The 72,089-nt window shown below is 42.6% G+C and overlaps 1 protein-coding gene across 2 annotated transcripts; it reads right to left on the bottom strand.

The window, feature by feature from the left end:
- Positions 1–23,261: 23,261 nt before the first annotated feature.
- On the bottom strand, positions 23,262–69,915 carry KDR (kinase insert domain receptor). Of its 2 annotated transcripts, none has more exons than XM_040483321.1 (30): positions 69,564–69,915; positions 65,254–65,347; positions 63,070–63,266; positions 59,705–59,835; positions 59,306–59,474; positions 58,578–58,717; positions 57,706–57,883; positions 56,163–56,277; positions 55,908–56,071; positions 53,678–53,834; positions 52,685–52,808; positions 52,042–52,150; positions 50,608–50,949; positions 48,390–48,536; positions 47,932–48,063; positions 44,136–44,242; positions 43,567–43,702; positions 43,091–43,195; positions 41,421–41,534; positions 40,756–40,844; positions 39,574–39,727; positions 37,572–37,669; positions 35,043–35,165; positions 34,780–34,891; positions 34,488–34,587; positions 33,981–34,086; positions 32,728–32,879; positions 27,581–27,680; positions 26,761–26,846; positions 23,262–24,943 (listed from the first exon to the last, which is right to left on the bottom strand). In XM_040483321.1, the coding sequence occupies exons 1-30, from the start codon at positions 69,628–69,630 to the stop codon at positions 24,721–24,723; spliced, it is 4,071 nt and encodes a 1,356-aa protein (XP_040339255.1). In that variant the 5' UTR covers positions 69,631–69,915; the 3' UTR covers positions 23,262–24,720. The 2 variants fall into 2 exon arrangements, with proteins under 2 accessions (XP_040339255.1, XP_040339249.1); XM_040483315.1 differs by lacking the exon at positions 23,262–24,943 and adding an exon at positions 24,965–25,589 and having other exon boundaries at positions 69,564–69,884.
- Between the last annotated feature and the right edge of the window lie 2,174 nt (positions 69,916–72,089).

Below are 72,089 nucleotides of genomic sequence, written 5' to 3'. Positions count from 1 at the left end.
AGCCTCCTGGGGAACCGGTGGCAAGGTAAAAACACCTGAACTGTGTAATTGGTGAATTGCTGGAGGCTGAGTGTGGACAACTCTGAGAGTTAAAAACTCCAGGGGTCCCAGGCGCTCAAGGCTAGAGCAGCATTCAAAAATCAATTACTGGGGGCGCCTGGGTGGCGCAGTCGGTTAAGCGTCCGACTTCAGCCAGGTCACCATCTCGCGTTCCGGGAGTTCGAGCCCCGCGTCGGGCTCTGGGCTGATGGCTCAGAGCCTGGAGCCTGTTTCCGATTCTGTGTCTCCCTCTCTCTCTGCCCCTCCCCCGTTCATGCTCTGTCTCTCTCTGTCCCAAAAATAAATAAACGTTGAAAAAAAAAATAAAAAAAAAAAAATCAATTACTGTAATTCAACACCTCAACAGACTAAAAAAGAAAAATCCCAAGATCATATCAACAGGTGCAGAAAAACATTTGACAAAATCCAACCTCTATTCACGAGAAAGGAATGTTTTAAATGTTTGATAAAATAAGAATAAAGGAGAACTTTCTCAACTTGACAAAAGCTATCTACAAAAACGTTATAGCTAACATCATGCTTAATGCTAGGAAACTCAAAGCTTTCCCATTAAGATCAGGTACAAGGCAAGGATGGCCTTTTCCACCACTCCCTTTCAACATCTTACTGTAAGTCCTACTAATGCAATAAGGCAAGAAAAAGAAATAAAAGCTACACAGATTGACAAGGAGACATAAAACTTCCTTTGTTCTCAGATGACATGTTTTTCTATGCATAAAATCCAAAAGAATTGACAAAAACACTCCTGTAACTAATAAGCAATCATTGAAGGTTTGCAGAATATAAGGTTAAAAACAAAAGTCAATTGCTTTCCTATAAACCAACAATGAGTAAATGAAACTTGAAATTGAAAACACATTTTTTCACCTTGTAAATGGGATCTAATTGGCTTTTAATACAAAGTCAGAGAGGCATAGAAAGAAAATATCATACAAGCCAGTTAATGAAAAAAAAATTCCCAACAAATAAATTTCAGTCAAATTCCCTGTCTTCAGCCTGGATTAGAAAACAGGAACCAGCCAATGTTTGTTCCTTTGAAAAAATCTTATTTAAAAAAAAAGAAGAGGAAAAAAAAACAGTCAGTGAAATATGGCAGGTGGTTGTTAGAGGCCACTGGAAGCTTGCTTTAACCAACTTGATGAAATGGGATACATGTGCCATTGGAATATGGCCACCCTTTGTTTCTTGCTAGTAATGCTCTTTGTCCAAAGGGAGGATGCTGCCCTGGGCACCATTTGATGCTGCTTATGCATTCTGAGGTCTCACGGTCAAGCAGGCTTACAGTCTTCCATTTCATATCTTCACTGACTCTCCCCCATATGCGGTTTCTTATCACTGGAAGCAGAGAGAGTGATGGGCTCATGGGGCTTGGGGGAGAGCCACTCCATTGATGCAGCTAGTGTGGTCAGGCAGCTTATATAAAATCCTCCTGCTTGTGGTATCCCACACATACACAAACCTGTCAGCTAAGCCAGCTGCTACCTTGCTTCCATCAGGTGACCAAGAACATCTCAGAAGATTCTCTTCGAAGTTGTGCATACTTCCTTAAAATATATTATTTACATTATCGTCTCCAAAAATGAAATACCTATAAATGTAACAAAATATGTACAAGATCTATGTTGAGGAAAACTGCAAAACTGATTAACAAAATCAAAGAACTACAAATGGAGAGATATTCCATGTTAATATATACGAAGACTTAATATTGTCAAGATGTTAGTTATTCCCACCTTGAACTATACATTCAATGCAATCCCAATTAAAATCTCAGCAAGTTATTTTACAGATATCAACAAACGGAATCTAAAGTTTACATGGAGAGGCAGAAGAAACAGAATGGCCAACGCAATATTAAAGGAGAAGAACAAAGTTGGAGGACCAAAACTACTCAACTTCCAGACCTACTATAGAGACACTGGTGGCTCAAGTCAGTTAAGTGTCCGACTCTTGGTTTCAGCTCAGGTCATGATCTCATGATTTGTGAGATGGAGTCCCACATCAGGCTCTGTGCTGACAGCATGGAGCCTGCTTGGAATTCTCTCTCTCTCTCTCTCTCTCTCTCTCTCTCTCTCTCTCTGTCCTGTCCTTTCTCTCTCTCTCCCTCTCCCTCTCTCTCTCAAAAATAAATTAACATTTTTTTCTTAAAAAAAAGACTTACTATAAAGCAACAATAGGGGCGCCTGGGTGGCTCAGTCAGTTGAGCTTCTGACTTCAGCTCAGGTCATGATCTCCCAGTTCTTGGGTTCGAGTCCCACATCAGGCTCTGTGCTGACAGCTCAGAGCCTGGAGCCTGCTTCAGATTCCGTGTCTCCCTCTCTCTCTACCCCTCCCCTGCTCTCTCTCTCTCTCTTTCTCTCTCAAAAATAAACATTAAAAAATTTAAAAAAAAAGCAACAACAATCATGACAGTGCAGCACTGGCAAGAGTAGACAGTAGATCAATGGAACAGAACAAAGAGCCCAGAAATAAAGCCCCAACTCTACTCAACAGATCTTTGACACACTACAACAGAAAAAGATAGTCTCTTTGACAACTGGTGTGGAAACAACTGAATATCCACCCTCAGAAAAGACCCCTAGACACAGAGCTTCCACCCTTCACAAAAATTAACTCAACATAATTGATTACAGACCTAAATGTAAAATGCAAAACTTATAAAGTTCCTTGAAGAGAACATAGGAGAAAACCTTGATCGCATTGGTTATGGCAGTGACATTTTAGATACAGCACCAAGGCGTGATGCATGAAAGAAAGAATTGAGAAGCTAAACTCCATTAAAATTAAAAACTTCTGCTCTGTGAAAAACAATGTCAAATAATGAGAAGACAATCCACAGACTGAAAGAATATATTTGCAAAAGAAACACCTGATAAAGGACTATTACCCAAAATATACAAAGAACTCTGATATTCAACAAGAAAAAAAAACATGATTAAGAATGGGCCATATATCTTTTTTTAATGGTTTTTAATTTTTATCTTTGAGAGACAGACAGAGAGCAAGAAGGGGAAGGGCAGAGAGAGACGGAGACACAAAATCCGAAGGCTCCAGACTCTGAGCTGTCAGCACAGAGCCAATGTGGGGCTCAAATTCAGGAACCGTGAGATCATGACCTGAGCTGAAGTCAAATGCGTAACCGACTGAGCCACACAGGTGCCTCCCCAAAATGGGCCAAATATCTTAACAGACACCTCACCAAAGAAGATATACAGATATTTCACATCAAATTTCATCAGAGAACTACAAATTAAAACATCAATGAGACACTACTACATGCCAAGTAGAACGATCAAGCAAATAAACAGGCAATGCTCAGACTTGTAGAAAATATTTTTAGTTCACTGATCTAACAAAGGACTGCATCTAGAATATAAAGAACTCATACAACTCGATAATAAATAGTATGGTTAAAAAGTGGGCAAAAGACTGAAACAGACACTTCATTAAATATGTCATTAGTCATTAGGAAAATGCAAATTAAAACTGAGACTAAATTGAGGTACCATTTCACACCAATTAGAATGGCTACAATTAAAAAGACTGACACCAGTGGTAGTGAAGATCTGAAGGTGGATTGGTAAACTCCTGCTAGCAGGTCAAAGCCAGCGCACCGTTTTTGTAAATAAACTTTACTATAACGCAAGCAAACTCATATATTCATAAACTGTCAACAGCAGAGTTAATTGGTTGCAACAGAGCCCATATAGCTCACCAAGCCTAAAATATTTACTCTCTGGCCTTTAACAAAAAAAAAACGTGCCGACCCCCAATGTAAATCAGCTACAACTCCCAAGCATTTATTGATGGAGGGTAAAATTGTATGTCCACTATGGAAAACAGTTTGGCAATGTCTAGTAAAGTGAAACATAAACTTGTCTTTGATGTGACAATTCTATTCCTAGGTATTTACCCAAAAGAAATAACATGTTTGCAAAGGACTTGTGCAAGAATGTTCACAGGGGCTTTATTTAAAATAGCCCCAAACTGGAAACAGTCCAAGTGCTCATCAACAGGAAGATAGAAGGATGCCTGGGTGGCTCAGTCGGTTCAGTGCCTGACTCTTGATTTTGCCTTAGGTCATGATCTCACAGTCCATGGGATCAAGCTCTGCATTGGACTCTGCTCTGACAGCGCAGAGCTTGCTTGGGATTCTCTCTCTCCCTCCTCCTCTCTGCCCCTCCCTCTCCCTTTCTCTCTCTCTCTCTCTCAGTCGGTTGAGCATCCAACTTTCTCTCAGGTCATGATCTCCTGGTCCATGAGTTCAAGCCCCACATCAGGCTCTGTGCTGACAGCTCAGAGCCTGGAGCCTGGTTTGGATTCTGTGTCTCCCTCTCTCCCTGCCCCTCCCGTGTTTATGCTCTGTCTCTATCTCAAAAATCAAATAAGCATTACATAAATAAACAAATGAATGAAAGAAACTTAAAAAAATAAAAGGAAAAGAGATAGATCATGACATGTTAATAAAATACGACACAGTAATATAAAGAAATGAACCGATACACGCATCAATGTGATGAATCTTAAAGATATTATGCTTAGTGGAAAAAAGCCTTACACATAGAGCATATTCCATGCAAATCCATTGATCCAAAATTCTAGAATAGGGAAAAAAGTATTCTATGGTAGGAAAAAATAAGAACTAGGGTTGACTTTGGTGGGAGCAGGAGTTGGCAGAAATTGACTGGGAAGGGCATAAACTAATTTCCTGGGCCTCATAGTATTGCCTTTTTCCCTGAAAGACGTTTGGGTTATACAGGTTCATGAATTGTCAAAATTGGCAAATATATACTAAACACTTATTAAGATTTATTTGTATATTTGGCATCAGAAGAGAAACTACAAACGAACACTGAACTCTACTTAATGTTAGGCAAACTGAAATATTTATAGGGAAGCCTACAGTTGCTGTAATTGACTTTGCAATATAGAAAAATGGATTAATGGATAGATTGAGAAATAAACAGATGGATAGATACACAAGAAAGCAAATATAATTAAATATTATATTTAATTGAACTATGAAATATTCATAGTTCAAATCCTGGAAATTTAAAAAAGGAAAAAAGAAGCCCAAGAAATTCTTTAGAAAATGGGAAGGGGGCAGGCAGGCAGGGAGGGAGTAGTTAGGGAGTCACTCCTTTGCTGGGACTCTTGCTTTACACAGAGAAGAAAATGCTTCGATAAAAACTGACTAAAAGGAGATCCCAGGAGAACTGAATTTTACAGGATATCTATATTAAGTGGTTTTCGAATCCTTCCAAAATTGGTCGGAAATGTCCAGGTTCCTGAGGTTGTAGATTTCCTTGCCTGAATTTGCCATGGCCAGTTCATGGCTGGTGGCCTGTTTGGGATTGAACTAGGGACCCCCAAATGCAGCAAGCATTAGATTCCCCAAATCCTCAGACTAAGAGATCTATTGAAAGGAAAAGGTCTATAAATGGGCATCTCAAAAGATCTGTTATTCTAATATAGCCCAGAGACTGTTTCCTATATGTCCCTAAAAAGGATACAAGAAGAAAAAAAATCTCCTATACTATAAGCCCCATGAGGGAAGAAATGTATCTGTCTTGTCCAACATTTTATCTCTAGCGCTTAGTATAATGTCTAGCACAAAATAAAGTCTTGTTAAATATTTGTTTAACAACAAATGAATGATGATCCCTCCTATTGGAAATCTTGGGGTAACTTTCAAAATAAATGATCCGTGCGTTTCAACCGCCCTCTCTACTCAGCTCCAGTGATGGTGGCTGGGGGGGGGGGAGGGGACTTCGCAGGAAGGTCTTGATTAAATTTACAATTTTATATCTTTGTCTAAATGGTTAGTATGTTCTGCCGATAAGAGAACAACTAAAATGATTTAGTTGCTCACCATTTATTGAGCAAGTACTATAAAGCTAGGGACTGTGTTAAGTACCTTTCCTTATTGCAGATCCTTGCAATAATTTTAGAAACTAAGAATGAGATGAGAAAAACAGTGCTGAGCCAAGATAAATAATTTACCAAAGTATACACTGCTAGTAAGACCCAAACCACTCAAACATAAGATGCCTAACACCAAAGCTTATCAGCAGCAGCACCTAGCACAGGCAAACGTGTTCTGTGCAATACAACATATAAATATAAGTAGAAAGAGTAGTATCTAGTTAGCTTGCTTTTCCCCATGTACATATATGGAGAGTCTACCCTTGGCAAGCACATACTTTTGACCATGGTGTGTGTGTGTGTGTGTGTGTGTGTGTGTGTGTGTGTAGTAACTGCCTGAACAATTAAAAGGAGGAAGGAAGCACATCCTCCCTGGCCTTTGGCCTCTCCCTTCCTCACCCTCTAGTAAATATGAGCCTGTCCAAACCAGAAAGCTCTTCCTACCCACAAAAGACATAGTTGCTCCAGCATTATTATTCTCCACCCAGCACAGTTTTATGGTTTTTGTTTTTGTTGTTGTTGTTGTTGTTTTGTTTTGGATATCTGTTCTCATGAAAGGATTGCTCCTGGGATTTGTTGATTCTTCACTCCCTTCACAGCCACTCCAGAGCCCTGTGTCTCTCCCCACTGAAGGTCATTTTGAACACTGGACAGGTATAAATGGTCCTGCTCTGCTCATACCCACCCCCAAGCAACAGCCTAAGATAGTACCCTATGGGGACATAAGAACCATAGAACAGGTGAAGAAGCTTATCCTGCAGAGAATCAAGAAGTATCTAGAGCAATCCACTACTCCTCATCATGGTCTCCATGTTGAAAACCCTTCCTATCCAACTGGACCTTGTTTAGAAATGAATACCTACTAATACATGGGTCTGAGGTAGGACAAGCCATTTCTAGGCGACAGTGAAAATGCTGTCAAGCTATTAGAAGTACAGATTTAATATCATAAATCAGGGTTCTACTTCTGAAAACACATATCACTAGATAGGAAGATTGCTCAAAAAATAAATATAAAATAAAATTCCTATATATTTTCTTCTTAATATGAGATCTCTCATAATCCAGAATACTGCACAAGACTTACATGTAGCTAAAATAATCATTATAAAGTTAATACCTGTCTTAGGACCCAAATCCCCAAAGAGATCCACTTCTGAGGACAATTACCCAATTCAAGAAATTGAGTATATCCAGTGCCCCAAAGTCCCCAACATGGTTCTCCCCAGTCACATTCTCCTGTTTCCTCATCAGAGATAATCTTTATACAATCTTTAGTGATAAAAATTCCTGGTTGTTCTTCACAGTTTTAGTATGTATGTATATGTCCCAAATCAATGAATTTGGGTTGGACTGGTTTTGAACTTTATATAAATGGACTTGAACCAAAAGAAATCTTTTTTCATGTTTATTTATTTTTGAGAGAGAGAGAGAGAGAGAGAGAGAGAGAGCAGGTAGAGAGAGGGAGACACAGAGCCCGAAGTAGACTCCAGGATCTAAGCTGTCAGCATAGAGCCCTACATGGGGCTCAAATCCACAAACCACGAGATCATGACCTGAGCCAAAGTCAGATGCTTAACCAACTGAGCCACCCAAAAAGAATTCTCACCATAGGTAGCCTTTTGTCACTTGGGCCTGCCTCTCATTATATCTACAGATGGAATTCACCTGTGTTGTGGCTCAAATAATGCTTTAAAATATTAATGTTGAGCTATTTTGTAAATGTTCCCTTCCATATTTTTTTCTTCCTATGTTGGCATAGATGGACTGAAGACCTCATCTTTGTGGGTAAATCTCCAAATAGTAAGCATGGGTATTCTTTATTGCTACACACTGTTTTGAACATTTTTGTTGCATCTTTGACTTGTAGGAATGTCTTTAAAAAGAAAATGTTGGGAGTAAGAATTTTATTTTCTCTCTCTCTTCTTGTCCTTTTTCTCCTTCATCCCCTTCTCCTTCCGTTCCTCCTGAAAGATCACAGGAGACCATTTTCGAGGCTGCCTACTGCAACTTATTTTATCCTCCCACAAACCCATCACATGTGAGAACTATTTGATCCACAAGCTGCAGATGAGGAAACTAAAGCACAGAAATGTTAATTGCCTTAATGCAATACAGACAGCCAAGAGATCAGAGACCTGAGAGACAAATCTGGGAAATCTGGAAGATAGAATGAAAATCTCCAATCTCCAAAGCATCTATAAAAAATCCCAGAAAGAACAGAGAGAGTGGAAGAGAGGCAATATCCAGAGATTATAACTGAGAATTTTCTGGAAATGAAGAAATAAATGAGACCTCACACTGAAGGAGCACCCTAGGTCCTGAGAGTATAGATAAATCTAAATTTATAGACCTAGGCTCTTTGTAGTGAAGCTACAAATATTAAATTCAAAAAACAAAAGCGTTGAAGCTGCATGGGATAAAAACCAATTACCTCCCAAGAAACGGCTATTAGACAGCAAAGCCTCATCAGCAACAAGTACCAGAAGATAATGGAATAATATGTTCACAGTTATGAAAAACTGTGAAGAAAATTCTATAACTGGCTATCATTCAAGACTGACGGTGAGATAGACATGTTCAGACTAACAATGTTTGAGGAAATTTTTAATGCCTAAATCCTCACAGGAAAGAACGGATGCAAGAAGAAATTGAAACCAGAAATAAGAAATGAATGTGTATAGTAATGGCAAACAAAAAAAAATTGGTAAACTTTTGGTAAAGCTCTCTCTAATTCCCCCCAAAAAGAGATTCGGTCAATAAAGGCTGAGTATTCATCACGAAAAAGGTTGTAACTTTTTGAAAAGTATAAGTTGTAGAAGTCTGCTACGATCCAAAATGGAAGTCAGAACACCTTAAATTTGGGTGTGACCTTAGGAAACTCACTCTGATTCTTTGGATGTTACTTTTCCACATCAGGAAGATAAGAGTCATATGATTTCAAGAATTCTTCCAGTAATGTGTTTCTAAAGCATTTAGAGTGTTTCCCAAAGTTTACTGTTATAAAGGATCCTGCCGGTAACATCTTTGTATGGATAGCCTCCCCCTACTTTTGCTTAATTCAGATTACTTCTTCAGGACAAATTCCCAGGAACAGGATTAATAGATGTAAACATTTTTAAGGCTTTTGATACAATTGACCGAATACATTCTTTAAATTGCTTTCCTAGATTGTACCAATCATATCAGTTGATAAATTGGCAATAGTTATTCAAGGCTTTAAACAATGTTCTGAATCTGAATGAAGTCTGCCACTCCACCTCTGGGAATAGACCCCCCAAAGAAAGAAAGAGCAGCATGATGATGTTTATCGAATTACTATTTATAATAAAGAAAATGTGGAAGGGAAACAAATGTCAAAAAACGAATATCATAATAGGCTGTTATGGTACATGTAACAATGGAATATTGTGACCATCAAAAATCAGAATTTATACGAGTATTTAATAAAATGAGGAAATGTTCACAGTATGTTTTTAGTGTAAAAGCAGATTTACAAAACACCGTGCTTATTATAATTCCATTATATCCACACATATATATGTGTAAATATATAAAATACACATACACACATATACACAAAAAATATATGTGTGTGCTATCAATATTAACATTTGACTTGCAACCATATATATATATTTGGCTTCTAATCATATGTGTACTCTGAATATATATGTATCCTATATACATATATATACATGTATATATATATACGTACCATATATACATGTATACATATATACATGTATATATATACTATATATACAGGTACCATATGTATATATTTTAAATACATGTATTTAGAATACATACATGGGTAGAAATCAAAATTTAATAATGTTATCAGGTAGAAAGCAATGTGGTTTCAATTTTCTGAATTTTAAAATGTTTGCACCAAGAACATATATTACTTTTGTGACGGGAAAACAAAGTAGTAAAATGAAAAATAAAGCCAAACATGTCACTTTAGTTCACCTCATCACTCAGAGAGAAATATACCGTAGTGAGTATAGTCTGAATTTCCTACCTCATCCATGCTTCGTTTTCCCTGGTAACAAACCGGGTTTACAGGGACAATGGGGCTTCCCGGCAAAGCTCTGGGCTTCACCATCCCGCCTCCCGTTCCAAGGGGGTTGGATCCTGATTGGTCCTTGCCAGTGATTGATTCAGAAATGGGCCAACTCTGACCAATGAGCTGTCAGGTAAAGTCTTGCTGGGAGTGGGGAACCACTGGGGAACATTTGCTTACTGCTAAGAGGGACTCCCAGGATGAGATGGTTTCTCCTCTCCTTTCTTACACTAGCACTGTCTTAACAGTAGCACTTTTTCTTACACTAGCACTGTCTTACACTCCTCTGGGCCAGCTGCAGCCATCTTGCTTCCTGTAAACGCTGAACCAGCCGCTGAAGATGGGAAGGCAGAGAAATGGAGACAATCTGGGTCCTTTGGAGTGGGGGGCATCGTAGTGCTGCTGAAGCCCCCTCTTTCTCTAGACTTGTCATGTGAGGTAATCAATTTCTTGTGGTTTAAACCGGTGGTTCTTATCTTTCACTGTGTGGCAGAATCTCTAGGGAGATTTTGAAAACTACTGATCCCCAGATTATTCTAAAGTCAAGTCAGGGTCTTCAGGGGCAAACCCAGCAGCATCAGAGTTTTCTGTTAGTGTCACCTGAACGTATTTTGACTGATAAAGACACCTTCGCGGACATCTCCATCGTTGTTTTCCTTAAACCTTCGAGGCAAGGATTTGCTTGGGGGTTTTCCCATACAGGTTTCTCCTGAGACTGAGGACTTTGCTTCTAAAATAAACTATTACTGACGTCTGGTTTTTGTTTTTTTGTTTTTTTGTTTTTTGTTTGGGGGGGGGGGGGCGGGGACTAAGAAAACCCACCCAGAGCCTGTCCATGTCACTGCCTACTTGTAACACGTGAAGGATCAAGGATGTGGCTAAATCTGCTCATTTTATGAAAGTGTTTATTTGTTTTCAAAAATTATTTTGTTTAGAGTTCTCTTTTCGCACAGCGATGTCACTGTATTTAGTGGCTATCGAGTTTAGTTATAACTATCAAGTGAATACAATATTTAAATATGTTATGTGTTTGGTTGGTACATTGTGGTAGGTACGGGGCTCTGGAATCTTCACACATTCTGTTTTTATAAATTGCCAACAAGCTTCAAAAAGCTTTTCTCACGCAAGAATATTCGTAAAATCACTCTTAGCCAGAAGGCTGTTACACATAGTGCCTGCTTAAGAGAGGAGTTCCACAAGCTCTCAGAGATAAAATCTGCCACGGCATCCAATCTCAGCACAGGTTATCCAAAGCACCATGTGTGTGCCAACAGTCGGTGGGTACAGGGAGGGAAGGGGGTAGAAGAATCGAAGAGCCTCAAGTGAGAATGGCAGCTTTCCGACTGACCCACCGCTCTCTCTAACCAGGAAGCAAAGTGGTCTGAGTAGAGACAACCCTGCCCCTGTCAGCGACTGACTGTTCATGGAGATGGCCGCACAATTAACACAAGCTGTGGGTTGCCAATAAAACATAATAAGCCAGGCCCACAAGAAGGCAGGATCACTGTGGGAACCCGGTCGGGCTTACCACACTACTGATGGTTTTCGTGCCATTAAACAGCAAGCGAGTTAATAATTGCAGTGGTTTATCTCAAGGCTCCCTGCTGCTTTTACCGCTTAACTCAAATGTAACGTTCATCAGCTTCTGCCAGTAGGCAAGAGGGAGAGCTTTATCAGAAAATGTTAAGATCGCTCTGTGATTATTACTCCACCTTAGGGCAAGGCTACCTAAGTGCCCCACACAGCGCCTGGTGGGACGTTATCTCCTGAAGGCTCTGGAAATGAGTACCTTGGCATTTAGATTACCCTCCATGCCTGCTCTACCTCGCCCCCACACGCATTTCTTACGTTTAATACTGGGCTGTCTTAAATCACGCAAAATGGCAATTGATAAGATACGGAGTAAGCTGTGTTTTCATCTCGGCATGGCCTAGCTGACCTGGTCACTCTACTCCGGGCCCACCTGGTTCTTGCTGTCCACAAAGCCACTTCCTCTCCATCCCAAGTCTGTTACCTGTTGTGCTAAAGGCTCAGGATAGCCCACTGTCCCCTTGTGTGAACTCAGTGCTTTACAGTGCAGGGCCCGAGCAAGACCGTGGACTGAGAACCCCCGCAGGTTGTGGCGGAGGTCAGAAGTAGCCTGGGACTAAACTGTAATTAAGTGCCTGGTGGGAAAAATCTCCTGACATTTCAGAGAAATCATTCCCCTTAGAGTGATTCGGTCCCTAGGAACTTCCCGACACAAGTCAGTGGATCAAAGATCCAGCCAACATCTTAAAGAGAGCAATTGTGTCACTAAGCAGTCACATCGCGCTTTGCCTCTGCAGTGAATACAAATTGGATTCTCAGATTGGACAATTTTAGTGTTCAAATATTTCTCATTGCAAGGTGCATAAAGGAGGCCTGAAGAGAAAGAGAATGTCAACTCGAAAAAGGTAGCCTGCCAACCACCACCCTTAAGCATCTTATCCTCCCCAGGCACACGACCTCCGGAGAGCCTGACCATTGGAGTGCTAGTGGGCCATTTCAAAGGAAAGAGACTTTCTCTGGATTTTGCTTACCAGTCCCAAATTCTAGCTTGCAGGGCTCTCCCTAGCATCCCGCTCCAACTGCTGGTTATTTGCCTAAAATGCCCTCTCTCTATAAAATTCGATGACACTCAAAAGACACGATTACAATTGCTTTTCACTGATCACTTTGCTCTCTCATCATCTCAAAAAGGTCCCAAACAACATTCGGTCAACTATGACAGAAAATCCCCAAAGGAATTTCCAAAGATCAGGCTAGACCAGGCAGACAAGGAGGCGATACAGAAGAGCGTATCGTCATAGACTCTACCAGCATATTTTTCTAGTACATTTTATTTTTGGTGGAACTTGATATCAACTGGAGTCTGAAAAATGGCAGATTTCTCTGCAAGGCTTACAGAGAGGGGTTTCGAATGAGCCTTAAAGTATTTGTTATGAATTTTAGCTCTGAATCTGCTTCTGGGATTAAAACCCGCATCCACGACTTACTACCTGTAGAGCTTTGTACAAATAGGTTTAGCTTACCTAAACCTCAGTGTCCTCATCTGTAAAGAGGCGATAATATTAGTACCTAACTCAGAGGGTTGTTATGAGAAATACAGCAGATAATAGATATAGAACTGCTAAGTACTCTGCCCAGCACAGAGCAAGCTCTTGATAATTATCCCTTGTTAGTGTTGCTGGTGTTATTATTTATATTGAATCAACAGAAGGAACATGGAGGTGCCATCAGGACATGCAGCGAGGGTCATTTTGGAGCTAACTGGCCACAAATGAGACTTCCATCTGACAGGCTGCAGCTTCGTCCAACTGACAGTTCTGGTAGGGCTCTCAGCCTTCACCGCAACCATCTGGCAACCTAACCACAGGGCCACCGCTCTTGGGTGAGCAGAGAACACTAAGTGAGCTGGCCGCCATAGTGAACCCTGGTATGACTTATTGGAAACATCCTTCAAAGATGACTCTCTGGACCCCCAATGTTACAGGAACATGTAATATTACATGTTTTATAAATTACACGTATTATGTTGCATGTATTATAAATTACAGAAACATGTTTCTTGGCTGTGGCTCCCCAGGTCTGACGGAGTCTCGCGGTCGCCTGCAGCTACCAGCAGCTCAGCCTCTTGGTCCATCATCAGGTTGCAGTTCTAATGATCTCGCAGGGAAAGATACCTGCCCTCAGTTCCCCCAGTGTGGATAGTGTGGACTCGCATGAATTTGTAAACCAGAAAAGCACCCCTTCCTCACTACTTAATATGCTTAACAGCTAATTACATCTGTGTAGGGATTACACGTTACATTGTCCAGCTTTATGGAAACAAGTCCCCAGGCTTCCCCAGATTCCCTTAAACAGTTCCTTATCTCTGAGAGGGAGATCCTTATCAGGGCCATATGTTAGAGGTCCTGTGCAGTTTCCAAATGACCACAGGAAAGTCTGGAGCCTAATCCGTCTGCAGGCCTAAAGAGGGGACTGAACAGAGTCCCCTGAACCAGCTGGGAGGCCAAAGCCTTCCACCCTCCATAAACCTGTCAAAGGTTGAGTCTGGACCAAGAGGACCCACATTAGCTCCTCTCCCCAGGTGACATGGGCTTCCTATTTTGACCTTCATGCAACACGGAGCTGGAGTGTACAAATCCCAGGGGATTATGGGGTACCTTACCCAAAGTCAAAGTGAAGTCTTTGCCCTTTCCAAGGGTGCTGTGGAAGGACTACTTTGGTAGTAACACTTGGCTTTTTGACTTACAGGCTAGCTAAGCCTCTCCAACCCCTGAGGAAACAAGGGAATGCTACCATCTTCCTTTGGCCAAGATGGCAATGCAGGCCCCAATAGGAGAATCATCTGGCCTCACACAGTTTTCTCAAGGCCTGGGAGATTCCCAGCCTTGGCAGACGCTAAAAACACTCCTTCCCTTGGGTTGTAACGATTCTGTTAAAGACCTTGTCTTAAGGAACTCTTGGGTGAGGGGAGGGCCTGGGAGTGCAAAGAGCAGGAAATGTCTCCCAGCGCGAGGAGCTCAGGAGCCAGAGGGGCCCTGCCGGAGCTTTCCAGCCTGTGACTCACGGGACTGCTTCCCTGCTTAACCCAGCCTGGATTGCAACTCCTCGGCCACTGTGTCTCAGTGCCTCTTCCTGTCTCCATCCCGCCCAGACCACCGAACAAAGCAGAAGTCTGGAGTCCACGGCAAAGACTGAAGTGTTGTGTATATATTTGGCGTCATCTGTGGAAGCAGCTATTTTGAAAACAAAAAAATAACTTCCCTGCCCTCAGAAGAACTTTGTGAGCTCTTAGAAGCGTCCACCTTAACCATTTGAGACTAAAACCTTGGTTATCACCCCTTGAAAAAAGAAAGGTAGAGATATAGTACATTCCTTCTCGTTGATTCAGAATAATAGGTCAGCCGTTTGTTGAGTGCTTACTATGTGCCAGACACTGAACCAAGCGCTTTACATCCATTACATCATTTAATATTTACAATAACCCTATGAGATATGCAGTGTTATTATCTCTATTTTATGAACCAGGAAACTGATGCTGTATTACTTGAGAGCACTGCTTCTTGGTCTCTGATACACTGGGGTGAAAGGGAACTTGGAGGTCACCTTGTCCAACTGGTGCTCTGACCCCTTAACTCCTTACAACTTCTTAACCCCTCTGCGACAACCTTACGGAACAGAACAGTATCTACTTACTCCAGGGAAGGGAGAATCCATGAAGCACAAAGGAAGGGGCATATGACTGGGCATCTGCTAACACAGTGCCTGCCATTCTCATGGTTTCTATCCATGGAGTGAATTTGCCCTTTGGGAAGACCAAAGAAAGTCAGAGTGCTTCCCACGAAAGCCTCTTCGTATATTAAAAGGGAGCATATTCCTTAAATCTTCTGCAATCTAATTATATCCAGTTTCCCAACGATTCTCTACATAAGATTATCCCGGTAATCTTCCTCTGGGTAGGCTACCACTTGTCAAGTTACCTCTTAAATGTGGTTACACGAATGGAGCATCAGAATCCAAGTGCATCTGACCAGCTTGGAGACAGCGGGATGACTCCCTCCCTTGGTCTCCACGTATTTGCTTAGTTACACAGCTTAAAATTTTCCTCACCTCTTTGAAAATCCCAACATACCCTGAAAACACAGTCAATAAAAAGCCCTGCATGTTTTTGCCCCTGCTGGTGCCTAGGTGTGTGAGCTAAAGTGCTAAAAATCAATTTGCTGAGGACCAGTTGGCTGAAATTCTATTTACCAAATGACTGATGTTATCTTTGCATTCCAAATATTGAACCTACTATTGTCAGGCACTTTTCAAGGCCCTGGAGATAAAGCCATGAACAAAATAGACAAAAATGTCTGTCTGGATGGAAGTAACATTCTTAATATAATGGAATCACGCCAGCCACTTTTGAGTTCTTCTGGTTCCTTTTGAATGTCATTTCAACAATGCTTCAACTGGCATATAGACCTTAATTTGGCATTTCTAGCAATTGGTAAGAAAATCTCATCACTTCCTACCGATATGATTAGCTTGGATCCCTTCACAGAATTTTCATATTAATGGCAATATATAATAGAATCTTTGCTGAAATCGGTGAGTTTGAATGAATAATTGAAAAACAGTTAAATATATCCATGGGAAATTTAAGCCTATGCCCATCAACTTTTCAAAAATTGAGCATTCTACAAAATTCTGCTATGAAGACAGAGTAACAACCAGTCCATTACAGCGTCACAGAAATCACCTATACAAATCTTCCATGTAAATTGTTGTCAACTTTATAAGTAACACTGAAAGATTTGCGTTTAATGGTACATATAGCTTGATGAGTTAATCATTGGGCAAACCGATCATTTGACAAACTGAGTTTTAGCATATTGGTCATTCATTGTCTAACCAATTTTGCCAAACTGATACTTGTTAACCAATTTAAAGCTGTCACTGAGCTATGGTGCCCCAGCCCAAACATGGTACAGAAAAATCAAATTGACTTATTTGACTCAGCCTTTCAATTCTGACCGGTGACTTCTTTCCGAATCCTGACTCTATCACATTACAGTCTTCCCAGGCACTTGTCATCCAGCGATTTGTTCGTCATGCTATGAGAATCCTTATGCAAGCTTTAAAACATAACGTACCAGGGAGAGCAGTGAGTACCATTAGACCCTCATTGAGTTTGTCGATGGCAAATTAGCTAAAAGTTTTTGAGAAACGTCATTCAGCAAGTTATCAATCTACCTAACTTACCTATCACCAGCATCATCGTAAGAATAAAATAATGGTAACTTTTATTGAATGCCTTCCACCTATCAGGTAGGGTGATAGGTGCTTTGCACACATATCTCCTTCAAGCCTCATCCAGATGAGGAAAGTAAGGCTAAAGAGGTGAAGTAAATCACCCAAGGCCATACAGCTACTAAGTAACACACTTTCTTTCCTCTTCCTCTGTCAGTTAGAAGTTTATTGCAACACTAAGCTTTTACATTTAGTCATTGTCTCCTGGATTTATCTTATAGATAAGGCTGCCTGAAAGATGGGAATATTGAAGTCAGCACATATTAACTAAGACATTTAAAGGTACCATGTCTGGGCGCCTGGGTGGCGCAGTCGGTTAAGCGTCCGACTTCAGCCAGGTCACGATCTCGCGGTCTGTGAGTTGGAGCCCCGCGTCGGGCTCTGGGCTGATGGCTCAGAGCCTGGAGCCTGTTTCCGATTCTGTGTCTCCCTCTCTCTCTCTGCCCCTCCCCTGTTCATGCTCTGTCTCTCTCTCTGTCCCAAAAATAAATAAACGTTGAAAAAAAAATTTTTTTTAATAAAAAAAATAAATAAATAAAAATAAAGGTACCATGTCACCTTAACATGTACCTTTCGTTTGGTCAGGTGATTTATCAGAGGATGGGTCAGCTCACCGCCCTCCATCAAGATAGAAGATTCCATCCTAGTTTCTATCTCAAATGTGAACATGTCCCCAAGGTATAAGTAGCCTGGATTTAATCCTGGCATGACCTTGCCTGCTGGGGCTTCACATCTTAACTGCCAATCTTCGATTGTGACATGTTGATAATAGCACCTAACACAAGGGCCTATGGCAAGGATTTAATGAGGTAATATCTGAGGAGTGTATTGCTCCATGCTGGGCCCACGGTAGATGATAAAGGTTAGTTCTCTGTTCTTCCAGCTACTCGGGTCTGAGTGACTGCAGGGCTACTTGAAATATCTATCACCATGAAGCAGAGAAGCATAATGAGAGTTAAATCCATTAATATATATTTATCTAGAAATTCTGTTCCGTCATGACTAAACTTACTGTAATACCTATGTCATCCAAAATTAATTCTCACTGTACTTTAAGTTAACATTAGTAACTAATTCTGTCAGATCTGACTCAGGAATGTTTTCTGGCATGACATCCTGGTGCCTTGGTCTTCAGTCAAAGAAGAAAAGCTCTCCTCTGGCGCAAACGACTACGAGAACGAAAGCTGGGCAGAACACAGAAATTCACTGATGAATAAGGTGATAAGAGAAGAATGAGGATCTTTTTTTCTGTCTTCGTGACAGATCCTCAAGGCAATTTGCCAACCATACCACACAGGAGAGAGGGGGGGAAAGGCACAATCATCTATTCGATGATTGAATACAAAGAAAATTCACTTCTATTGACTTCAAGCACAGGCTACTTAAAAGCTTCTCGGGGCAGTTTATCCAGGAGTACACTTTGATCTGTGAAACAGATGTGCTTATGAAATGTTGCATGTTACCTGAAAATAGTTTGAAATGCCCAAGAAGAAGTCATTATATAAAATAATCCCTCTTGAAGAATTCCTAGTAAAACTAACAACAGTGATGGAATGTATTCTCTCTGTACTTTGCATTTTCACCTACTGGAAAAGTTTATAATGTAGAGCAGTAGTATAAAGGACAATGCAATGTTACTTATGATGAAACCAAAGATTCCTTCTGTGTTGCTATACAATGCCTGCCAACATGCAATTCTGGAGCCCTATCAGAATCTCATCTCGCTTTACAAGCCAAATGCAAATTTTGCAACATGAGGCGAACCAGACAAATATAAACCTAATTTCTTCAGCCTTCTGTGATGGCTTCTTACCTGGTTTTTCTCTTGCGTACCCTGACTCTAAAGTCAGGTTGAGTTCCCCCTCCCCCACCATGGTGGAATCAATGTATTATAATACCTAAAAAGGTTTTTGAACTCAGGTCTTTACTCAAGAAGGACTGAATAAAGAATGTGCCAATAATGAGAACTGTACTCAATTTAAGGCAAGATCATAGGGATATGCAGAGAGCTGTGGAATAAGATTGGGGTTCCTCCTCTCAATGGTCCTGTTGATAACTCTTGACCCATGTAGCTAAGGGAATAGTTAGGACCACTGCCTGCTTAGGTGATCTGCACATCACAAATGCCTACCAAATGTTCCTGGAAACCATCAGTGAGGATCCCTTTATGTATCCTACCCAGTCTCCCTTGTGATGCCTCCATCTTTCTTTAAGGTCCTTTTGAAATACACGAGTTAATATTAATAAACTTTTAAAAAAAGAGTATCGGACGCATTGTAAGCTTCTTGTAAGTATAGTTAAATACAAACAAGTAAATAAAATATTACTCGCTTTAAAAATTTAGTAGCAAGGTACTTGAATCTTGGTACTTGATTTCTATGCAAGGGTTCGATTTGCTTGCCCCCAACATGTGCTGCAAGATACCATCTGCTAATTTTCTTGTCAGCGAGAGGGGACAAAGGTGAGATATCATCGCTCACCCTATATCTAGTCAGATTCCCTATTTTGCATCCGGGTTTTCATTTCCATTCAAGTTCTCTCTGTGGCAACCAATGGAATGTTTTCAACCTCCTTTGTCGGGATAAGGCATGTCAAGCTTCAGAGATGCTCCATGATAGCACAGAGGGTTCTGGATGAGTCCTTCTGTGCCCCATATCCTGTGAGCTCCACATGGGCTCAGGCAGTTGAGAGAACCTGTAACGCTGAAGAAGCCACCCACGTTCCTGAGGTTATTCTCCCTAAATGTCACTTCCTGAAGAAGGGAGAGGACGAACACATCAAAGAATGGAACAATACTGGAGCAAAGCCCGGTTTTCTTCTTCCCTGCCCTTTTCCTGCTGCAATGTATCTAAAAGTTGAGCTTCAAACAATTAAGGTATGAGGGTACACGCTCACTGGTGTTAGTAAGCACGCCTGTTATTGGTTAAGTACTCTGGTCCTAGGTTCTAAAGTCCTTGAAATAAACCAATGAAGTCAAAGTTAAAAAAACCAAATCACAGATTTTCATTCCTATTTTTAACCAAATACATTTGAGTGAAACTACTCAATTTAATGGTGCCAAGAAGTTACCCAGAGGTCACCCGTAGTATTGTGAAGAAAATAAAATCTAAGGCACAGTTTGATGTCTTCTCACTAATATTTGTTTGATATGAATCACAGTTTACCGTAATAGTTGCCTTCTCCATGGTCGTCCCTAGACTACTTTTTTCTAACTCAGAGCCCTTATTTCTGAGCAGACCTCTGCTGGGACTGGTATGTTCTACTAGGGTCGCTCCAGAGCTTCTGGCCACCCTGGCTGTTGACTTCTCTCTGGGTCCTCCTCCTAGATTCTTCCACTTCTCTGTATGCTCATCAAACCCAGAGTAAATGACTTTTTTTTTTTTTTGCCTTTTTAAATTTCTTTATCACCTAAGAGAATTCTGTAACATATTCCAAAACAACTGGACTTAAAACTGCTTTCAAAAAGACTGCCCAGGGGGCGCCTGGGTGGCGCAGTCGGTTAAGCGTCCGACTTCAGCCGGGTCACGATCTCGCCGTCCGTGAGTTCGAGCCCCGAGTCAGGCTCTGGGCTGACGGCTCGGAGCCTGGAGCCTGTTTCCGATTCTGTGTCTCCCTCTCACTCTGCCCCTCCCCCGTTCATGCTCTGTCTCTCTCTGTCCCAAAAATAAATAAACGTTGAAAAAAAAAAATTAAAAAAAAAAAAAAAGACTGCCCAGGGGTGCCTGGGTGGCTGTCAGTTAAGCATCCGACTTCGGCTCAGGTCATGATCTCACAGTTCATGAGTTCAAGACCCGCTTTGGGCTCTGTGCTGACAGCTCAGAGCCTGGAGACTGCTTGGATTATGTCTCTCTCTCTCTCTCTCTCTCTCTTTCTCTGCCCCTCCCCTGCTCCCATTCTGTTCCTCTCTCTCTCAAAATTAAATAAACATTAAAAAATTAAAAAAAAAAAAGGACTGCCCAGATTTTCACTTATGTATAAGCCCTTATGTGGAAGAAATTCATGTAGAAAATGCAATGTTTCCCTCCCTCTCTGTTTTTCTTATTTTTCCTTTCCTTCCCCTGTGTTCATCTGTTATATTTCTCAAATTCCACATATGAGTGAAATCATATAAGAGACTCTTAAATACTGAGAACAAACTCAGGGTTGCTGGAAGGAGGGTGGGTGGGGGGTGGGTTAAATAGGTGATAGGCATTAAGAAGGGCACTTTTCAGGATGAGCACTGGGTGTCATATGTAAGAGATGAATCACCGGGTTCTACTCCTGAAGCCAAGACTGCACTGCATGTTAAATAACTTGAATTTAAATTTTAAAAAAAGAGAGGGAAAAAAAAGAAAACGCAATGTTATAAAAACAGATTAGAACCCCCTTTGAGTGGTGCTTACTACGTATGGGAGAAAGCATAGACATTATATGCCTACTGCCCCTACAGGAAAAGGGCATGCAAACGTGCAAAGATGTATCTGAAAAGCCAGTCTCTCAAAGGCTTTAGTTTTCTGGGTTTGCCTACATTGTATCATCTTGGAGACTGATACGTGAGCCGAGAGGTAAAAAGACTTGCTGGGGGAAACAGGAAAATAGGGTTAACTATGAAGTTGTGAGTTTGGGACTTTTACTTTTCTTCTCTTTCATTGAAGAAGACAAAGGAATGTGCCTTCATAGGAAAACTTAGTGGGGTAATGAACTTAAATCCCCCACAGCTCTCTCTGTCCTGCCATGATGTAAGAGAAAGGCTGCAGGGGGTGGAGCCAGAGGGAGCAGAGCAGAGGAAGGTTAGTGGAAAGAGAGAAACAGAAGGTGAAGGGCCAGAGGAGTTTGAAAGGAGGCAGAAGAACAAAGCAAGAAAAGGGAGAGAAGGCGAGGGGCCAGAAGCCAAGCGGGGACGGAGCCGCACCTAAAATACACCAAATGTCTCCAATTCAAGCTCTGAAAATAAGACCATGAAGGAAGCACTTTAAAAGGCAACAAGGTTCTCTTCAATACAGGGGCAAATGAGGAGAGAAGAGGAGCTGAGAACAAGGGTCTCGGAAGACAGAGAGAGGAAGGAGAGCGCCAAACCTCACCTCCTAATCATTCTGCCTGAGGTGCTGAAAGCATTTCTTTATAAAGTGTGAAGTTTCAGCTGAATCCAAATTCCAGGCATTGGAGACAGCGCCAGGGGCTGCTTATGAGAAACAGAATCTCTTTTTTTCCTAAAATGAAGAAAATTCTCTTTTCCTATGAGGTCGTCTCTATCTTGAACCGCCTAGACTCTTCTTCCATTCCATTACTGGATGACACTGTCCTAACGGGAAAGACGAGGTCAGGCCTGATGGATAGTGAAACAAAGTCTGTCAGAGACCCTAACCCACTAATCCCGGCCAACAGCTCACATCTGTAAGCTCTGCCCCGGGAGTCACAGACACCCATGGCCACCCTCTTCTCCACCATAAAGCTGTACAGAATGCCTCCATGAGATGATAGGGTTTGAAAATGGTACAACGTGTATTTCCCCAACCATGGAGGAAAAGAGGTTATTTAATCAAGAGGTATATTTAATGTGGTCCTGCCATGATTGATGACCGCTTGAAGAAAACAGAGCTAGATTCCTACCTCACTCCATATACAAAAATGAATGCCACACGGACATAAGTGTGATAGGAGAACATTGAGAACTTATTTTAGCATTGAGAAAAACTTCTGCACTAAGATTAAAAAACCCAGAAGCTACAAAAAATGATAGGTGTATTTGACTATCTAAACATTACAACTCTTGTATTAAAAAATACCTCAAAGAGTAGGGACACTCATGGATGCCAGTGATTTTTAGATAATCACACAATGAATTCAGGTAAAATAATCACTCAAAATGGCGGCATTGGGTCTGATGTCCTGACACTTTAAGTATAGAGTAAAACACCATTGAAAACAAGTAGGCTCCATACTTCCCGCCAGTGCCTGGGTCTGGCCACCTGTCTCAGGATCTCTCACTCTCTGATTTTCATGGTTGGCTTTAGTGACAGGCACAGGGTTTACTGGAAGGCCACAAATACTGTTAGAGTGCTTAGAACATATCTCTCCATCCATGTTTTAAGAATCTCAAAAATGCTCAGAATATAATGAGAGTTCACATGTGCGTGAATTATTTGTGCAATGAAAGAGGAAGGGGTAAAGGCAGAAGTACTTTCCCTCCAAATAGCTGCGATCATATTACACTGTTGTGTTATTTTTTTTCTGAGAATACATTTATTGGTTTCAAAAATATAAACTACTTTACGAAAATATCCTTTATAAGAATAAGGAAATAAGCAAAAATGAAAAACCACACGGCAACTATCTCTGACGCCCCCTCCTCCACTTTAGAAGTGAGCAAAATGAGAAGAACAGAAACACAACCTTGCAAAGGGACTCATTGGAGTTTTTCAGTTTTTTTTTTTTTTAATAAAATGGCATCTATTGCTGAAAGCATTATGGCCTTTGTTATGCTACATAATACTGATATAAAATGTGAATAGTACAAAGTTCCTCATATATAATATACGGTTTTAATATATTACATTTGTTTCTACATAAACAGACTATAAATATATGTGCCACAGCATGTTTTACAGTCATGGTTCCAGCATCTCACACTATGATACCAAATGAAAAATACATTTTCTTTTTTAAAAAGGAAAGAACAAGGGCAGAAACCAGTAGAAATAGCTTTACATGTTAGAAGCCTAAATAATACAAGAGATGGGGTTAAACCTTTGGTGATAAAATAATTTTGAAATCTGGCTAACAGTCATTCAGAGAGTGAACAAACCAAATCAGCTTTGACTAGAGTGTAGAGGCCAAATTACTAAAATGCTGACCGATCAGGGGTGCGAAGAGAGGGAAGGGTCAGGGAGGGGAGAAGGAACAAAAGAGTAAAATCCTTCCTGAAGCTTTGACACCACAGCTTGATACGGAACCTACTGCATTCAGGCTCAGACATATCGCATCAGGACAGATAGGTGGGTATTCATCCAGAAGAAACCAGAAGCTGGCTTATACAGTCAGAACGCTTCCACACGACAGGGAGCCTCCGTCTGAATGTCCTTTCTTTGTGGCATTCTGAATAAAGGATCGGCCTGGGAGACAAGGAGCCAGAGCTGCGTCATTTCCTTCCTGGAGCTCGGCCAGGAGACACGTAAGAGTCCGGAAGGAACTCTCATTAGGAGTCGGAAACAGCCCAAGGAGCTCTCATTTAGCCCAACGGGGAAGAGCACGCAACCTTCTAAAACCAGTAACCTCGTCTGAAGCCTTTACATTTCCTAACAGACCCCGTGCCCACCTCCACCAGGGCCGACACAATGCATCTGAAAGCTCCGGTCCGCTCTCAGAGCAAGCCAACATCTTCCTTTCTGCCAACCCAAACCCCACACGTAAGACTTGGCTGAGGACCCATACGTGTCCCAAACAGAGCTTCTCGGACGGACTCAGCCCTCAAGATCTTTCCCATCTTCAACACCTAAAGCACTCGCATCACCTGGTTTATCTTCTGGTTTTACAGAGACGGGTCCTGCCACTTCATGAAAGATGCAGCCACTCCTTGAACTCCTTTTGTTATAACCCACGGAGAGACCCAGAGTAAGAGGCATCGGACATGCTTTCTCAACACATAAACAGAAAGTCAACACTGGGAGAAAACACAAACACATTCTTGAGTCACAAACATCTTCTTAGGAAATGCCTAGGGGACTGGCTCCCTGCAGTCTGAGGTCCTTTTTTAGGAAATGAAAATCAAATGTGGCTACTTCCTGGTGGTGGAAAGAACAACACTTGAAGATCTGAGCAGCACCTCTCATGTGATTTCCAGGAGTGGGGGACGTGGGTGCCTCCTTTTAAACAGGAGGAGAGCCCAACGCGGGTCCAGAGTCAGGCTGGAGAATCTGGGCTGCACTGCCAGCTTGTGGTCCAATCTCCACCAGCTTTAAAAGTTCTGCCTCCTCGCTGGAGTACACAGTGGTGTCTGTGTCGTCCGAGTGATACCCGGACTGGTAGCCACTCGTGTGGTTTGAGCCTTCGGATGCCACGGACTCCTTGCTTTTGCTGGGCATCAGTCCACTGTGGAAGACATGGAAACCAAATGAGTTGGCGGAGAGAAGGCAGTCCTTGCCCCTCGCATCCTAACCCCGTTCTCGACCCCGGGGGGGGGGGCTGTAATCTCCCTGGAGACAAAGACCCCTATCTTTCCCACTTGCTAATCAGCGTATCAGGTTCACTCGGACAATGTCTATTTTCAGGTACTAGCATGAGCTAGTAGTTTCAGATAAGTCCTCCTATTCAGGTCCAAGTCTTTCAAGGCTGCGAGGAGATGAAAGGCAGTTCTCCTGAGTTATGCAAAGGCTCCAACCAACGGAACGTTTTTATGGCCTTGCAGATTGACAGGTTTGTATACAATGATAGGAGCCAAAGGGACTCTTTCATGATGGGAAAGGAAATTGGGAGGTTCTGAAAGTCCACTTCTGTTTTCCTCACACTGTCAATTAGGGATTACAAGGCATGTGCACGGTGTTAATAAAGTTCTTGAGCAACTTTAAACTTGAATACGTCGAAGCGTGTGCGTGCAATCAAGCCAGACTGTCAAAACCTGCTTTTTACTCCTCAAAACCACATTCTTTGGAAGGACTGGGGGCCTGGATCACTCGGCAGCAACTAGAGAATGTTTTCAGTGGCATGGCATCACGACAAACCATAATCATGTCCAAGCCTAAAAGCGTAAAACTTCAGGATTTACATTTTCTCAAACCATTCTGAGGTACGGGTCTTTTCCCCCCTGAATACGTGTTTTACCAAATTATCCGTGTTAAAAACTACCCCAAAAATATTTCATTCACTCTGTGTTCATATATGGTTTGAAAGTTATTTCAAATAACTAGAAATACAATTTCTCTTTCAATCCAACCTCAGTCAAATGAGGTTAATGCCTCAAACAATGGCCTCGTAGTTGGCACATAGTCACTGCTGAATAAACACATTTTAAATCAATGAGTGAAACACATGATTGGTTCGAACAATTTCTTACCTTGGGCCTAAAGCCAACAAAAAATTGCACAGTGGCTCATTTTATTTTTGTTTTCTTTAAGTGAACATCCCTCATAACCCGTAGGTATTCCCATTTTTATAAAATGGTTCTATTACAAGTAGATCAAAGTCTTCTCTACTCTTACCTAGAGTGAGCTCATTCACAAATAGGTAACTGCTCTTCATCTCGCTATTTTTACACAGATTTTCATTGATTTGTTAGGTTAAAAGCAGACACGTCCATTCAAAACAACTACAAATTCCTACAAAACCACACGGGGGAAATCATATTCAAAATGAAATTTTGTATTTTCCCCACAAATTAGCCAATAATAACAATAAGCCAAATAAGCCAGTCAATAATATTTAAGTATCTCAAACAAATAGATACTGGCTTATTTTTTATACATCATACTTTTTTTTTAATTTAATTTAATTTTTTTTCTTTTTTATATACATCATACTTCTAAAGACAGATGCACTCACTTATGTACAGGTTTGAAAATTCTTCGGAGTCCACAAAGATTTTTATCATCTCAATTTGATGGATTGCATCCAATGATCTTTGTTATTTAGCCAGTACCATACAAACCACTGACCATATAAATATAAAAATACCCTGGTATTCATAAATTCTCATAAAAACTGACCAAATATCCTAATGAATTTCAGATTCTTTTTTAGGTATGCCAGATAATTTATTTGTTTGATTAGTTTCAGTTCTTTATTGGTTCAGCTGATGCAAATCTGACTACCTACCAAAGACACAAAAAGGGAAAACTGTCTCTACAAAAAGTCCTAAGTTCCTTCCAAAAATTCCTGTAGAGCTTCGTCTTTTCTATGTGGCTGAGCCTTACCTAAAAGATGGAGCTAATTTGGTTCTGTCTTCCAAGGTTTTCAGCTCTTCTGATGCAAGAACCATACCACTGTCCGTCTGGTTGTCCTTTTTAAGAGACAATGAGATGGCACAATTGATGAGTGTGCACACTGACCAATTAATTAAACTGATTTATTTATTTATTTTTTTAATATTTATTTATTTTTGGGAGACAGAGAGACAGAGTGCAAGCAGGGGTGGGGCAGGGAGAGAGGGAGACACAGAATCCGAAGCAGGCTCCAGGCTCTGAGCTGTCAGCACAGAGCCCGATGCGAGGCTCGAACCCACGAAGCGTGGGACCATGACCTGGGCCGAAGTCAGACGCTTAACCGACTGAGCCACCCAGGAGCTCCAATTAAATTGATTTCTTAACCCATCTATCAGACAATACTCTCCAGGGTTCAACAGAGGGAGGTGAAGACATCATCGCCCGAAAGTGTACAAGCTACAAGGAGCACAACCACTTCCTAGTAGTAAACCCAGGCCCGGAAGAAAAGAATTTAGGAAGAAGCAGCTGAGGAAACCTGTTTCCATCCCTCTTTTCTCAACGATACTATTTACACTTGAGTGGAATTGTGCATGGCGCTAGACTGTCTAGAAACTTGGGCCAGGGACTGTACTTATGTAAAAAGCAAGGGGGGCGCTGATCAGTGCCACCTCCATAATGAGCCCATGACACATACCCTCAAGGACAGCCTTATAATGAGGCCCCAAGACTCTAACGCTTAGGCTAATATTTATCTAGCTAACATTTCATCCTTTGTATTGTTTTTAAGACTATTTTTAAAAGATGTACTTACATCTGGGATTACTTTTACTTCTGGTTCTTCCAACGGGATATCTTCAAATGTTTTTACACTCACGGGCCGGCTCTTTCGCTTACTGTTCTGCAGATACTGACTGCAAAAGAACAAATATTTATATTTTAGTGGTGGTATATTTGGCTGCAGATACCAAAAGTGATACCTAAGTTCATTATCTTTCAACCACAAGTTTAATAGCAACCTTCAAAACATCCTTTGGAAAAAGAAACACAAAACAAAACAAAAATCTTTCTCTGCTAGCGCACATTGAAGGCTTAATTTCCTGTAAAAGCCTATTTAAAAGTATAATATAAGTGAGGGGCCTAGATGAGCTCCCGTTCCTTTGAATCATATTTCTGAGGACCAGGGCTGGACTAAAGACAACATCAGCAAAGCAAGTGATCAACTGCCTTCTGCTTGGCTTCCTGATGGCCTGAGGTTCCTCCACCGGGCTCTCAACACACTGCCGAGTGTTACACATCTTTCTGGCCATCTCCAGAAACGTTTTTCTAGGTAACGCTCACAGAGCAAGAATTCAATGAAAGATGGGCAGAGGAGACACCTGAAGATCTTACTGAATCTCACCTGGGTTCCGGAAAGGACACTGAACCCAGCAGGATCTGGAGACAACCTCCTCCTTCTGCATGTAATTGAGGCTTAGTGCGTAGATGGGATGGCGGGCTGTCTCACAATCCCCTATTTTCAGCCCACAGAATTGTTGGTCTTGGGAAAAGGCAGTGTGGTTTAAGAGTCATGAGATATTGTGTCTATTTCAAAGTCTACCACTGACTACACATACTTGGGAAAGTCGTGAATATTTCTCTGCCTCGGTGGCTCTGCCTCTAAAATGTGTTGGTAATAGCTTTCTCTCCCTCACTCACAAAGATATCTGGAGGACTGATGAGGTGGGTGGCAAATGTTCTCAGAAGGAACGACGCTCTATCAGCCAAAGCTTGTTTTCCTCCTTGAATTCCAAAGGATACCAGCTTCCTTCAGGAGTTCAAAGAATGGGACTTGTCAGACACCATATCACCTGTTTTCTGGGGGTGCTCCTTCCCTACCATGTGGCTTTGGGTGAGTCTTGAGTGATCCTGTTAAGATCACCGACAGCCCAAGTGGAGAGAAAGGAAGTCCATCTGTTTCACAGCAAGGGACAGCAAAATCACTCTTCACGCTCGTCCCTGCATACTGCCCACCCACCCCCCCCCCCCACCAGGCAGGCTCCTGGACATGTTATGTATTCTTTGTGTCTTCTGTGACCAAGTGGAGTGAGGACTTGCTTGAGCCAAAGGAGGAGAATGGAAATCGAGTCTCCCTCCCCTGCCCCAGGAGGCTGGTTCCTCCCCTTACGGAGGGAAGAGAATGAGGTTCACCAGTGACATCTTCCCTCAGGAAACTCCACCTAAAGGAGGACCTAATAAATAAGGAGAGAGAGAAAAGCCCACCTCTCCTGAGTCCAGTCCGCACTATTGCCAAAAACTATTGGTACCATATAGTTAATCATTCATTTGCTCATTCCCTGATCCAGGAATCCTTTACTGAGAATCTACCACATGCCAGGCACTGTGCTAAAATGCTCCTCAACTGTTATCTCATAACAGTATAAATGGTACCTGTCAGGGGTGGGTATTATTATCCCAAGTTCAGATGAGGAAACCGAAGCATCAAAAGGTTAAGGAACTTGTCCAAAATCACAAAACTAAAATATCTGGATTATTATTTTGAGGGTTATAAGCAGCCACTGAAAGATTTGAAGCCTGAGACTAACAAAGTCAGATGCGCCCTTTAGAAAGATGGCTCTGGGTACAGGAAGGTGAAAACAGAGGCCATGAGACCAATTAGGGGGCTCTTTTCCACGTATCTAGGAGAAAGTAGGGCAGCCTAAGAAAGGTGATGCCGACAGGGTTTGGAGAAGTAGACATATCCCAGAGATATTCAGGATATAGAATCAACTAGAGAGGGTAAGCTTGGGCAATAATGCAGCTGTCTTGGAAAAAAGTCGAGGAAGCTGAGACTTAGGGAGGAAATGGCTAGAATTGGGATATGAAATTGGCCTTCAGATTCTAAAGCCCATTGTTTCGTTTTGTTTTGCTACCCTACTCCACACTGACTCCCTTGGAAAAGTAGCAGGAAGGAAAAAGTAGAAAAGAACAATGGACGTGATTGTTCGAGTCTTTGTTGAGCACCTACTATGTGCACAGCACTGCTCTCTCCCACGCACCCACTGACCACGCGGTGGGAACAGGGCGGGGGAGCGGACAGAGAGAAGGTGGAGAAAGGACAGTTTCATTTCAAGCAATCTGATCTCACAGCCAAATTCAGGAACATCTAGCCAGGAGGCAGTCCCAGACATCAATCCACAGGAGCGCTTAATCATCACCAGCAATTAACCAAAATGAAGAAAAATGGTATGTGCCAAAACCTTTCTCTGGGAGAGAAAAGAAATCTTTGATAAGCTGCTTGGAGTAGGAGGTGAAACTCCCTGGGGAAATGATGGAGCAAGCACAGATGGTCCCCAAACTGCCCTCATGGAAAGATGAGTCCAATTAATATGTGTTTTCTTGCAGAAGGCATGCAAACTTGGGGCCAGAGCTGATCCACACGGGAAATTAGAGGCAAAGCTGAGTCTAGACACCAGCGATCCGTCCCACTCCCCCCTCCCCCACACACCTCTCAGCCTCTTCCCCAAATAAATGTTGAACAAATATTTTTAAATAATTTAAAGGGGCCACGGATCAGGAGGTCGGTGCCCACAGCAGTGCCTCTGTCCAGCTCTATTTATAATGCAAGGAGACTGAAAACTATAAAGAGGAAACGAATGAGAAAGACTCCTCAGCTTTCCGACCTGACTGGAAATGTGAAAAAGGAGAGAGAACAAGTCCGCCGAGAAGCACCCCAGCCTCATCTCTGGTCTTCCCCCAGGGAAGCAGAACCCAAAGAGAGCCTCAGCATGAGGTGTGCCATGTGCAGATGCCTCCATTCTGGGTTTCTTTTAACCCCGATGATTCGACTGTGACTGTGGAGTCTTGTTTTTACAAAAGGAAAAAAGGTGGAGGCAGCTGAGAGGGGGTGCAGACAAAAGATTCCAATTTCCATTTTATTTTTCAAATTATGGCTGGCTAAAAGAGAAACTGGACTGGAAAAGACCAATTCGAAAATCACAGACAGAAAATAGGAGCCAGGCCTATGCTCAGAGTGTGGTGTCACATTTGTCCATGCTTCTGGGGATAAGTGTTAGCAGCCCTGACTTAGATCCGGCATTGCGTTCGGCACTTCCATTACACCAACATGACCTCATCGACTCTTGGCACCATATGCAAAGCGTCCAAGCGAGCCAAGAGGCTGACGGCTCAGGTCCTCACTCCACCTGGTCACAAAAAACCCAAGGAATATGGCTGATGATCAAATGGCTTTCTGATCGGGCAGAAGGCAGTGATGTTGCAGGAATAACTACCACCCCCAGAAGGCCAGCCAAGCTTGAACTAGAGGGTTTTGGTGTTGTTTTGTTTTGTTTTTTAAGTTTATTTATTTTGGGGGGGGGGGGAGGCAGGAGGGGCAGAGAGACAGGGAGAAACAGACGGTCTCTCCACGTTGCCAGCACAGAGGGCTCGATCCCATCACCTGTGAGATCGTGACCTGGGCTGAAACCAAGAGTCAGACGCTTAATCGACTGAGCCACCCAAGCTCTTTGAACTAAAGGTTTTTAAGCGTGAGAGTGGAATTACTGGTTTTCAGTTCATTAATTTTTCTGAGGGTCCCACTGGGTGTGGCAGACAATAGGACTCAGACAGGTATCAGAGGAACTGGATTTGTCTGGGAGATGCGATTTTAAGCAGCTTGCTTAATCGCTATCGTGCACTGAGTGCTCTGAGTGCCAGCCACTTAGAAATACAATATACCATGTAATCCTCAAAATAATAATTTTTGAACACCAGTATCTTCACCTGGGTCCCAGTGAAGATGTGTGCCAGGTCACTAAGAGGCATACTTGGGGTCCAACCAGTTCTACCTGCCTCTAAAATCTGGATCTTTAACCACCAAGTTTTCTTTCCACCAAGCGATTGCCCTGAGCCTCACATTCAACATCTACATCAAGAAAAGATCATAGTTTCTACCTTGCCTAACGCTGAGAGTTATCCCGTGAGCAAAATCTGATAATGTAAGGAAAAGTTCTTCGAGAAATGCTGAAAGTTCTTGACACAGATTCAACGGGCAGCTCGCCTGTCAGCTTCTACCCACTCCGGCAGTGTTCCCACCACGCTGTGGGATCCCAAGGGTCAAGGGGTCCAGGGGGCCTCCTCCCCCACCCCCTGGCAGCCTGGCGGACCTAGAGCTCCGCGCCCCTCCCTGCAGCCACAGCACACTCAAGAGGGCAGGCTGGACTGTGCTGTCAGGGGGTCCAGTGACAGGAAGAAAACACCCACAAGAGTGGGAAAAGAAACAAAGCAAAGACACGACGTCCCAGGCTTAGTAAAAGACAATTTGACTATTATATGGCAGAAACCATACCGACTCTTGCCTCATGCACAGGTGCTGGGAGAGAGAAGAAAGGAAGCTGCCTTCAGAACCCCTTTACAAATCAGGCGAGGACTGCAGTGCATGTGTTTCAAATAAGCCCAGAAGTCCCATTATGCAAATAAAATGCTGAAAATCAGACTAGGGAGGGGCTTCGGAAGATGTGCTGTCCAGTCAAATTCAGGACACATCCCCCTGGCAGACTGCACCCTAGCCAGAGAGGCACAAGTGTGTTTTCATATATGCATAAAACTCTTCCTTCCTGAATCTTTCCTAAGCCGTTTAATTCACATTAATAAAAGAGTACATGGGGATAATTTAAATACAGATGTCTATATAAAACTGGCCTCTTTTTCTGGAGATTAACAAACTATGGCATTCCAGCTATTTGCAGCTGCAGGGCTTAGAATTCTAACGGAACAGCTATGGCAGCAATGTGGACCACAGATGGGAAGAAACTCACCTACCCCGGCCCTCTTCAAGGAGCACTTCCCTTTATAGCAGCCTTGGGGCTAAGGTTAAATGTGGAAGTGGGGTGCAGCAGCTTTAGAAAACGCCTTCCTTCCATCCCCTCCCCAAAGAACCTTGACATGCCAGCTCCCCTAGGGGATGTTGACCATATACAGTACCTGATTCCTGCTGTGTTGTCATAATGGAATTTGGGGTCACACACTTCCTCTTCCTCCATACAGGAAACAGGTGAGGTAGGCAGAGAGAGTCCAGAATCCTCTTCCATGCTCAAAGTCTCTGATATCGGGAGAACAATATAGTCTTTGCCATCCTGAAACAACAAACACAGCGATGCTATTGTTATGTCTTCAGCCCCTCAAGAGCCTTTTCATGAGAAACAAAGGCCAAGGGGGCTTCTCGGTTAGCGGGCAGGTCGCTTTCATACCTGAATGCAGAACTTTAAGACAACATTCAAAATGGTTTGTCAAAAACAAAAGGGCACTTGAAAGGGACACGTATATGAAAGTACGGTGAAAGAGATAATGTAAAAACAAGATGAGTAAGGGAGCCACAGAGGACTGTGGTTACAAGGAAGACAAAGCAGGCTGGGGCCATATGCGTAGCGGCAAAGCACGGAGAGCTGAGGAATCATTTCTTCACAAAGCCCTACCTACGCGAGCCAGGTCTTTTAAAGGGCAGATCATCCAATTTTAGCCTCCACATTTCAAGGCAATGGAAAATCTGATGACAGGCTAGAGAAAAGCAATAAATGTGCAGGAAAATGGGTCTTCTGAGAAAAGGTTGCACAATTTAACATTATTTCATCAAGAGAAAGAAATAAAGGGCAATTTGATACCTTTAAACGTTCAAAAGGTTTACTGATAAAAACAGATTTGACCCATTGTTCCCTACCTGTTCAAAAGAAAAGCAGGAGGAAATTGGCTTCCATTCCTGGTGGTAAGAGGCACTGACTGGAGATTAAATAACTTTCTAATGGTAAAGGTTAACAATTCTAAAATCTTCCAATGAAAGTTATGGGGGCCTGGGATTTTACTAAGAAAAATGCCTTGTATTTTGCAGGGTTCAGATGCAGTTTTGCCTGCACAGTGTATTAAATCCCTTGAAATCCCACCCATTGTTGATATTCTGTGGGTCAACGATTTTTTTTTTTTTTTTTAACTTTAGGAGAGCATCTGAAGACAACAAAAAGATACATCAGGAGGAACGAGTGGTCTGCTCCCAGGTTATGGATTAGGACCTCATTAGGATCTCATCTATCTAAAAGAGAAATTATAGATTTTAAAAAAGCATTGCTGCTCAGATCTGCAAGAATATGGCTCCTTTTTCAGTGGCTGAGAGGACAGCGTGGTGGCCGTGAGATCTAGGGAGGAGAGGAACCCTTGTATACGCTTCTTGGGTGGAGGTCACGAACCTGCTGAGCATTAGCTTGTAACAGATTTCCCAAATGTTCCACCAACTCTGAAAACGTGGGTCTCTGACTGGGCTCCCCATGCCAGCAGTCAAGCATGGTCTGGTACCTAGAGAAGCAAAACACTAATGTCATTAACTGCCTCCGTCTTCCCCATCTGATGTTGAAAATAAACACTTGAACGAGTAAACATCTATGAAACGTCCACCATGAGCCCAGATGCTAAACAGTAACACCGCACTGTATAAAACACAGAGTCCTACACTTGGAGTATCATGTACAGAAAAATGCTATAAATCAACATCTAATAGGAGCTAACTGGTTGGTATTGATATAGGGTTGTTGTTTCAAGAAGAGATGACTCTCTACTTCAGATTATCAAGGAAGACTTCCAGAGAGAAGTAGGACACAGACTGGGTCATAGAAGAGGTCTGTATCATGAAAAGTCTTCTGGGCAGGGAGAATTTTTATAAGAAAAGAAAGGATAGAAAGACACTTCCAAAGTCTTACATTTCTGGTGTGGTATAATCAGGGGCCCTCATTCTAGTGCCTTCTTTCAATCGCCTACAAAATTCCTCATCAATCTTTACTCCAGGATATGGAGAAGCACCTAGAATAAAATAGGAATAGGACATTATTTGATTTGATTTTCTTTTATAGAAAGCCCTCAGCCTAATTCTTGAACATCATATATATATATATATATATATATATATGTGTGTGTGTGTGTGTGTGTGTCAGGCCACTGACTTATATCATTCTATTTCGAATATGGATGGAGGGACAAAACGAAGTGACTTACCTAAGGAAAATATTTCCCAGAGCAAAACACCAAAAGACCACACATCACTCTGAATTGTGTACACTCGGTCAAAAATTGTTTCTGGGGCCATCCATTTCAAAGGGAGGCGAGCCTAAGAGGGTAGAAGACAAGGAATCAGAACCCAACTTAGCACATATCTGAAGAAAAAACTTCCTTTGTTCCCAACACAGGTCCTGAAGCTTGCAAAGAGGAATTTGGATCCTGCAATTTAACAGATCAATGGGTTCATCTTTGAAACTTACATCTCCTTTTCTGACATAATCTGGATCTTTATAAATATCCCGGGCCAAGCCAAAGTCACAGATTTTAACCACGTTCTTCTCCGACAAGAGGATATTTCGTGCCGCCAGGTCCCTGTGGATACACTGCAAAAAGAATCGTGTGTGTGTGTTAGGTCTCAGAACAGCTGATCTCTTCTGCATCTGTTGTGACCTCATGCTCAAAAAAATCCACATCAGAAAACTAACTGATTAACAAGCACTGGGCTAATGTCTTTCATCAACACTTCAGGAAAAAAGTCTGACTTTCGCTGAGACACACACATCTGCTTATTCCATAAACAGCCCCAGACTCTGGAATTAAATAATTAAGTTATAGTATGATCATGGAGTCATAAATAGACTTCTCTTGGACACAATTAAGAATGTGTTTCTGGTCACATCCACATATCCCTTTGGCCTGGCACCATATACGGTTAAAACCTGTTATTCTAAGGAGGCCCTAGAATGGAAGTTATTTCGAATGAATGCACGGAAACCAGGAACAAGGGGCTCTCATCGGTTTGGTGCCCTTTGTTGGTTTCCCCATTCCACACGGAACTGAAGCTGAGCAGCTCTGATAAACCATGCCCCGTGGGGCTCATCCTGTTTTCAAATTGTTGGATCATCATAAAGGTCTACAAAAGACATTTCAGCCTCTCGATGGTCAAGTTAGCTCTCAGGCGCACCAAAGAAGAAAAGTGAGTTCCTCTTGTTTTCTCTCTACTCTTTTCCTTTGCTCAGTTTCTCCCTTCCCGATATCCCACATCGTCATGTGGCCTCCTACTACTGAGCAACTTTAGCTCCACCTGGTAGATTCATGAGGAAATAGAGTCTCAGGGAACACTTATAAATGAATGAAAGGCTCAGAGGATTCTGAAGTCCATGCAGGAGTGACCATGGGAGCCAGGCATTGCTGAACACCCACATCTTGAGTCTGTATAGTACTTCCCTCTGAAAAGGGCATATTCAGGGGCACCTGGGTGACTCAATCGGTCACCCGATTATAAATTTGAGCCCCACATTGGGCTCTGTGCTGACCCTCTCAGAGCCTGGAGCCTGCTTTGGATTCTGTGTCTCCCTTGCTCTCTGCCCCTCCCCCACTTGTGCACTCACTCACACTCACTCTCTCTCTCTTTCTCTCTCTCTCTCAAAAACTGATAATTAAAAAAAAATTTTTTTTAATGAAAGAGGCATATTCAAAAGCACACTGGCAAGCATGACCGAGCAAGACAGGAGATTCCAAAAAACAGGCAGTCCTCCCTACTTTTCCCCCAACCAAAGAGCTTCCTTTTTTTAGTCTAACAACCAGGTGGTGTTCAAGAAACCAGCCGACAGATGTGAGAAAAGTTAAAGGTCCCCTGCCCGATTCCCTTCCCAGTAGAAAAATATCCTGACCAAATGGCAGGCTCTGGCCTTTAAAAAAAAAAAATAGTGAAATAAAATCAGAATCTCCAAGAAAGGCAAAGGGCCTTTCTCCATAGGAAAATCCTTCCCTTTGGGAAAAAGGAGACAAGACCTCCCCCCACAGAAACATCTGAGGTCTGGAGGCTGGAAAAGCTGTGACAAGCTTTCAGATTCAGAGAAAAATGGGTTAGAGATTTCACTCTAATTTAGAAACAAAAGCAAAAACGTTAAGTCTTTCTTCCCCCACCAGGAGGGTGCAGCAAATGCATTTCGTCAACTGATCCCTTTTCGTGAAACTTAATTTGAATTTTTCTTGCTGAATATAAAACCATCCATTCTACCCTTTCCAGAGGCTGGAATCCGTGGTGTTTACAACCTTTGGAATATTTGTAACTTGTCACGTCCCCACCTCAGTCTTTGTTTGGCCTACTTTTCTAATTTTAGCTTTTTTAATCGCTCACATCTAAGGCCTGTCCTTCCTGGTTTCTAATTATACCACTAACAAATACTTTTTGATGGATGGTGATGAATGTAAAATAAATTAAAAATACACTCTCCTACGCTAAGATATCTGCAAGGCTCAGTCCCTCACCTCTTCCAGGTCACTGCTCAGATGTCACGTTCTTATAAAGCCTTCCTTGTTCACTTTGTTTAAAATTGATGTACACAAACACAGAAGCCTATGCACACACAAACATACCAGTCCTGTATACTCTATAGCCCTTTCCTGCTTATTTTTCCCCACAGTGCTTATTCCCATCCAACCTACTATGTATTTGACTTGTTTACATTGTTCACCGTTTGCTCCACCCGATAGGACGTGAACTCCTATCTTGCCTGTTTGTTCACACAGTCTTCTTAGTACCTACAAGGCCGCCTGCCCTTCGTAGATGTTCAGTAAGTGTTGATCACATGAACTGATGTCATGAAATCCCTACACCTCCTGAAGTTAGCAGAAGTGGGGTCTCCCCAACAGAACTCATCCAATAGGCCCAGGAGTGGATGATGAATTACAGTTTGAAACACACACCAGCGGCTGGCACTGAACACCTTACTTCCGAATCTGTGATCTGAAGACACGCTTTGCTTCCCCCTGAGCAGTCTTACCTTCCGTGACGCCAAAAACTCCATGCCCTTAGCCACTTGGAAGCTGTAACAGATGAGATGCTCCAAGGTCAGGAAGTTCTTGTACAGATCTTCAGAAACTGTTGGAAGATGCAGAAGGACAGAGATCAGTATTGCCACCAGAAACTATGCATTTCTAAGTTTGTGAGAATAATCTTCATTTGAAAACTTGAGAGTTAAGCTTCTGGAAACAGAAGCAGACAGAAAATGCCTGTATCTTCTGCAAGGTTGCTGAATCTCAGTATTATTAGCTTGCATCATACTCCTTAGCAAAAAAAAATGTTGGTTTTTCCATCTTAGTCAAATGGAACCAGCAAATCCAGGAGGCAGAAGGGAGGTAAATTTGGCAAAGATAGCAGGGGGTGAGAGAGGACTTTTTCAAGTTTGCTGTTTCAAACTGTTGTTTTTTTTTTTCATGTACCCAGAGGGATAAACAATAGTTTCCTATCAAGAACTCTAAAAATAAAACAACAATATTCAGGGTCATTGAATCTGTTCTCTCCAGGCTTTGTCCTGGGACAAAGGCCAAAGGTCGGATTATAATCGACAACAGATAACTAAAAATACCAGAAATATATTTACTTCTCTCACTTTCAAGCTGAGAAAGTGCTGTAAACACTTTAAAACAGGGCTGAGAGGATGCTTTTTCTCCCTCCAAGGATATGAATGAGAGATGACAGGAACTTCGAGGGAAAGATGGATTTGCGTAAACTGGTGGTATTTACTTCCGTGCAACTGGTACAAATAAACACGAAGACATTAATGGGTGTTTCGACATGATCTCTTGACTTTGGTCAGATAAGATAAGACATGGTTTCTCTCCTAGAGACAAATACCGGAGTTAATGAAAACTCCGTGAAATAATATTCTTGTAAGTATTGAAAAGACTGTGAACCACTTTCTCAAGGATTTCTTTATGCTTAGGGCTAGAGGGCGCTCAGTGAACAATTAGTGAAACCCTTCCATTTTCCAAATGAAGAAATGGGAGGACACATTCCAGGCCATCACCCTTTCTACTCCAACTTAATTCCTCAATCCTTTGGGTTTCCTGTGCCCTGACCACCATTTTGTGAGAAAGATGGGACCGAGGTTGCATGAGGTCCAGATCGCCTCTCCACATTCCTCTAGGCCAAGTTCCAGCTTGGCACAGCCCATTTGGCTTCTAAGAGGAAGAAGCCAGATTTAAGGTCTATCTGTAGCCTCGCGTCAAGGGAAATGGAAGCAGGTTTCTTCCACTGTTTCACGACTGGGTTCTTTTAAGCTCGTGCCTCAAGAGGAGCCAGATGTCAGGAAGCCCCATCTCTATATCTGTGGAGATGTCTCTGCTCCTTCTGAGGGAAGCAGATAGTGTATCCTGGAGCTGAAAGAAGTCTTGGAAGTTTGGGAATACAGCTCTACTCCCAGAGGGCACTAAAATATCATCGGAAGCATAACTGGATAAAGAAAAATATGTTTACCAAGACTCCTCTGAGGAAGTATGGTTGATAAGTCACCTGGACTGGGGTAGAAACAGCAGGCGACCCCTACACCACCTCAGAGAGGTTGGGTATACTTAATGGAAAGTCTTGTGTTGTGCTAGTGACTTAGGCAGGATGGGGCTGAACTGCTGAGGGTAATGGGGAGGCTAATCAACCACCAGAGAGCCTCCTTTGTCCCTCAGGAACAGAGCGCTGAGCCCCTCCCGCTACTCCATGTTGAACCAATAGTTTCAAAGCACTGGTTTAATGGTCGACTGCTTAGCCCTCGTGGGGTCCTGAGATTTCTCGGGCTCTCTGTGCTTTGCCTCACAGCCTAGTCAGCTGCTTATTCAGGGCTTCCACACTTCACTTTTGAAAGACTGAATGGTGGGAGTCTCAAAATTCAGGTCTCTTTCAAGTTTTAGGGAGTATTGAACTTTTCCCATGACAAAATTCCTCATAACACCTATCACCTTCTCTTTTCTGCAACAGCATGCGTTACGTATGAAGAAAGCAATGACAGGTACCTTCCTCTTCCTCCACATCACTGAGGGATTTCTCCTCAACAAATCCAGAGCTGGCTGAGCTCTGACTACTCGTGATACTATCCAAACGGCGTTTCGGATCCATAGTGATTTCCCCAACGTATTCCTTCCCTTGACGAAATCGTGCCCCTTTGGTCTACAATGAAGCAAATGAACAAATTCTTTGAATACAAACAAGATGTCTAAAATGTAGTAAACTATAAAAATAATTGTAACTATTAAAAGCAGACAAGAAGGACATCAACTGCAAGAATATGGAATCTCTGGGCTGAAATTTTGGGCAAATGTTCTACATAATAAATTTTCTTCCATGAAGCCTAGCTCCTTCTTTGTTTTATTTTTTAAGTTTATTTTTTACCTGTCTTGAAAGAGAGAGCAAGCAGCGAGGGACAGAGAGGAAGACAGAATCCCAAGCAGGCTCTGCGCCATCAGGGCAGAGCACAACACGTGGCTCGAACTTACGGACTACGAGACCATGACCAGAACCAAAATCAAGAGTCAGACGCTTAGCCGACTAAGCCACCCAGGCACCCTGTTCCTTCTTTAGCTTAGAGATAAATGCCTGTTTCAAGTCTATCCCAGATACACTTCCAACATTAGGGTGCTCTTTACAGAGGGGCTGACATTCCATGGGGCCAAATACTGCTAGGAGAGAGAGAAAATAATCCAAAGCCATCCTTCTCTCCATCCTTCCCTTTCCTCCTCCTCCTGCCCCCTCAAGCACCATCTATAATGGCGCAGTAAATTAGAGTCACAAAAAAATAAAACATGAGAAGATATGTTCCCCAGTAGGTAAAAGAGGTTACAACAGCCAAGAAGATTCCTCACAAGTTCTTCTTTTTTTTTAAGTTTATTTATTTATTTATTTTGAGAGAGAGAGAGAGAGTGAGAGAGCGCAAAGAGGGGAGGGGCAGAGAGAGAGAGAAAAAATCCTAAGCAGGTTCCGTGCTATCAACCCAGAGCCCGAGTCAGGGCTCGATCTTATGAACTGTTGAGATCATGACCTGAACCAAAATCAAGAGTCGGACACTTAATTGACTGAACCACCCAGGCGCCCCCTCACAAGTTCTTCACGGGGTTTTAACAAAAGAAGATTAACCTGTATCACTTTGTGTTTTCTTCCGTTTTACAATGTGACCAGAGCTGAGTTAAGAAATGACATACCTTGTAGGGGACAAATTCATTTCTCTTGCTCCTTAAGTAAGTTGACAGGTTTCCAAACTTGCAAAATTCCACAATCACCATGAGTGGCCCTGCAGACAGCACAGCATGTCAGAGAGGAAAATGTTTCCGCTCATGTATCTCATCAAGTGTTTAATACACTGATGAACAAGAAAATACCATAGAAGATGCTACAACCTTTCACTGGGGACAGGATCACAGAAATCAGTGGGTCACAATGCCCTTACAGCGTAGCTTTTCTTTTTCCAAAAGGCAATCCCACAACCTGATCAACCAAAATTTCAGAAGAAAATCCACCCTCTTGCTTTTCAACACAATCACCTAAGAGGACTCCATTTCAGGGGGAACTACTCTTAAGGTCTTTGCTTTCAAGTTTTTTGAGAGGTTTACTTTTTTCATCTGAACATCTATTACACAAGTAGCAAACTGCAGTAGAGTGAGGCAGCATTTTTTAACTCACAGGAAGTTCCAGAAGAACTTATAGAGCCCATTAAACCTCCATGAAATATATTCGTATCTAGGAACCTGGCATAGTATCCTAAGTTAAGGAAATCAAGGCCATGGGAGTTGAGTGGTTTCCCTGAAACACCAGCAGAGAACTAAATGCCAGAATCATCAGGCAACCAAAACCCTCCACAGATACTCACCTCCTGGCTTGGTACAGGCACCTAGGAGATTGACCACATTGAGATGGTGGCCAATATGAATGAGGATCTTGAGTTCAGACATGAGGGCTCGGTGTTCACTGTGTGTGGCTCCTTCTACAAATACACAGCAAACAGGGAAATCGTAAATGTGGGCATTAGCTTAAGAGGATCAGTGCCCCACTGCATGCATGTGTACAACTTACCCTCCAGGGACAACACAGCTGTAACCAACCCAGTTTACAGATTAAGTGCATTAAAAGTCAAATATAGGGGCGCCTGGGTGGCGCAGTCGGTTAAGCGTCCGACTTCAGCCAGGTCACGATCTCGCGGTCCGGGAGTTCGAGCCCCGCGTCAGGCTCTGGGCTGATGGCTCAGAGCCTGGAGCCTGTTTCCGATTCTGTGTCTCCCTCTCTCTCTGCCCCTCCCCCGTTCATGCTCTGTCTCTCTCTGTCCCAAAAATAAATAAATGTTGAAAAAAAAAAAATTAAAAAAAAAAAGTCAAATATAAATTATATTTTCCAATTCTAAATCAAATTCTTACTGTAAGTGCACCCAGAATGTTTGATATTTAAAGGAATCCATTGTGAAGTCTTTTGCAAAGCATAGAATACATCTGCAAATGGAATCACGCCCAGATTTTCTTTCCTTTACAAAATTGGATTTTCATGTATCAGGTTGACTATGCTTCTTAGGGCCTGATTATTTCAGTGCTTCCTGGTAAGGAAGCAACACCATGTATTAAATATCCTTATGTGTTAGGGGCTATGCTGAAGTTCCCGCCAATCGGTGCCAAGCAGGAAATTTAACAAGGGCCAGCTGGCAAGGCCAGTTGGCCCATGAGGCCGATGAGGCTAAAACTGCGAGAGTGATCCTGTACACTTCCCTCTAATTCACAGACGAGATCCACACCTCAGACCCTGATGAGCCACCTCAGAATGGCACACTCCCTTAGCCACAAGGGCGACGAGGCGGAGGGAGAGAGAGAGAGATGGCTTTGCAATGCACAAGACCTATGGGCCAAGGGTCAGTGTGCCTCATCAACGAAAGCACATCACAACTGGAGCTAAGAGCTTTACATGCACCATCTCCCCAAATTAAAACGACAAGGCCAGAACACCATTACCATTAGGATTAACAATTGTTTACAAGGCTTTTAATGTTTAAAATGTCACCCATGGTCCTTTTGTCCCTAGTGCAACCATTATCTTTTATAGGAGAAAATCTTTTACATACTCCAATCCTAGGAGTCATGCTATTTTTGCACTCTACTATTTTTACTTATTATATTAAGTTTCTTTCCATGTCTCTACATGGTCTATAATTATCTTACCAATGCATCATAAGAGATTAAAGAGCAATTTTTACGTAATCAAGGTATTTTTTTTTTCCTACAGTCAGGCCACAAAGTACAGCTGTGCATGGGCTCCCAGGCAAAATGGGGAAGTGGATGAAGCTGAAACCCATCCTCAACTTTGCCTGGAAGGCCACGTACCCTGGCAGGACGCTATGAAAGAGGAACTTGTCCCCAATTTGCACAAAGGCATAAGCTGGCTACATGCTTGGATAGTGGGCTCACCTAACTGCAGGGCTGCTGATACAAGCCTTGCATTACGTCTGCAGACCAGATGAAACAGATAGAGAGATACATCACCATGTAATTTTGCTTTTACCTTTTAACATTTTGACAGCCACTGTCTTGCAAGTCGCTGTCTTGTCAATTCCAAAGGCATCTGCTTCGATCACTTGGCCAAAGGCACCACGGCCAAGGGGCTTACCTATAGTCAACAACGACAGCAAACCAAACAGACTTGGACTATTACAGCATCAAAGTGACACAGAGATTCCGACTAGATCGGATCACCTGCACACCCCAGTTTAACTCGGAGATTCCAGCTCACTCCCTTGTCTTGGCTTAATCATTGAATAATATCTCCCCCGCTTCACTCTCCAAATGCCCTGCTTTGGATTATTGTACAGGGACCCTACTTCTAAGTGACCAAAAGGATGATGACTCAAATTCCACAGACAGAAGGAATATTCTGAACCTGAATCCAACATGTGAATAGACTATATCTGTCATTGTCCAAAAGGAGGAAGAGATGGCTTGGTAAACCCAACACCAAATTAACATCACTTGAAAACACACCTAGTTTCAGCCGGTCTCTGGGAAATTCCCACTTGCTGGCATCATAAGGCAAACGTTCACAGTGTTCATCCAAGGGCAGTTCATCTGGATCCATGACGATGGACAAGTAGCCTGTCTTCAGTTCCCCTCCATTGGCCTGGAAATCATTATTCCTTCCAGTCACATACACTCTGTTGTCTGGCTGTTGTTTTTTTGTGTGCTTATTATTGTTGTTTATGGAAGCCCCATTCCTGATGTCTCATTTTCAAATAAAATTCATGGAGTTTGAGAGTCAGTCCTATTATAATCCTGCATCCAGTGTCCCCTCAACCCCCAAATGAGCTCCAAATGAAGTACTTAAATCTTAATTACACTGGACAGTCCAAGCCTTTTTCTCCTCTAGTGGCTTCTATCAATTAAAGCCCAGTGGTCCAGCCAAAAGAAAGTGGGAAAGAATGTTATTGTATTGAAATAAAATTGTGCCCATTGAGCCAATAACAATGGGAAGAAACAACTCAAAGAGCCCCAGTCAGCTTTCATTAATCATGAAAACCAACGTACATGGGATGGAAGGGAAATGATTTTGTTACCCGCTTAACGGTCCGTAGAACGATGACAAGTAATAACCAGAAGAACATGGCAATCACTGCTGTGCCTACTAGAATAATGACCTCCAAGTTCGTCTTCTCCTGGGCACCTAGAAAGACACAACGGAATGCTGAAAACTCATACCTTTTGATATAAGAAGACAAAATTCAACAATAAAGCAAGATCTCAAGTTTACCAACTTGGAAAAAATCCTAGACAATAATAGTCACAAGCATCTAACTTGAAGGGATCTATAACATTCTTTTTTTTTTTTTAATTTTTTTAATGTTTATTTTTTTTTGAGAGACAGAGAGAAAAAGAGAAAGAGAAAGAGAGAAAGAGAGAAAGAGAGAGAGAGCATGGAAGGGAGAGGGGCAGAGAGTGAGGGAGACACAGAATCTGAAGCAGGCTCCAGGATCTGAGCTGTCAGCACAGAGCCCGATGTGGGGTTCAAACTCACAAATGGGAGGATCATGACCAAGCCGAACTTGGATGCTTAACTGACTGAGCTACCCAGGTGCCCTGAGTCTATAACATTCTTAATGGATAATTTAAAGTTTGCAAAACACTGCTCATGAAAACCTCCAATGGTAAAATTCTTTTTTTTTTTTTAATTTTTTAACATTTATTTATTATTGAGAGACAGAGCATGAGCGTGGAAGGGGTAGAGAGAGGGGGAGACACAGAATCTGAAGCAGGCTCCAGGCTCTGAGCTGTCAGCACAGGGTCCAACACAGGGCTTGAACTCACAAACCGTGAGATCATGACCTGAGCCAAAATCAGACGCTTAACTGACTGAGCCACCCAGGCGCCCCTCCAACGATAAAATTCTAAAGTTAAAGACAGGAATTAAGGATATCAAGGATAGAAATGTTGATGTCTTAAAAGAAAAAAATCATAAGAAGGGTTGAAGGAAGAGCAGTCTTTGATGGAAAGAAAGCAGATTCCATTCTACAGGGGAGAAAAGTAGTTATTTGGCGGGGGGTGGAATAAATACCCGGTTTTGCACGGAGAGTCTCAGTTTTCATCTGAATGGAGTTTGAGAAAGGATTATATAAGAAAACAAGTGGTCAGCAAGTTACTGGCTACCATGCACCTTCTAGGTGCTCAGTCCTTTAAATATGTCATCCCTCTTGATGTTCTCAGCAACTCTCAGTCTTCAGATGGAGAAACAAGCTCAAAGAGGTTAAGCTACTTCGTCAAGGGCACACAGCAAGTGGGTGGAATGGCGAAGAATTAAACAAGTCTGTCCAACACCAGCTAACCATTACACTACCCTGCCCTTGAATGGCAGGAGTCTGAGTGAAGAAAAGAGAGAAATCCAAGATGAGGGCGTCCTGTATGGCCTGGCAAGATGAGTTGAAACCACCCATGAAAGGAAAGGTAGAGGTCAGCAAGGAAGCGGCAGATGCTCGGGGCTCCAGAGGATGCTCTGAGTGGGAGAAATTAAATGCCAGAGCTTTTCAGCTAGGAGTGATTAGCAGAGAGGTGATAAGGAAGCAATTAGCACATGGGACTTCCCGCTGGATGAGTGCAGAGTGAATCAAATAAGCCGTTCAAGTGGCCCAAGGCAGCCTGAAAAAGGCAGAAGTCCAAGTAAGTAACTAGTTAGCCGAATAAGAGTTAACAGTCTGGGGACAAGTACCAACTATGCCTGGAAGTAGATTTTGTTTCTCTGGTGGTTCTATTGAAGAAACTTCCTTCTTTAATTTAATTTTTTCTATTAATTTTTTTTTTTTTTGAGAAACAGAGTGTAAGCACAAGCAGGGAAGGGGGAGGGGGAGAGGGAGGAAGAGAGAATCTCAAGCAGGCTCCATGCCCAGCACGGAGCCTGACGTGGAGCCCAGTGTGGGGACCAATACAGGGCCCAACCTGGGCTCAGTCTCACAACTGTGAGATCATGACCTGAGCCAAAATCAAGTGTCAGACCCTTAACTGACTCAGCAAACAGGCACCTCGTGGCTTTCTTTTTATACACACGGATTTTTTTTTTAATTTTTTTTAATGTTTACTTATTTCTGAGACAGAGAGAGACAGAGCATGAGCAGGGGAGGGGCAGAGAGAGAGGGAGACACAGAATCAGAAGCAGGCTCCAGGCTCTGAGCTGTCAGCACAGAGCCCGACACGGGGCTCGAACTCACAGACTGTGAGATCATGACCTGAGCCGAAGTCGGTCGCTCAACCGACTGAGCCACCCAGGAGCCCCATACACACAGATTTTAAAGTCCATTATACCTAGTAAAAAGTTCAAAGATTCAATTGTCTATATAATTAATATTAATATAATTAATAATTAATACACTGTAAAACCTTGGTTTGCAAGCATAATTCATTCTGGAAACATGCTTGTAATCCAAAGCATGCGTATCTCAAAGAGAATTTCAAGAACCATTGGTTCAGTTCTGATCATGTGACACTCATATTGCAAGACATCACTCGTTTATCAAGTTAAACAATAACTTATTGAATAACTTATTAGAAATGTTTGTTCACCTTGCAGGACACTCACAGAACAAGTTACTTGCAATTCAAGGTTTTACTGTAATTATAACTTCCATGTTAATATTATCTCCATGTTAACATTAGGAAGACTAACCAACACAGTAAATATCTACTTCTCTCCTTCTTAGTATTATTCTTTTGGGAACTAAGTAAATGTAAGTTCTGTGCCAATGTTTCCTACTTAGGCAGGGGTAACCCGCTGCAAACAGCTCAGGGAGATGCGGCAGGGCATGAGAAAGAGCTGGAAGCCCCCACTAGGACCTGCCCTTAACATGAAGCCCTCTGGAAGTGACAAAAGCACCATGCCACTTGAAATTTTTATTTATTTCACACACTTGAAATCTTTATTTGCAAGTGCAATCTATAAAATGGTGATAAGCCTACAAATGTGAAAACAAGTCATCAAGATGCAAGATTTGATATATTGAGGGAACTAAAATCTAGACTTTGAGAGACAAGTGAGGACGAGTTCATAAAAATCCATCCGTTTTTCCTTCTGTCACCATCCTTCTTTCTTCCTCTTTCTGTCATAAATTACCCTTCCCATCTGGGAAAATGCCAGATTTCACATCACTCCTGCACACACATAGGAGTTTCCTTTCACATTTAGACGCCCTAAAATTTCCATGCCATTGGAGCAATGGTCTATTGTTCACAATTTTAATTATCTGCAGTCCAGTGAAAACTATGAACCCTTGTGATCGTCTGGATAGCACTGATTTTGACGATTAAGCAGTAATTCCAGTGTTTTCCCAAGAAAATATAGAGGTATCACTTCTACAACAAGTTAATCGATCCATTCAAATGAAGAAAAGAAACAAGGGAAAGGAGGATATTCTACCTGCCTGGCTAAGAATTTTCCCATAGTGAGTACTGCCAGGATGGGAAATACGATGCAAGTATAATTAAAATAACACGATTATTTTTTCTAGTTGAAATAACATATACTTAGAGCAGAAAATTTACAAAGTACAAAGAATATAAAAAATCACCAAAATACTCCCACTGGGTGGCTCAGTCGGTTGAACATCTGACTCTTGATTTCGGCTCAGGTCATGATCTCACGGTTCATGGGATCAAGCCCCAAGTCAGGTTCATGTTAATAGCGAAGAGCCTGCTTGGGATTCTCTCTCTTCCCCTCCCCCACTCATACGTGTGTGTACTCTCTCTCTCAAAAAAAAATAAATAAACATTAAAAAAATCACCTATAATCCTCCCACCCAAAGTGTATGAGTATATATACAACACAAGCTAATTTTCTAAAAACATCCGATGTGTCCATGAATTTCCACTGACCTTCTACGATGAAAAATGCCTCCACTTTTGCACACCCAAGAACACTGCATGCCTGGCAGGTATACAGGCCTTCATCTTCCTTCCTCACCCTGCGGATGGTTAGGTTCCGGTTCCCATCTTTCAGTACAATACCTAAAAGAAAAGAAAAATGGTTGTTTTCATTTATGATGTGATGTGGTGGAGTTGTTTAGGAAAAAATTTAAAAATATAAATGATGACTTTTCTTGGATGAGTATCTAATTCTGAAGAGTGATACAGGATGCATTGCTGACTCATCACCAGTCCCAGCTTCCATGAGAATTCAACAAGGCTCTGAATTCTGAGTCTATGAAATGAGCCAGACCATGGACACTAATATTGCTTTTTTCCTACCTAAAACAAATCAAGGCATAAGGTGGGTTTTAGATCCTATCTCTGAGAATTCTGCAACCAACCAGAGATAGACATAGTCTATTCACCTGAGTCTTCAACAAGTGTTTCATTATCTTTAAACCACGTAATCTGTGGAGGGGGATTCCCAGACGTGGTGCACGAAACTTCGATGGTTTCACCAATACTTGTTGTTTGATTCTCCAGGTTTCCTGTGATCATGGGTGCCACACGCTCTGTGCACACACACACACACAAAAAAATCATACGACATGTAGTTAAAACTTCTGAAATGGTTTTAGCATCAGTAAACTTATAGTTTAAACTTAATAAACAGTAAACCACTGATTTACTAAGCTGAAAATACATAGAAGCTAATAACATTACTCTTGGCCACTGAATAAAGTTAATGGAAGAAATAAGTCAGGACAGTTGAGAGAGATCACTTTGGATATCCTTATTAGTGATTCTAGCTGGTCGTCACATCACAAAATAAAGGTTGTCACCTTTATGGGGTTTTCTTCTAACTAGACACAGCTTCCCCAAGGGGAAACTTTCCCTCCCATGAAAGTTCTAGACAGTGACACCCTTGAATTCTGCATGTTTCTCTTGGTAAGTGCGAACCTTCAGTGTAATTCAACAAAGAATGCCTTATGTATATTTGGCACTTTTTACAAAACTCACTTATACTATTTCTGTTGCTCATTATCAATCATACGATGGACAAGAATATTAACCTTCTTTTGCAGATGAAATAACTGTAGTTAAGGGGGTTAAACAACTTCTCCAAGTCCCTATAACTCAGTGAACATTTGAACTAATGAGCTTATAAGACTAGTCCAGTGCCATTTCCACTAAAACACAAACAAGGAGGACAATAATCCCTAAAGAAAGTCAAAGATTTCAAAAATTAAGCTCATGGGTATTTGTTTCAATGTACAGCAAAACTTCAGATGTACCCTTTCATCAAAGCATTATAGAAATATCTTGTCCAAAGCAATTGAAAGCAATCTTGCTGAAAGAATCCATTGCAACATTTAGCAAAATGGGATCACCTCAGTGGTGAACTACACTGGGATTTAAGCAAATGTCCTGGGCTCTATTCTATTTCTAAGAATAATTTTAGGAAAACGACTTAGGAGTCCTTAGAAAAGCAAACCAGGTCATTGTGAGCACATATTTCCTGGGCATGGTCTCTTTCATATCTCTTTCTGAATTCTTCCTTTAATTTGAAACAGGACTGGTCCCCAAGATGGCCATATATGTGATAAGATACAAAGGGCCCTGGGAATGACTTCACCCCAAAAAATTCCCTCTTTTGACACCTAAGTCTTAACACTAGCAAACATTACCCTAGTGTCTATCTGAGGATACCTCTTAAAATATGCCAAGGCCTCTGAAGAAGACATTATTCCTCCTAGTATAGGTTCATTCACCTGGGCAGTTCCCCATCTTAACAGTAAAATCAGAGAACGCACACATCCCAGAAACTGGAAAGGGACACTAAAGAGAGGAGAAAATGGAGGGAGTCGGCACAAAGAGACTTTCCCAAGTTTGTCTGATTTCCCCAGAGACAGAGGCATGGCTGCATAGCTTTTGCGCAAGACACAAGGTTAGATAAGGTGTGGAGAGTGGCTCCATGCGGAATTTACAAAGCTATCTGCTCACTAAAATTATCATCCTGTTGATCTTATGCTGGACTACACGGGATGACCCAGAGGGACAAGCAGTGAGTGGTGCACCCCTCCCATGGGCTCTCACAGGCCCTAAACAACCCCATTGTCACACTCTTCATGTAGTAGGTATCTTACTGAGCACCTAGCATGTGCCACTGTGCTCTCTGACGCGAGCTACTACAAGGAGTAAAACAAAACAATTCCTCTCCTCATGGATACCGAGACCTCAATGTGCTACGACCGCCTGGTGGTTGCCTGTGTTCTTATCTTATCTACCTCCTCACCACTCTGAATTTCTGGAACCTTCTTAGCTCACAGTAGGCATTCCATGAACATGTGTCTACTAAAATAAATAAATGTCCAAGAATAAAGTAGAAATTTCCCCAGTTTAGGCTCATCCCTCGGAAATCCTAATGAAATCCTATCATTAGAGCTGGCAGGAACCATGTTATTTTCTCTTTTTAATACATCATTTCACCACTATCCGCCTCTTTCTGCCTCAAGGACTTTCAGTGAATAAGCTGTGTACCCGTCTACTTCATAGGCTCCTATACGATATTTTCTCACAGTCCCCAAAAGCCCTACACTAAAGGCATTCCAACTCTTTGATGATCCAGAGTTGCCTCCCTACCTAAAACCGTGAGCTGTCGGACCACACAATGTCTCTTCTTGGTCTTCCTGTCCTGAGCAAAGCACACATAATCTCCTTGGTCCTGCAAGGATGCGTTCTGGAGCTCCAGGATCAAAGTGTCGCTTGTGCCATTAGAGAACGTGGTGGCATTCATTTTCCAAAGGGCATCCAAGTTCTTGCAGATGGGTGTAGGCAGCTCTCCCATGTGGACTGGCAGAGCCTGAGAGCCAGCCTTGTACCACGTGAGGTTCTCAAACGTAGTTCTGTCTGCAGTGCACCACAAAGACACCCGTTCCTGTTCGGTCGGCTGGGTGCCGGGCTGCAAAGTGATTTCAGGGCCCCCTGAAATACAAAACCCATGGCTAGAAAGTGGCGATTTAATTTGGGCAGCGCGCTTTTGTCTTCCTGCCACCCCTAGACTGCTATAAAGCACCAAGAATAGTGAGGCCCTCGCAATCCCAGACGATGTCACACAGGGAAACAACCGCACGAGACAGCTCGGGCCTCAAAATAGGTTATTTTACCAAGGTGTAGTCCTCAGATATGTATCAAATCTCCACTTTGAGCCCTAAACACAGTTTTGGAGATGAAAATAAAAAATCCAAGACATATTTACAGCAGATAATTATAACACGGAATTTTAAAAATGAGTTCCTCGTCGACACATCGCACTCAATGACATTAAGGCTATAATTACGACAACGAATTAGCCCACGTTGAACTAGTTCACCCAGTCCAGTCAGCTAAAGTTTATCCATAAAGCGAAGATGAACAGGCAGAATCAGCAGCATTGGGAGGAAACTGTCCCTATGTCATTACAATTACCTCCAGTCAATGCTCTCAACTGCTCAGCAGCAAGCCCACCAACACCGACTGAACCCCAAGAAGCCACACACTACGCTAGACTCAGATGGTGGAGACATAACTAGTACCCAGGACTAGTGGCTAAAAATATGTGAAACAGGGGCACCTGGGGGCTCAGTCGGTTGAGCATCCGACACTTGATTTCAGGATCCCTGGGTTGTGGGATCAAGCCCCGTGTTGGGTTCTGTGCTGAGCATGGAGCCTGCTTGGGATTCTCTCTCTCTCTCTCTCTCTCTCTCTCTCTCTCTCTCCCTCCCTCTCCCTCTGTCCCTCTCCCCTACTCTCTCTCTCACTCGCACTCTAAAATAAGTTTTTTAAAAATTAAAAAAAATACGTAAAACCATTCTCTCCCCTGAGCGAACGGGAGTCAGTTGTACTGATTTCACATGAGCCCAGGAGCTCCCTGAGAAGTCTTCATTTACGAACAAAAGCATCCCCAGTGTCAGTCCAAGGCCTTTTCCAAAACCACCATGCCACTCAAGAATGGCAAGGACCACAGACTCTCAGACAGCTTAGCACCCCCTTGGCAAGAGATCCAACGCTCCCTCCCCCCCAGAGAGTAGTACTCACTGGTCACGTGGAAGGAGATAACCCTCTCTCCTCTCCCAGCTTTGTTGACGGCTTCACATTTGTACAAAGCTGACACATTTGCCGCTTGGATAACAAGGGTACTTACAGTCTATGAAAAAAACAAATCCCAGGCCGTAAACGATGGAGGCTGTGTTCATGCGCATGCATTCAGACTCAAATTCAACCTGTAAGACGCGCCTACTCCATTCATACTCCCGCACTGCCCTCTCTCAAATCCACACAATTATTATGCTGGTGTGGCTCACACATTACACAAAACAGACTCTGGAAACCAAAAGGGAAATCATGTATTTTAGCCTAACACTGCACACATTTTCTCATTTCCATATTTGTAAAATCAGAATCACCTTACAAGCGATGTACAGAGCTAACAGCATATGTGTTTTATCTTCCTCTGATAAGATACTAATAAGGCGATGGTGCTTCTAACAGTCAATGGTGTTTTCAAACTGACTTAATATGTTAGTATTTTATCGTACAATTAATGTGACTATCAATCTCTAATATCCCTCACATATGATGACACCATGCTTCCACTCCATCCTCCCACCCTTCCATCAAAGAGAGAGAGAGAGAGAGAGAGAGAGAGAGAGATTTTCAATTTAAAGAACTTCAAACTCACTTTGTTTTTTCCTTCAATTAGGGCAAATTGATTTTTGTTGACTTCAATTTTATTTCCCCCCTGGAAGTCATCCACATTTCTCCATTCTTTACAAGTGTATGGGTTTGTCATTAAGACAGCTTGGCTATAAGGAAGAAATAACAGCTCTTATTAGGACTTAACTTTCCTTTAGTTCAAATCCATAGCAAGGAAAGGAGTCAGACTTTGGTTACTACTTTCTTAGAAATAACTTTCAGCGCACCCTGCCATGTTACAAGACTTGGCGCCAAATAAAAATAGGCCTCAGCAAAGAAGGAAAAGGTTCTAGGTAGATTCATTCAGGATACAGGAGGGAAACAGCTATTCTGGGAACAAACCTCCATTCATAAATTGAATCGACAAGACAATTCAAGTTAATTTAGTTCAAAGGAAGACAAGGAAACTAAGAAGTCATTGGGCTTCTTAAAGCAATCTCCCTGGGACTGTGGCCTTTGTGTAGGAAATGGTCAGCATCTGAGGAAGAAACTAGTAGAGGCCGTCTCAAAAACAACAACAGGAAGTGAACGGCTCAGGGTGATAGTGGGTGGCCTGTGGTTTTTTTCCTAAGGATGTCTGGACTCGTGTTAGAACCTGATAAGCTGGGCCTGAGAAGCCAAAGGCTCTCATCCATCAGCTCTTCCTCTGAGATGGACCTTCTCCCAGATAAGGAGAGATGTGGTATTCACCAGTTGCTTGGCGTAAGGGAAAGAAACAAAGATTGGCGATCGGCAATGTGAGGGAAGGGCTTGCATTTGGAGAGGTGTGCCAACCTAGGAACAGAGAGCTAGCTGATCTCAAAGTGGGACACCAACGAAAGACATCTCCTAAAATGTTAAGACGTGGAGAAAGATGGAAAGCACCGCTTGGGGCAGAACTTTCTTAGGAAGGGCCTTCTCAAGGGGAATGGAATCACACCGCAGCGTGGCTGCATGAAATGCAGAACAGCAGGGCAAAAGAGGACGGGGTCCTACTCACGCAGGCCTGTAGGCACACTCCTCCTCCAGCTGCCAGTACCAGCGGATGTGATGTGGCGGAGGGACCGCGTAGACCGTGCACGTCAGCGTCTGCGTGGTGCCGTACTGGTACGAATCCACCGGAGAGATCAGGGATTTCTCGCCGATCTGGGGTGGGACTGGAGACGGGAAAAGTCACTTTTGAATTGTCAATCGGCTTGGAGGAGCAGAAGGGGGAAGCTTTCATCAACCAAGGCCTATGTTCCTATAAGCATATGATTCCACTCCCATTTTCTCTCTCAAAGAACAGCTAGACTTGGAAACAGGACACGGAACTTCTAGCAAAAGTCATCCTCCTCGCCAGCGGAGGACTTTGCACAAGTCTGGCCACCCTCTCTCTGCCTTGTTATCCCTACGTGTTGGGAATGGCTCTCCCTGTGCTCCCAGTCTCAAGAGATCAGGACAGGAAAGGCATAAAATCATTGTGACTGGCGCAGTAAATGCGCTTATTATGTGCCAGGCATCGTTCTAAGTGCTCTAGCCAGAATAATCCATTCGATCCTCATAGCCACTATCATTGTCCCTTTTACACATAAGAAGAATGAAACAGAAAAGTCGAATGACTCGCCCAAGATCACCTACCTCTCTTCCTCCTCCCTCCCCGTCTCCTTCTTCCTTTTCTTCCCTCCCCCTCTTCCTTTTTCTCCCCCTTTTTTTTTTCTTTCCTTTTTTTGGCTCCAAAGTCATTAATGCAAAACTATTCTCCCATCATCATCAACTTAAAGATTCGGATTATACTCTCAAATTTTGACTTTTTATGTTCATTTTCCTGGCAGGGTAAATGCTAAGGTGAATCAAATGGTTAGTGGCTTCAAGAATTCTCGAGATGGGTTTATACACTATCCATTTTTACATCTTTGTTTTGTGCCCATTTGCTTCTCCCTACCCTACTTACGAGCTTTCTAGCTTCTCACCTTTCCCAAATCCCCTCCTCCTGAGTGGCTTCTAAATGACATTTTTGCAACCTATTTTCTTTAAAACACTCCCTGAAGCTGATGTCCCAGCAAAGAAATGAAGTCAAGCTCAGCAGACATACAGAGCAGCGGCAGGATATGTGGGGAAGCACCCTAACGTTACAAGAGAAGATCCTGAAGTTGTAATGTGCTGCGCCCATAGGGAGAACAAAGAATGCCAACAGAGAAGCATTTCCCAAACTGCGTCTAGAGCAAGAGATGAGTGGATTTCTCGGGTTGGAGGGGGATGCTCGGCTCAAATAATTTTGTTAAGCCCTCAATACTCTTATGTCTCTCCCCCTGGAGAATGGCAACATACATAAGCATATTAAAGGTCCTGATAAGTCCTGCTATATAGACACCTGTTGTCCATCGACTTAGCACCTCAAACACTTCCTTGACCAGAATACCATTTTATTCCCCATCCAGGACACTTTCAGCTTGAAAGAACAAAGTTCAAATCATCCTTAGATCAAAAACTTTTTATCTTCCCTTTAGAGCCTCAGAGTCAGATAGATCTTAGACTCCTGTTTTTTAAAAAAAAAAAATTTTTTTAACTTCCAGCCAACCCATGTCAACCTGCAAAAGCCTTCTGAGCTGGGATCTGCCTGTGCCTCAAAGTAGCAGCTTCCCACAAAATTCAAAAAGGCTCTTAAACATTTGCATGCCAGGTGCACACTTCCGTGAGACAAGGTCAAAGGCAACAAAACAAATGTTCCCGGAGGGGTGCTTATTTCACAGCATACAGCCATTGAATGTATCATCTACATCAATGCTGCATGTGACTGCTGAACAGTTCAGTTGCGTGGCCTCTTAAGCACGTATGTCCAGAGCGTACTGTCCTACACCTCATCTCAACTCTACTGCTCTGGATCATTTCTATCAAAAATTTTTTTAATGTTTATTTTTTTTTGGGAGAGAGAGAGAGAGTGAGCAGGGGAGGGCAGAGAGAGGGAGACACAGAATCCGAAGCAGGCTCCAAGCTCCGAGCTGTCAGCACAGAGCCCAACGCGGGGCCTGAACTCACGAACTGTGAGATCCTGACCTGAGCCGAAGTTGGACGCTTAACCCACTGAGCCACCCAGGTGCCCCTGGATCATTTTTATACGTAGAAGCCTGTTCCTGATGTGAGTGAAGCAGCAGGTGTGACAAAGGACTCATGGCCTGGCTGTGTAGGAAGCCGTAATCGTACCCTTTATAATCGGTTTGGGGCCGAGAAGGAAAGCGGAACAAACTCACCATTCACGACCAGAGATACCACGTGGCTCTGCTTCTCCTTCGAAATGGGGTTGGTAAGGATGACAGTGTAATTTCCTGTATCTTTTTCACTCACTTCCATAATAGTCAGTACATGCCCCACTTTTATTGTGTGATTGGACTCAATGGGTCTTCCATTTTTATACCTGTGGGGAAAAAAAAATTCTCGGGAATTAGTATAATTTAAGGGTTTGCTTTCAGGGGGAACAATGCTTTGCCTTTATTTCTAATAGTTACCATTTTATTTCCGGGGGAGGGTAACCAAGGTACTTCACAGGCACTCTGACACGGTCTCCCACGATGGCTTCCACCAAAGATTCCATGCCACTACCAAAAGCGACAAAAGGTTTTTCTGGAAAACAGTAAAAATAATTACTCCTACGAATGTCAACTTCTTCAGTGAATGGTCATTTGGTTTAGTTTCTCATTTCAAATGAAGAGTCCGTGATCTAGGGAGTGTGAGTTGCCACAATTCAGGGATTCCCCACACTGCCTTTCCTTGGTCACAGTCCAGCTTCTCCCCATCAACTGGCCTCTGGATTTACCTTTCTCTCTCTCTGAGTGGCCACTGCAAGCCTACTGGTTGCTCCAGTCTCAGTTCAAGCGTTTGCTCCCCTGGGAAGTTTTCTCTAAGTCCTCCAGGAATCTCGGGTGCTCCTTCTCCTCCGTCCCCCTTGCACCCAATACCTACCCACCATCTGCCCCGGGACTCAGTCCTCGGACCCCTTCTCTTTATCTGCACCTTCCTCCAGGCTCAGCCATAAAGTGCCATTCACCCCTGACTTCTCCGGGTTCCAGACTTATATATCAAATATTTCCACTCGGACGTTTGATGCGCCTGTCCAAATAAACACACCCAACACCGTCTCCCCAAATCTTACTTCCCTCCCAGTCTTCCCCATCTCGGTCGATAAAACCACCACTCATTCACCTCCTCACGCTAACGATTCAAGTCAGCTTGCATTCTGTTTCTCTTAGGCCCCTCAGCCGTTGAGTCAATGGGTAGGTCCTGTTGGCTCTATCTTCAAAACCATATCCAGAACCAGATCACTTCTCCCCACTTCTGCCTCTACCACTCAGTCCAAGCCACTCACCAGCTCTCACTGGGATAAATGCAATTAAGCCTCCTATCTGGTCTCCCTACTTCTGCCCTTTCTTCCCTAAAGTATTTCACATAAAAGACGCAGCAGCCCTACGGAAACGTCAACCAGAGCGTGGCTCTCTCGGCTCGAGCCCTTCTATGAATGCCCGTATTATAAAATCCAAAATCATTACCCGGGCCCAAGGTTGAGTGCCAAATGAATTACCACCTAACCGGGGACGCTGACGTGTTATTATGTGACATGATTATCAGCGAAGGCGAATAAAAAAGAAACGAAGTTATTTTGCTCAAAGCCCCACAGATAGTAATTAAACCCAGGTTTCCTCAATTGCAAAGCCCTTGCTTATTCACACAGGCCCCTCAGCCTCGAAATAAAATGAAAATGTAAAAACTATCGTAGATAACAACACTCTGCTTAGTATACTGTAGTAACGGCAGCCACAAAAACTGTAACAAGTAAAAAGTTAGTGAGCACTTGCTGCCTCGGCTCATCTCATTATTAAAGTTGGGATTTGAACCCAAGCCGTGCTCTTGATCTCTAGGGCATGCGGCCTCCCTAGCAAGAGCTCAGCCATGTCTTTTGAATGAACAAAATAGGAATCTCTAGCTGACCTAATGTCATTTAGATGATCTCGCTTTTCAAGGCATGGCATGATTCCAAAGGACAGCGTCGCTTACCGTGGACCCTGACGAACGTGCTGTTCCGCTTGGTCATCAGCCCACTGGAAGCCGCACAGGTATACCACCCTTGGTCACTCCGGGTTACACCATCTATGGTCAAGGTGCTCAAAAATTTCTTCATCTCACTCCCAGATTGAGTTTTTAGGTCCCGGTTAACAAGCTTTTTATGCTGATGCTGAAAAAGAGTTTACTGAACTTTCAAAGTCCAGCATAACATCCCCTGGTAGCTTCTAGATACCCACAGGACCAAGTCTTGGCCCTTGGCGAATGCGATTCGTGCTAATAAGAGGTACTTCAGAACTTTTAACACCATCTAGGCTACCAATATATTTGGTTTCAAGAGAAATAAATGCAACCAACTGAATCAAGATTTTGAAAGCCTCACATAGTGGGAATGAGATGGACAGGTACCACAGAAACACAAGCAAGTATGATCACTGTTTAAGGAGAAGTATGTCTCATGCCACCTCTTAAAGACAAATTCCCTTAAAGGGAAAATAGATCAAAGACTCTGGAGCACAGAGAAATAATGCAACCTGGAAAGATGTAATCACCTAGAAAAAACTAATCTTCACTGCCTGATTATAGCAGAGTGGAACCGAGTTTTTGGCATTGCATCTGTTTTCCATGGGTGCTATGTGTTCTGTAGTTCTTTTAAAGTAAGTGTGTGTGTGTGTGTGTGTGTGTGTGTGTGTGTGTGTGTGTGAGAGAGAGAGAGAGAGACAGACAGACAGACAGACAGACAGAAAGAGAGAGTTAAGGCCCTTACATTTTATCTGGCCAGACAAGTCCCTATCTCTCTCAAGCAAACTCCATTGGAGCTTATTATCAAAGTATTTAGAGGTCTGGCTTTGAACTGTTAGTGTTACCTTCAAAGAAGGGTATTCCCAGTTGAAGTCAATCCCCACATTTAGTTCAGTCCTCGCTGTACAGTTTAAGACGAGCCTCTCTCCAACAGACAGCTCAACTCCATGAGGGGGGCTCAGAACCACATCATAAATCTTGTACCCTGGAGCAAGTAAATTGAAAACACAGAGAAAGAGGGGGAAAACAAATATAACTTTGCATGGATTTTTTTTCAAAATGATGCAGCTTCAAAACGTGCCACATCATTTTTCCCTGGGGCCTCAGCAATACTTGGTAACTCCCAGCAAAATCACCCACAGAGGCTTACAAAGCAGACTTGCAGGAATCTCAAAGATGTTGCCCGGTGGATAGAAAAGCAGTAAAATTTGAGTAGTCAAAAGCCAATGAAGCCAGCTTTAGTAAATTACTGAATTTTCCGTAAAATAGGTATAATTAAAAGAACGGATGCCAAGCAATGCTTTGAACATTGAATTTTCCATAAAATACGCTCCGATAATAACACTCTTTTCCATCCTTGGTCTTGGCAAGAGAGGCGAAAAACTCAATTGCACAGAGGTTTATTTGGTAGAGAAGAGCAGATATAATGAATTGCGCCATACCAGATCTTGAATTAATATCTTTTTCAATATCCCTTGTCCTTCCCCCTATACTTTAATCTTCAGGATCTTAATATAGGAAGCCAATCTTTAATGTCTAATATTAATGGTACAGAAAGAAACTGTCCACTTACCTACAACCACAACTATGTACATAATAGACTGGTAACTTTCATCATTAATTTTTGCTTCACAGAAGACCATGCCAGCATAGCTGATCATGTAGCTGGGGATAGTAAAGCCTTTCTTACTGTCCCAGGAAATTCTGTTACCATCAGGGACAAACCTCTTTTCTGGATACCTCTGGGTAGAGAAAGAAATGCCAAATATTGAATGAAGCGCTACCCAAAAGTGAAAACCATGTAAAATGATCACTAAAGAATTCATCAGTAAAGAATACAAATCGGCTTTATTTATTATCATGTTGGCCCTTCCCAAAGGATCTTTAACACACATGATTGATAATATATTATGTAGAGGCTGCCCTTCTTATTATGACAATATGAGAGATGATTGAAGAAGATGTAACTTACTGCACAAAGTGACACATTGAGGTTGGAAATGGACCCAAGACATGGAATCACCACAGTTTTGTTTTTGTTCTCAGTGATGTACACAACGCCATGTTGGTCGCTAACAGAAGCAATAAATGGAGACCTGTAATCTAAAAGAAAATCGAATTCCATTAGTTAATGGTACTTACTAGAAAAGTTGGTCTTGTTTCAAGTTCATAACCTCTAACCGGAGAAGTGAACGATTAAGAATGACATTTCACACCAGGCAAAGGAATCCACAGGTTGGTCTGCTGGCAACTAGCCAGCTCCAGGGACATGTGGCTATCGGAGTGTGTGTGTGTGTGTGTGTGTGTGTGTGTGTGTGTGTGAAATCTGAAAGAAAACTCCCAGAATAAAATTGACTCTTCTCCCTAGGATCGTCAACAAGTGGAGTATATTTTATAGGCTCCACATTTAAACAGATTGATCATTACCATGTTTTTCAAAATGAAGAAGCATACTTCATTTTTCATAAATACTTTCACATACACATATGCATTCCTCATATACACTAAACATTTTTCAAGTACATAAATCTTAAAGTAATTTTTTTTTAATTTTAAAGTAATTTTAAAGTTAAATGTGTACACTTTACCTACTGAGTTTTACTGATGTTAAAAAGAATTCATAGTCTCTCTTTAGGCGAATAATGTCTAAGTACCATGAAAATAAACTAATGGCTTCCAAAGGATCTTTAAAATAAGCAGAAAATAACTAACCATTTTTGGATTCAATTACTCAAGAGAAAAATTTATGTGAGTATTTTAAGACTGTGAAGACTAGATATAAGATTAGTTATAAAATAATGTTCAGTGGTTATTGAATTTAGCTTAGATTTCAGCAGTCATTAATATCTTCAATGACAAAAACTCAAAAAGCCACCGTGGCAAAAAGTGGGAAGAAAACAAAGGAGATTTTCATGTCATTCAAACATTGTTCATACAATGGGGGTCTTTTCTTGATTTTTTTTAATGTTTATTCATTTTTGAGAGAGACAGAGAAACAGAGCACAAGTGGGGGAGGGGCATAGAGCGATGGAGACACAGAATCTGAAGCAGGCTCCAGGCTCTGAGCTGTCAGCACAGAGCCTGACGCGGGGTTTGAACTCCAAACTGCAAGATCATGGCCTGAGCCGAAGTCAGATACTTAACCAACTGGGCCACCCAGGCGCCCCGGTCCATACAATGTTAATACACTGCTGGGAAACTACTCCGTTCCCCAGAGATAGAGTCACTGTGGTGTGAAACTGCACTTGAAATCTCACAGAGATAATGGTTCATACTGCTATGCCCAACAAACGTGATCAAGCATTGACAGGGCCCTTCAGGGTGGTTGGTCCAAGTAGAGAAAGAGTTAATTAAACCAAGGAGAGAAAGGCAGCTAATTCCCTGCAACAGCAGAAGTTTGATTTCCTTCCCAGCTGGAAAGCACAGAAAGGCAGCCAATCCAGCCCACCACATGCCATACCCATTATCTTATGAGGCCAAGACCCACTTCCTGGCTCCATCCATTGCTGGAGGGAATGGGGTCAGAAGACTAAGGAAGTAAGGTAGGGACCGGGGCAGGGGGGTGGGGGGGACATTAAATAAAGGGCTTTCCATAGGGAATACTTCAATCCTTTCTCTCTCATTGTTAAACCTCATGACCAAAATCTTGGACCGCTCACCTCCTAGAACATTAGACTTAGACAGGAAGCAGAATTTAATGGTATACTCAAAGACAGGCAGTGCACAAATAAACAGTGCCAGAGACTGCTACTTCTTAATATTACCTACCTTTTAGCCACATGCTATGAAATATTACCAAGCTTGCTTACAGAACAAGTCTTTGGAAGCTAAGTTAACCCCTTACGTAAGAATAAAGCTATTCAGTAAATCAATTCTATTTTAGTATTCCAAAAAAAAGGAAATAAACAAAAGAAACCCAAACAACCACCCATCCTCTCAAAATAAAATATTTACTGTAACTCATGAAATGAATTTTCACATGTCTCCAGGTTTCCTGACTCGGGGAGAAGGAAATAACGAGATATTATGGGAGAGGTTCATCTTGTAGTACTTCCAGACAGGCTAAAAGCAGGAAATCCTTGCAATCTTCTGAGAAAGCCTGATCTCCCAAGACTGCCAGATCAAAAGGAGCCAGAAATTCTCGAAGATCTGAGCCTTGTCTCTCTCAAATTCTGCAAAGGAAGGAGGAGGTCACAGAAATCTACTTTGGACTGTGCCTACACTGGGCAAAAATAATTCTCAAATATTGTGCAGTCCAGGAGTGACATACGTTATTTTGATGTAGTCTCCGGTCTTCCATTGCACTGACCATATTGAACTATGGAAATGTAAATGGAGAGACACAAGTGTGTTTCCCAAAGCTAATGAAATTCCTGTTCTGTAAAAGATGCTTCTGAAAATAAGTCTAAACCATCTTCACCTGCCTCAAATCCTCTGGGATATAAAAAATATATATAAATGTATAAATAAAATGTCTTAACAGCTCATTTTCACTGTAAATACTTAGTATATCCAAGCAAAATACTACATAACACTTACCTTCCCCAAAATTATCTGACAGGATTATAACTAGGTTTGCATAGGAAAATTAAGGTAGTGTAAGATTTTTGAAACACAAAAGAAAAAAATCATTTATATCATAAATACTTAATACATGTAACATTGTGTTTTATTCTACATGGATGTTAAATTGACCTTCATGATGTCAATCCCAAATTGCAAACTCTAGAAAGATGTGGCACATCATCCAAGATCTCAGACCACACAAGTGAAGGAAAGAAACACTGTCCTCGAAACGATCTTTGAGGTAGTGTCTTCATTTGCACAAGAGGATGAAAATTGTTTTTCACTAAGTAGAAGTGGGAAAAGAAAAGTTCTTAGGTAGAAAAAAAGCTTCAGCGCCCTTGGCTGTTTCCCGGTGCATTCTTGGGAAAATCTCCTACCCTGTTTTAGATAACCTATCTCTCCATTGAAACCTCTCCATAACTCACTCCTGAATCTTCCTTTTCAAGGATTGCAGGTTCTTTTTCTCAAACATCAGAAGGCTTTGTATAAATCCCCGTAGCCAATTGTGAACACAGATTTCCCTCAGAAACAAAGATCAGAACCACACCAAGTGGGGAGCAGATAGGTCAACAGGGCCCAAGTTCCAGAACAAATCAATGAGTCTTATCCTCGGGGGAAGCCTTGAGAGAGAATTTTGTGTATTCCTGTTGGCAGACAGCCTTTGGAGCGAGCCTTTTGTTGTACTCCATTGTACTCAATTCTGCTTTGCGCCTCTTGTGTTTTATAACTGGCAAATCAAACTTGGGAAATGAATTCCATTTACCCACTTACCTTGAACATAGACATAAATGACCGAGGCTACGTCAGTGTCCTGGTAGAAGCACTTGTAGGCTCCAGTATCATTTCCGATCACTTTTGGAATCGTGAGCGTCTTACAGAAGAAGCTGTCACTGCAGTCCGTCACCTCCACTCTCTTCTCAGAGCCACTCTGATTGTTGGGCCAGAGCCAGTCCAAGTCCCTCTGTCCCCTGAAAAATTAATTCCAGGGAAGTACTCATGTGAAATGCCACACTAGGAGACTGTTTCTAAGAAAACAGAAGGTTTTGGTTCTCAAACATCTACAAACTGAACAGACAGATTCACAGCCTTTTTTTACCAACAATGACAGGCTGGAGCCACCAATGACAAAAAGCCATAAACTCAGCTTCAGACATCACTTATAAGAATTCCTGGGTTTCCTATTAATTAACTCATTCACTCAACAAATATTCATTCAACATGTGCTACGTGCCAAATGTTGACAAAGTCTGGGGATACAGCAGTGAACAAATCAGACAAAAATCTATGCCGTTATGGAACTTTAGTGTAGTTAGAAGAAACAGGCAATGACTTAGTAAGTAAACCTCTTTAAAGCCGAAATTCTTTAAAAGTAAGTACAATATATGGCGTAAATAAAATGTAAGGCGGTGATAAGTACTATGGAGCAAATATAGAATATGCAAAGAGTAAAGAGTTCTGGAGGGATGGGGCTTGATGAAGCCATTTGAATGTAAGGAGGGGCAGTGTTCCAGGCACAGGGAACAGAAAATGTAAAGACCCTGGGGCAGGAGTATCTGGAGTATCAGGGGAATGGCAAGGAAGCCAGAGTGGTCAGATAAGAGTGGGCACACAGGACGGTAAGAAGTGAGGCTCTGAAGGAAGAGGGTGCAACTTTCTAAGAGCCTCGTAGATCTTATGCAGGCTGCATTCAAACAAAGGTTATTTTCACTGCAGCACTTCCCGGCAAAGCCCTATGAAAGACAGTCCACATAAAGAAGAATGCAACATCAATGATTCTTCTTTCAAAGAATCTGAAATTTCCATGAAGTTGCAGCTACATTAATGAAGTTACTTTAACACACTCCATAGCTTTTTTAGGACACAAGAAAAATTTTTTGAATGACTTTTAAAAGGGAATGTGGGATCTGTGGGGATTTTAAATAACCTCTGTTATTGAGGATGGTTGCGAGGAAAATCTACTAAGAAATATGTCTTCAAATAGCAAAGCTAGAGAAATAGCACTGTTACCGTGTTTTTTCCTCGAGGGCTGGGTATTGGTGACCCACCCTTGATAAGGGGAAAAGGGTATCCTTTACACCTCTGCAGTCTAAAATAGATCTGTGTCATTGTGGTGAACACCTGGTGTTCATCAAGCATTCTCAATGGCGGTAAGCTGCCCAAGATTCTTTGTGGACCCCCAGCTCTCTTCTCAGAGGGCAACATCACCTCCAGCCATCTCTCCACCTGTTTGTCTCTGCCAAAGACACACTGAGAGGTTCCTGCAAAGCCTCTGGGTCGCTACATTAAACACCAAAGTCTTCTACCTTTCCTTCCGGGGTAGGGGCTGTAAGACAAACTTAAATGCTTCTTCTTCTCTTCAAAGAAGCCTGCTTCCCCAGTTAGCAAAAATCAAGCGCAAGACTTCTTGCTACCAAATGAGAAGAGAGGCATTCCACAACATCAAGTCAAAGCATGAAGTCCATTACTTGTGCAGAACACATACTCAGTAATATTAATGGCTGAATATTAAATTGCTACCCCAGTCATAATTTTATCATAAAATAAAATTCTCGGAAAACCATAAAATAAAATGTCCAAGAGCCATCCTGAATATAATAAATAGGGCCCAAATTCCTTCAACTGCATCCCTTAAGGATAAGTCCTCAATTCCACTTGTTTATCCAATATTTAATGAACATCTATTATATACTATATTCCAGGTGCTATTCTGTGTGTGTGTGTGTGCGCGCGCGCGCGCGTGTGTGTTGGCAGAAGGCAGCAGAAAAAAATGCCAGCAAAATCATACAAAAATTTTGGGAGAAGTGCGTTCTCATTTTTTCATTATTAAATCTTTTATTAGAGACCTCATCATGTATAATTACATCTCTATTATAATTCTGCTTAAGGAAATTATTTTCCCTCAATAAACACTGAGTTACTTAACACAGGAAATCTGAATCTAAAATTAATCCTTACCTGCAAGTAATCTGAAGAGTTGTATTAGCCATAATTGTAAGTATGTCTTTTTGTATGCTGAGTCTGGGTGGATCAAGGGAAACACTAGGCAAACCTAGAAACAAATTAAATAAATGAATGTAGTTGCCATTGAGTCAGACCCAATAGGAAACACCTTCTATAAACAATGCACACTCTATACTTTAAAAGGCCTCTTCAGCAATTCATTGTGTAAAACTGTGAATTTACTTTTCACCATTCCCAGTAAAAGTTCACAAGCTGTGTCATAACAGGAAGAATGGGCAGATGGTCATAAACCAACACAAAAGTTCTGCAATTCACGGAGCTAGGGTGGAGTTCCTGTTTTCCTGCATTGCCAACTTCAAGGTCTTACAAAAGGATATAGGACATTGAAACCAAATGAACCTTCATCTGATGATCTCACTCCCTTGGGAAAGGACCCACTGACATTTCTTATAAAGCATAGGATGCACACATTTGACTAAATTGCTGATTAATGAATACTACTTGGAGAGATTTCTATACAGTTCGTCTATGTACCCTGGAGGGGGGAGGAGTGCCCCTGACATTGTCTCATTTTCCTTTATCAATTTTCTAGTGCACTTCCTCTGGTAAATGAACTGCCAGAGTTGGAAGATGGTAGGTACATTAAAACTAGATGAGAAGAACTGAGGAAAAGAAAACATTTGCCAGTGTCCATGTAATATGCCCATTAATATACTTTTCCTCAGAGAATGAGACTAAAAAAGTATGATGCTAATGAATTACAATTGAGGAATCTCAACTTATTAAACAAAACTTTGAGCTTTCTGATACCAAGCTTGTAACACAAGAAAGCTGTCTTTACCTACAAATACAACGGGACAGATTCTCACCATGGGTCACTCCACAACAAGAAAAAACAGAGTTCTCTGTGAACAAAATGCAAAGAGCTAGTAAGTATTGAAAAACTGTCAGAGAAAGAAAAACCGTCCACCATGATAGGGCCTTAACTAATATCCAGATCTCCAAAACACCACCTTAAAAAGTGATGGATGCTGGGTAAGCACCAATCTTAATATGGTCCTTAAGTCATATCAACTAAGAACAAATGACTCTCTACCCAAAGAAAATGAAAACACTAATTCAACAAGATCCATGCACCCTTATGCTTATTGCAGCATTATTGACACTAGCCAAGATATGGAAATAACCCAAGTGTCCATCAATAGATGAATGGACAAAGAAGATGTGGTATATATACAAAGGAATATTACTCAGCCATAAAAAAAGAATGAAATCTTGCCATGCGCAAGGACATGGATGGAGTTACAGAGTATTATTCTAAGTGAACTAAGTCAGAGAAAGACAAGTACCAAAGATTTCACCCATATGTAGAATTTAAGAAACAAAACAAATGAACAAGGAAAATCAAAAGAGACAAATAAACATACACTCTTAAAAATGGAGAACAAACTGATGGTTGGTAGGGGGTAGATGAAATAGGCAAAGGGGATTAAGAATACACTTATCATGATGAGCACTGAGTAATGTATAGAATTACTGAATCACTATATTGTACACCTGAAATTAATATATCACTGTATGTTAATTACACTAGAATTTTCAAAATAAATAAACAAATAATTTTCAAAAGAGAACCAGTGATTCTCTAAGCCTAAACTGGCACTGATCTTGTTGGGTAAATAAGACAGTATTAGCAAATATGAAAAAGTATGAGTAAACAGAATGAGCACATACTGAGTGCAAATACCCAATATACTGAATCTGCGGACCCCAGTGTGAACAGCTACAGGTAAAATGAACAACTGATCACACATATTTCTACACACTCACCCAAATGTGCAAAATAGTTGCTGATATAATTGTAGATTTGTTGATCAATATCCTTGTTTAAAAAAAAAAAAACCAGAAATTAAGTTATATCAATAAATCTCAGAAACTAATTGGTATTGGTACTGACTTGTGTTTGGGGTAGTAATTCTTAAACTTTAGGATGTGTAAGATATCCCTAGCCCTACAAATCAGCATTTTAACAAGTATTTCAGGTGACTTGATCATACATGGTCTACGGGACACTCTTGGACAGCTATTGATCTGGGATATCAGGATCAATTAATCAGCACAGCATTTTCCAATATGGAAGGAAATAATTGCCCCAAAGTAGACAAACAATAAAGCAACGTGTTTAAAAGCAACAGAAAAGCCTCCCAACAATGGAGTCTCACTTTGTTTAAGAAGAGGAAAATGAAAACAACTTAGTTGGATGCGTACAAATATCAAACATGACTGGGAAGCACTAGGCTGAGAAACGTGTTGAAAACAGTACCTTAAGACAATTTGTACAATGATCCAAATGAGAAAGAGCCCATTATTTGGACACATTTATGTGAGGGAAAAAAAAATGGTAGTAAAGGCAAAGTTCTAAATAGTTATGTTCACCCTACAGCCAAAACAAGAGTTCTTGGAGATCTCTCATAAATTATCGTCCCAGATTATCTCACACTCTAGCCACACTTTCTTATGTTAAAAAAATTCATTAAAGATACGTTCTCCATTCATAGGAAGCTAAGACAACACCACACTATTCTAGAGACGTGCACACAACAAAAATCTTTTTCAGCAAGACTGTATCAATAATGATAATTTCAAATTCATATCCGTAGACCAACCAACGTTCAATTTTGTTTTGCTCCTTTAAGCTTCATTCATTTTCATTGGCAGGTTTAAGTTCCACTCTTCAGAAATTCTGAAGAAATAACTGTAAGAAGCGCATATGTTGCTAGTCCATAAAAAGCCCTTCTATGTTCAAATCCCCTAACCAAAATTAATTCATGTGTGTGCTATTACCCTTCCAGCTCAAAGACAGGAAGGAAAAACAACAGTGCCTCTGTCTCTAGAATTTGATGGCACCAATTATAGTCCAATCCAATTAAGTAAGTCACACACTCCAAAAGGGCAACCTCATCATTATATTCAGGGCAACCCGATTACAGTTACACTGCTGCGCTATGAAACACCCCAGGCTTAGAAGCAACTCACTTCTTTGTGGGATACAGAACAACCACATGTTCCACACTGTAAAGGGGGAGAGAGACGTCTTGTCAGGGACAAATGAGTGTCCACGGCGAAGCTGGCCCTGATGAACCAAGTCATTATCAAGAAAATTCAATAACTATAGACAGATGATCTTAACAGTGTACGAGTGTGTCTTTTTTAAGACTCTTATTTCAATATAAGGAACTTTCCCTGAATCATTTGACCTTTTTCTTTTTTTTTTTTTTTTTTTTTTCCTTTTCTCCACCCTCTCTCCTTTCTCACCCTCCAAAGAGTGGAAATCTGGAAATCCGCAAACTGTGGCTACAGAAAAGAGATACGAGAAGAGAGCGGGCAGGGGTGACGAGGAGCGCGAAGAGAGAAAGACAGACATTCACTGCACCAAGAGCATGTGTGTTCCTAATCCTGAAGGGGACTGAAATTTTAGGTGGCAAGGAAAGTGTTGAGTGGCGATGTATCCAGGTACGGAGTCCCGCAGAGTAAGTTTTCAGATCGTGAACTTCTGATCATGCGCTTATCCCAAAGACCAAAGCTTTAAAAGATGTCACTCTTTTACATAAGAAGGTGAGTGTTTCTTGAAGACATTTTGGGAAGCTGTCACAATCCCGAGTCCGAGCCCAATTTCACCTTCTCTCTGCAAGGAGAGCGGCATCCCGCACCAAGCAAGGAAAAAAAGTTTCCCTCCCCGAAATGCAGCTCATACAGTGGGTGTGTTTGTGGGTTCCAGCCAGAAGGGAACGGCACACCGGGGTCCCTGCTCGACTCCTACAGAGGCAGAGCCTAGTGCACGATTAGATCCGAGCGAACCGGCTTGCGCTCCCAGCAAGGCTTCCTTCCCCGAGTCCGGGCTAGTGCGGTGCGCCTAGCCGGACAGCGTTCCAGCGCCTGCTCCCGCCTGCGGGAACACCTCTGCCCTGCCAGCCCCGGGCGCCCGCCTTCCCACCCCCGCCTCCCGAAAGCCCGAGGGTGTGTCGGCTCCGCAGGACTTGCTCCAGCCGAGGCCCCTGTCGCAGACCAAAGTCGTGGAAAAGGAACTGCGCTCCGGAGACTACCGGCTCTCTGGATCATCTTGGGCCCACCAAAGAGCCTCAGTTTCCTCACTGGTAAATGAAACACCACAAAGTGTCAAGTCACTTCCAACTCTCCAGCTCTCTGAGTCTGAGTTAGATCCGGCCTCCAGGACCTCTCCGCATCCCCATCTCTCCGCCCGCACCCGACCTCTCCGTCTTCCTTCTGGGGAGTGGGCTCCTTACCCACAGAGGCAGCCCCGGTCTCCACGCAGAACCACAGAACGACGGCCAGCAGCGCCTTGCTCTCCATCCCGCACCTCGCGCCGGGCGCCCTGCCCAGAACTCGGGCGCCGGTTCTTTCTCCCCGGGCCTGCCGGGCGAAGAAGGCGCGGAGGTGGAACGCGCGCCGCAGCGCAGGACTGTGAGGCGCAAAGGGGAGGGTGCTCTGGCTCCGGCCACGACTTGCAGGGGCGTCTGCGGGTGCCAGGAGGAGAGGAAATCCCGGCTGCGCTACAGCTCTGGGCTTTCTGCGCGCAAGTGATGCCCCGCGCGGGCAGAGGAAACACAACCATCCACCGCCTGCTCTCCCGGGGTCCCGGGACTCAGTGCCGGGTGGGAGCGGAGGCCGAAACTCTAGAGCTTGGGGGCGGGGTCTTGAGGGGCGGGGCCGGGGCGGGGCTCCCCTCTGCCGCAGGTCCCGCCTCTCAGCCGGGTACCGGGCCTGGATCCCCAGCTCCCCTCGCCCACTGCATCTCCCCGTCTCCCCGCTGGCCTGGGACTGCATCTGCCCCCGGGTCGCCCGAGGCAGAACGTCCCAGGTGCAACAACTCCGTTGTTTATCTCCGTAGAGATAAAATGTAGCCCGTAACGGCTTCTGAGAAACTCCAAGCTTCAGTAGGTTGAGGCCCTCGGAGATGAGGGTAGGGGTGCAGACGGAGGGGAAAGCGCCGTGAGCGCAGGCGAGGGACACCGAGCTTCAGGAGGCGCGCCAGAATTTGGGACCGTCTTCAGCGCCCGCGCGTTCCCGTAGTGACTGGGCGACAGGCTGTGGATCAGCAGCAGCAGGTTGAAGCAACCAGGGAAAAGCAGATACAGAACCCAGGCGAATGCAGGATCGCAAACCGGCAGGCAGTGACTCCAGCCAGTACTGAGTGTTTTGCTTGGCCAGCAAAATTGTAGTTTAAAAATCTGAATCTGAATGTCTGTAGTCAGAATATACACATGCTCAGTTCTCCAAAGTTCCCCCTATTTCCTCTTATACCTGGCAGCTTCAAATGTTTTTAAGTTACCAGCCTAGCCCCCAAAGGCATTTAAATTTGAGACCCTGGCTTTCACCAAAAACCTGCATCAGGACTCCAGGGAGCTGTCAGTAGCCAGGGCCCTAGCATCGTGGCATGAGAGCCACCCATCCGTGAGTGAGTGAGTGAGTGAGTGACGTTCTCCTTGAGAAAGGGCTTTTGTCCACCGTGTTACCTGACAAGGACTACATGACTCTTCCTGGGCTTTTAAGCAGGCCCCTTTCCAGAACAGAGCTCCTAGCCAAGATACCCATAGGCCCAGGAGAAGAAGGCCGGCTTCACTGAAGCAATGAAGAGAATGCTCCCTGGTCCCAGACCCGGGGCATCCAGAACAGCTTACCAAACCTCTCCTCACACGACTCTCTCTGCATGTGTCGACTCCTTGTGGAGCTGTTTGGAGAAGGCAGATTCCTGTAGACATTTTTTTTTCCTTCTTTTCTCTCCATGCCTCCCCACACTTAGCAAGTGACATCGAACAACCCCTAACTTCATTAAATAGGGATCTTGCAGATCCCTCTGTCTTAAGGCACCATCCTTCAGGAGAGATGGAGAGGTAGAATTATTATTTCTGCATCTAGGCCAAACCCTGCTTCCTGAAATATACACCGTGAAGTGTTGCTTTTCTTCTTCTATGTTTATATTTGCTGTAGTTACTCTTCTGCTTTGCGGGCTCAACAACTGAAACACTTTAACTCTGAAATACAATGAATGTCTACGCTTAAGATTTCTTATCATATGAAAAAGTTGAGACTGAAAAGCCCTTCTTCAGCAGAGGCAAGCCTTTCACCTTTTTATTTTTCCCAAGCAAATGTTATGCACATATAGGTATAGGTGTATAGCCAAGGGTGGCCCTGGTGTAAATACCATGTTGGCATCTTTCACTTTAAATTAGAACTTGAAACTCACTCTACGTTGACCCATAAGGTTCCATTTTATTCTTTTTAATAGTGACACGATGCTCCACTGTAGAGATGTACTCATATTTAATCTAGGAGGTAATTATATTTGTCAGAGTCAGGAGTATCCTTAAAGAATCCCCTCCCTTCCTGCTAGTAAACTTAGCAAATAAAGCAGGACCAGCCCTGACAAAGCTGGATGGGGGGGGGGGGGGGGCGGGCAGGGGGGGGGGTGGAACCTGGTTTGAAGGAGGCCATTTCTTTCCATTTCTATCTCCAAACAATTCTTTAGGCTCAGGCTTATTTACAATTCATGACACTTCCTCTTCCAGGTCTCACTTAGGAAGATAGTGTCTCCTCCCAATGCAAACCAGAACCTGCAGGCCCATGGTAATAGCCCCCTTTAGCAGTCTTGGAGGAAATGATGCGTCTTTGATGGTCACAAGACCAGAATTTGGCAGGGTTGCAGTGAAATCAGTCTACCACATTCCCTCCCACACAGTACTTAGAAGTGCCTTATGTTCATGAAAAATGACAAAGTCTGTTTTTTTGTTTCTCTCTCTCTCTTTTTTTTT

The sequence above is a fragment of the Herpailurus yagouaroundi genome, unplaced genomic scaffold, assembly GCF_014898765.1.
Source record: "Herpailurus yagouaroundi ecotype Mexico unplaced genomic scaffold, PumYag 28, whole genome shotgun sequence".
Classification (NCBI taxonomy): Eukaryota; Metazoa; Chordata; class Mammalia; order Carnivora; family Felidae; genus Herpailurus; species Herpailurus yagouaroundi.
The sequence above is the reverse complement of the archived record's forward strand: the minus strand, read 5'-3'. Positions and strand labels throughout refer to the sequence as shown.

What these genes read in the sequence shown, in the direction of transcription:
- KDR (XM_040483321.1), bottom strand. Translation starts at nt 69,630, where the DNA reads ATGGAGAGCAAGGCGCTGCTGGCCGTCGTTCTGTGGTTCTGCGTGGAG. An exon ending in TCAATGTGTCACTTTGTGCA is followed by an intron (nt 59,475 to 59,704) that starts GTAAGTTACATC and finishes TTCTCTACCCAG; the next exon opens with AGGTATCCAGAAAAGAGGTT. An exon ending in GTACATAGTTGTGGTTGTAG is followed by an intron (nt 58,718 to 59,305) that starts GTAAGTGGACAG and finishes TACTTGCTCCAG; the next exon opens with GGTACAAGATTTATGATGTG.